General features: G+C 34.5%; 2 protein-coding genes and 1 pseudogene across 2 annotated transcripts; 1 reads left to right on the forward strand and 2 right to left on the reverse strand.

Annotated features, from left to right (window-relative positions):
• Positions 1-30,182: 30,182 nt before the first annotated feature.
• On the forward strand, positions 30,183-33,917 carry LOC116121803 (ABSCISIC ACID-INSENSITIVE 5-like protein 2). The gene is made up of 3 exons (XM_031407738.1): positions 30,183-31,106; positions 31,203-31,274; positions 33,693-33,917. Exons 1-3 carry the CDS (start codon positions 30,255-30,257, stop codon positions 33,768-33,770), a joined length of 1,002 nt encoding a protein of 333 aa, XP_031263598.1. The 5' UTR covers positions 30,183-30,254; the 3' UTR covers positions 33,771-33,917.
• Positions 33,918-47,271: 13,354 nt separating this feature from the next.
• On the reverse strand, positions 47,272-47,817 carry LOC116121796. Its single transcript, XM_031407734.1, has one exon. The coding sequence runs from the start codon at positions 47,815-47,817 to the stop codon at positions 47,272-47,274; it is 546 nt and encodes a 181-aa protein (XP_031263594.1).
• Positions 47,818-62,788: 14,971 nt separating this feature from the next.
• LOC116121798 lies at positions 62,789-70,249 on the reverse strand (annotated as a pseudogene).
• Between the last annotated feature and the right edge of the window lie 1,840 nt (positions 70,250-72,089).

Below are 72,089 nucleotides of genomic sequence, written 5' to 3' on the forward strand. Positions count from 1 at the left end.
TGTTATAACATAATTAGAAGACTTAAAATTAAAAATAAATAAAATAGTAGTTAGGTAAGATTCTTACATCAACTTAAATAAGTAGTACTTTCTATGACTGCTCAAATGATTGAATTGCTAGGATTATGAAGATAAGTAACTAAAGTTAATTAAGGGTCTTGATGAATTTTAAATAATAAAGTATGTTAAGGGATTGTAATAAAGAAAATATGGGATGGGTATTGATTAAATTTTATTATGAAATCATCCTGAAAGTGATTTACTCTAATTTACCCTCAATCAGTAACTCAATTAATCATCCTGAAAGGTAAATGTGAGCACAAGTAATGGATAGAACTGGAACCTATAGGTAGAATCAGAACCAGAACCTACGGATAGAATTGATACTGTGGGTAGATTTTGGTTCCATTTTTCTAGAATCGATATTGTGCGGTTCTGGTTGTGGTTTCTACATGTGGAGGAATCAAAATCGAAACCTGGAAAAAAAAACCTGTAGCGGGTACTTGGCTTGGAACTTGTACTGGGTACACTATTTTGGATCTTGGGTTGAAATGAAATATTTGTGAAGAATGGGGAGCCTCTTGTAATTTTACATATAAAAAAATTAAAATGGAAAAAGTTAAATTTCTACAATAACCTAATTAAATAAATATACAATTATACTTATTTCATATAAATTACACCATATAAAAAACTTTAATTTATTATAATTTATTAATATTAAAGTTTTGATTAATTAAATGTATAATTAGAATTAGGACCAATTAAACGTATTTTAATGTTATTAAAAGAATTATTTTTAAATAAAATAGTATATTTGATTGAATAATAATATAATATTTAGTTATTTACTGTCATTATTAAGTTCTAAGTATATTTGTAGTAAATTAGTAATTAATTAATTATATAAAATAAATTGATAAACATTAATATATTATTAGTTAAATGAGTACTTAATCAATTATAACATTATATAATAGTTAAATAATTACTTAATTAATTATAAATTTATAATATTACATTAATAATTTAGTACATTATTTAATTAAATAATTAGAAATTTATTTAATTATAAGGTAGAATCAACAGGTGTTATAAGGAAAAAATGAGGAAACAAAGAAAAGGGGAAGAAACTGGAGGATTGAAAATTACTCCACCACCTAAAAAGGCAGAGCTGGATGAGCTAATCTCTAGACTCAAGGAATCTGAGTTTAAAGATGACCCGTTTGAAGGAATTCGTAACCTTTTAAATTATTTCTTTCGAATGATTCTTTAAGGAAATCTCCAAACTCGAATATAAACAAACTTATCCCACAAGGATAAGGTCAGAGTTTATATCTAGGGGAGTACTTAGAATGGTGGAGATACCGTCTAATGGAAGTTTCCTAAATATTGATTGTGTCATAAATGTTACAGATGCAATTGAGGCATGAGAAACTGTTAACTAGGGTCATGTGCAAAATAAAAATTTTAGACTCAATGATACTTATAGATTTCTCAAATCCACACTGCAGGGAGTTGTAGGAAGCTTCTGGCGAAGTTTAAAAGTTGGTACGGGTCTGTTAGATACTGTAAGGGACTTAAAGAATGTAGATTCTATGTTTGCATTTTTTAAGGATATGCTCTGTTGAGAATTTACTAGGATAACTATAACCAGTAGGAATCTTGTAAAGGTAGTTGCCTTAAAAGCTTTGACAAAACTTAGGCTTTGTGACATGTGCTGTTTGAAAATTTCGTCTATAAATATAGATGATATTTTTATCAGTTGCTTGGCGGCACACAAGAAGTCATGAAGAACACTTTCTTTGCTAAGCTTCCCCAAGGATGGGATAAGGCAGCAAACGAGTGTTTAAGTTTCTAGTCGAAAAGAATCAAGTTGTTGATTCTTTGGAAGGAAGAATAGAAGCTGTTAGACAACTTGTGAGAACAAGATGTTTGAACGCCAAATTGGATAAAGAGGCCAAAAGGCTTGAGTTCAATGAATCTTATTGTCAAAACTTTGATGGAGTACCAAGACAATATGGTTGTGAGTCGAGAAAATCGACTAAACATCAAAGTTGGAAAAACCATATCAATTGGAAAGGATTGTTTGGTAAAAAGAATTTTAGGCTGAAACGTTTCCGTAATATGGTAAAAAAACCTGTTACTAATAAACAGAATCTTCCAGGTCATAGAAGGTTTATTAGATGAACAGAGAAAGGTAGACTCAATGCTAAGGAACGCAGAGCGCGTAAGTTTTGTGCTACCTGCCCATCTGGCAAAAACGCAAAAGATTGTAATTGTTGTTGGATTTGTGGTGATAAAAATCATTTTGCGGATAAATGCCCTCAAAAGGGAAAGAAGAAGGCAACGATAAGATTTTTGGAAGTCAACATTAAAAGCCAAACTTTTGAATTTGAGCTAGTTTGGGGATACGAAATTGATTCAGATGATGAGGTTTATGAATTAATTTCGAATTACTCTGAAGATTCAAATTCTTCGGAGGATGACTCAAAATGTATGACTTTTGAGGAACAATCTTCAACGCATAGGTATATTCATACAAAGGACTAACAGTCTTAATGAATATTCTAGGAATAGCGGAATTGATGATGATGATGATCTTATTCCAATTAGAAATGAAGATGAAAATCCTAACTCGGTAATTAGTTCATCATCTAATTACGAGGATCACTCGGGTAGCCCAAAAAAATGGATAATTTCGAGGTTAACATCTAGAGAAGTTTTCGAAAAACGTTCTAAGTGGCTATTTAAAGCCGAAGGCTTGGAAGATATACATGAAAAACCTGTTCATGTAGCTTTATCTCAGTTTCGAGAAGGTGAATTGGTACTCTTGAACGACGAGTGGCTACGGAAGGTTAGAAATCTTGCCAAAAAGGCAAATGGCAAGTATAATTATGTACAACTTGGTGCTGTACAGATACGTGTACAAGGATTATTTCGTGGAGGAATGAATGTACCTGTTCAAGTTACTTTATTAGACAGGAGATGACTTGCGTTTGGAAAACCTTTAGTTGGCGGTTTTCACGCTAACCTGGCTTTCAGAGATGTCTAGGGGACTATTAAACCAGGATATATGGTTAGTCTCAAGGATCCAAATCTTAAATGGATTACGATTCTTCGAATTCATACTTTAGGACTAGAAGACTTAATGGCTTCTAGTGATAGATTAACAATCTAGTATAGGTTGATTTATCGATTGATAAATTCTATTAATCCTATACGAATGAACTCTAGTGCAGATATTGAGGTTCATGGCCCGGGACAGAATTATGTAATTCCAATTCGACCTACGGTAGTCAATGCTAAAGCTCTTATGTGGCCGAAACGATGAGTTTTGGAATATTCGATGCAGCCCAGCGTGGTGAAATTAAACTCAAATCAGGGAATTCAAATCTAGGAACTTGATAATGAGATTGAGGTTACTATTTCTACGCCTAGAAACTCGGTGTCTCTAGAGCAGAATAAAGAGGTTTAACCTATCATATAAAGGAAAAATATACTGGAAGAAGATGACACGCTAGTGATGCTGGAAGCAACAATAGCAGGAAAATAGTCGGATATAAATCTGTACAAATTCCAGTATATGAAGACGAAACTCTAAGCATGAAAATGATGATGAGTTATGAGATGCATTGTCATGCAATAGTTCAGGGAACTATTGACACTTGCATTCGTGCTAAATTGTGTTTTCCAGAATATGAGGAATATACTCTGGATATTCTTGTAGACACTAGAGCAACCAAATGTATTGCAAGGAAGCAGTGTTTTCCGAAAGAACTTTGGAAATCATTGGAAAAACTAATCTTAAATACGGTTGCAGATGGAGGTCAAAGTATGATCACAGATGTGGTTGAAAACGTGGTTGTACTATTAAACAAGAAAAAATTTACTCTAAGGGAAGTCTTAATAGTGGATTACTTAGAAGTAGATTTTATTTTTGGGAATTGCTTTCTATGAAGCAGAAGTTAGACAATATACTCAGGATAACGACCAGATTATCCTTGGAGGTCATAAAATCCATATGCTTGGTAAGCCTGAAGTTTCAAAGGTTAGGAACGGTTTTAGACCGGTGAAACTAAAGCAAGAAGTTGATCACATTGTTTTCCAAATTTTGGAAAAGGAAAAATGGTGGTTGAAAACTTCTGAAGTAGAAGAAGTGGATGAGGCTTGTAATATTTTCTTTCAGAGATTGTATCCTAGTCATCGTATAAACCGGATCGCACGGAATATATCGTAGGAGGTTGGTCCCTCTGGTGCATGTCCTGAGAGCACGGATAAATTAGCACATAAGGAGATGATCTTGAAAGTAGAAAATAGAAGCCAAAAGAACTCTTTAAGGATTGAGGAACTTGTAAAATCCTTTAAAGAAGTAACTTTCACCATGCTTTGATGATCAACCATTAAAGTTATGGGAAAGAAATGGTATATATGCTTCGCTTAAATTAAGGAAGGATGATGACACGATAACTATCAAATCCTATCCTTATACTTTTGATGCAGAGGAGGAATTTAGCAAGCAAATACCGGAATTGCTAGAAAAGCAATTAATACGCGCTAGTAAAAGCTCACACTCTTCGCTAGCATTCATGGTTATGAATATAGCTGAGCGTGAAAGAAGAAAAGTGCGAATGGTTATCGATTATAGACAGTTAAATGATAAAACTATTGATGATGCCTATAAGATACCAAACAAATCAACTTGTTTGAATAAAGCTAGATTTGGAAAAATCTTCTCAAAGTTTGATCTAAAGTCGGGTTTCTGGCAGATCGGAATGAAAGAGTCAAGCATTCCTTTGACGACTTTCACCTGTCCGAAAGGATTGTTTAAATGGATGGTTTTGCCTTTTGGGCTTAAGCAGGCACCATCAATATTGCAGAGGAAAATGGATAAGGTTTTTGGAGACATATCTAACTTTTGTATAGTCTATATTGATGATGTTCTGGTTTTTAGTAAAACAAAAGAAGAACATGTAAATCATCTTAAACTGGTGATCAAAAGGTTCCTTGATAATATAATAATTTTATCTAAAAGAAAGGTAGAATGGTTTAAGAACAATGTGAGGTTCTTAGGCATTGAGATAGGTGAAGGAGGTATTCAACTCCAAGAACATATCTCGAAGAAGTTGCTTGATTTTCTAGATGTGATGGAAGATAAGCATATGTTACAACAATTTCTTAGATTAGCCAATTACATGCGCGAGTATGTTCCTAATCTCGCTAATGTAATTAATGGTTTGACGCTTACGCTTAGTGATAAAGTGCCCTGGGTTTGGACACTTGATGACACTAATTGTGTTAAGTGGACTAAAACCTTGACAAAGTAATTAAAACCTTTAAAACTCCCGGAAGATGAGGATGCGCTTATTATAGAAAGCAATGCGTCTCACTTGTATTGGGAAGGTGTGCTTAAGGCTAAGGGTACTGATAAAATTGGACGGATTGTTCGATATGCATCAGGAAAGTTCTCTCTTGCTAAGATAAATTATCCTGTTCATGAAAAGGAAGTTTTAGCAGCGAAAGAATGTATTGACCGATTTCGATATTTCGTAATCAGTTAGGAATTTACTTTAAGGACAGACTCTAAATATTTAAAAACTTTTATGAAACTGTCTTTAAAGGATGACAAAGCTAGACTAATCAAATGACAAATTTGGTTTGCAAATTATAGAATCAAATTTGAATATATCTCTGATAAATCTAACTTTGTTGCTGACTTTTTGTTCAGACATTTCTCTGAAGAATTACAAGATAATGGCAAACAAAAAGGAAACTGGAAATTACTTCTTATGCTCCAAATTTAAACAGCGGGGACATTTGAGGAGGAATTGTCATTTAAAGATAACTTCGGCTCTAAAGGTTACTGCAAAAAAGGAGAAGACTGTGAATAAGTAGGTGATCTCTACTTGTAAGCAAGTTACTGCAGAAAAGCGGGTTAAAGAAGGAAATAGTCGAGATTATGACTCTGATACTTTGGAAAGAAGAAACCCGAAATTTCAACATTTAAAGGGTAGTTCTACGAAGGAAATTACTTCTGAAAATGCGGTTACTCCAAAGAAGGAAAACAAAAGACTCAGAAGAAAGCAATAGTTTGCTGGTCTTGCAAGCAAGAAGGACACGAACAGGCTAATTGTCCATTGCCAAAGATAAAAATTTCTGAGGAATCATCGTCAGGCACTGCAAGCATGGTGACTCCACACATTCCACAAAAATAACGGTTAATTGACGTGGATATTTGTGAGAGGTTTAGCCTTCTAGAAGGCTTAAGATTAACTTCAGTTAGTCAAACACTCTGGAAGGATCTGGAAACCCAAATTAGGATCACAATGGCGACAAGTCAAGGGGAAGTATAGCTGCAGAGGTGTTTAGAGAAGCTAGCAAGAAGGTTAGCATGGCTGGAAGCTGATAAGCTGTTTTATGAGGATGAGGAGTTTAGAGGAACTGCCTTGCTTTATGAAGCAGGAATTCTAAACCTTGAGATAATGAGAAAATGTCATTTGTTTAACATGGTAAATCTCAAACTCGAAAATTTGAATGATCTAATAGTGAAATTGGAAAAAACCGACTTGGCGGATTTGGTCCAAGGACTAACAGTTTATCCTAATGGCGCTATGGAATTGTATGTTCCATGGAAAATCATTAGAAAAGGTTATAAGATTAACTTCAGCTAGTCAAACACTCTGGAAGGATCTGGAAACTCAAATTAGGATCACAATGGCGACAGGTCAAGGGGAAGTATAACTGCAGAGGTGTTTAGAGAAGCTAGCAAGAAGGTTAGTATAGTTGGAAGCTGATAAACTGTTTTATGGGGACGAGGAGCTTAGAGGAACTGCCTTGCTTTATGAAGCAGGAATTCTAAACCTTGAGATAATGAGAAAATGTCATTTGTTTGACATGGTAAATCTCAAACTCAAAAATTTGAATGATCTAATAGTGAAATTGGGAAAAACTGACTTGGCGGATTTGGTCCAAGGACTAGCAGTTTATCCTAATAGCGCTATGGAATTGTATGTTCCATGGAAAATCATTAGAAAATGTTATTGCAAAAACCTTTTGGATTAAGGATGGATCGATACAATAGAAATTGAAGTACAAGAAGCGATGGTGGACCCAAATATGCCAGGCGCGGTTAAGCAACCACTCTGTGTATTGAATCGAAAAGTCGACACTTTTACTTGCATGATTACTTCCTCATTACAAGAGAACTATAATGTTTAACTTGTACAGATATGAGAATTTCTTGTAGGAGAACCACGGTACCGAATTATGCTTGATAACGAGGTAAAAATGAGTTTTTATGGATTAGAAGAAATTCAAAAGAAAGAAGAGGAAGATTGGACCAGGCTGCATATTGTAAAATTGCTACTGGTTAAATCCAAACTGGTGGAGCTTGTTAAAGCAAATGCTACTGTCAGGGTGGAGGCAGGGATTTAGGATTGCTAAAATTTTGTTTATTAATTATTTTGAGTACCAAGTCATTTTGGGTTGTGAAGGGCTGTAGGACTTTGCCGTTGTAAGCCCCTTTGATCAACCACTGTAGGGAAAGAAATAGGTGATAAACAAAATGGAAAACTTTTCTAGATCAATGTCTACTTCCAGTTCAAATGCTAGAGATGAACAGATTGTTAATCAAGAAGAGATTTGTATAAATCAAAATGACAACATAATTGAAACAAGTCATGCTTGTACACAAAAAGATAAACATGTCATAAGACCTCAAGATTTATAAAAACATTTTGATAAATGGAACATTCCCAAAATTTCTGTAATAGATGTTTACAAAGAAGGAAAATTATCAAGTCTCAATAGAGTTAATCCTTTAAACAAATCAAAATACATAATTAAAACAGAAGAAAAAACTCTTAAGATAAACAATTCTTCTCAAATCACTCAATTATTATCTAAGGAAATGGTTAAAAAATACAAAAAGAGTTATAATTATCTTCATATAGGACTTGTCCAAATAAGAATCAAACCTCTAAGCATTGAAGGCTTAGACACTGCCATCTTTGCCTGTTTAAGAGATTGTAGATGGCTAAGATTTAGAGATTCTCTATTAGGAACGATAGAATCTAGCCTGTCCAATGGACCAATTTATTTCAATTGTTATCTTGATTTCACAATCTACTTAGATGACTAAAATATACTAGACGTTTTAACTTTAAATATTATGGGATAGTGGTAGTGTTACCAGACAGATATGCGATAATCCAAGATTCACTTTTCAAGCATAACCAAGTCTAGTTAAGAACGCTATTAGAAGGGTTTGATTTAGCCCATCTACCAAAGCAGGCTTTAATGGAAGGTACTATTGATCTTCTGAGGATGGTCTTAGCCCACGACTAAGAAGCGCAACAAGAAGATGAAACTCTGAAAGATTTTATCGATTTTATAAAAGCGGATAACTTCAAAGGTTGATAAAAATCTAGAGGATAGAGATTTGGACAATCGAAAATGTCCAACATGTAATACGCTGACGTGTATCAAACAAACAGAAGATAATACGTGGACATCTAGGATCTTGTCGACAGAATTCAACGATCCAGATTTAAAGAAGGCATTTGATGTTGACTTTTATAATAATTATAGCTTGTCTTTTATAATAATTGTATTTTGTCTTCTTGTTGTAATAATTTTGTTCTATCTTTTTGTAATAATTTTTCTTTGTATGACATGTGAGTGACATGTGGACCTCAATGTCATTATCATTGTTTTGATTTGTTTTGTCTTGTTTTACAGATTCAATTTAATTGAAATCCGGACTTTTCTATATAAGGAGAAGCTTATGTACATTTGGAATGAGAGAAAAATTAATAATATTTTTAGTTTGTGAAAATTTATTCTCTCAATCTCTTGCTTTACTTTTAAATTGCAATCTCGAAGCAAGGATAAGGTTAATTCAAGAAGATTGATACCCAAGTATGAATTAATCTTTAAAACTGAATCTATGTGTTTTTCTCTCCAATTAATTAAGTTTGATTAGTTATTAGTTGTAATAGGGGTATAACAAATATTATGTGGGTGTAAATGGTATCAGAGCTTTGGAAGACAGGGGGTATCTACACCTGTTAACCTGTTGAAAGCTTTATAGCAAGAATAATGATTCTAATGATGAAGTCTGTATGAATAAGACTTTTTTTCATTTGGATCATGGACTCTAGGGAAAATCAGAGAGCGGTTTGTTAAACACTGTCATAGATAAGTTAGAGCTTTTGACCTAGAAGCTTGATAACTTAGACAGGAGAGTGAATTATATAGTGTATCGTATATTTGCTCTAAACGAAGATTGACCCAGATCGAAAATCAGATTGAAAAGGTTAATTCTGCACTTCAAAAGGCCAAGACACTGGAACGCATCCTAACTATTTTACTAAGCCAGTAAAATAAGAGATGTCCTTGGTTCTAAGTGACATCGAGCAAGTATGACATATTGAAGGATATACGGAACAAGAGGTTAACCGGGTTGTGTTAGACCTCTATAACGGCAACCCAGATATTCGAGAAGAGTATCTGACTTGGCTAGGAGTAAAGCGACTTTTGGATGTTATCCAAAAGGCCTTTAGTCAAGGATGCACAAAGATTTTGTGCTTTATTTGCCGGATTTCAACCATTGAAGTTGACAAGCTGGAACTTCAGAATAAGTGGTTGGAAAAGGCGGAGGCGGTAATTCCTTATTGGTACGGCGAATCCCAGTCGAATCCAGATTTTGAGCCATATAAAGAGTTGGACTTTGCAGCTAGTTTAAGGATTGATTCAGATTGACCATGGGTGGTCAAGATGTTCTGGATCAATTTGCAGCAATTCTGCAGGAAAAATATCCTGGATTACCTCCAGGGTATGCACAGTTCGTAGCCAAAGAAACCCAAGGTGATTGAGAAAAGGCGGAAAAGCTCTTTATGAAAAGAGTAAAGGAAGAAGAAAACTTTGTTTCTAAAATGGATAGCAAATAGAAGGTTGATATTCTAGAAATTTCTACCTCTGATGCTAAAAGAATCAGCAGGTATTATAAGGAAACAAAGGAAAGGGGAAGAAACTAGAGGATTGAAAATTACTCCAGGACCTAAAATGGCGAAGCTGGATGAGCTAATCTCTAGATTCATGCAATATGAGTTTAAAGATGACCTGCTTGAAGGAATTCGTAACCCTTTAAATTCTTTCGAAGGATTCCTTAAGGAAATCTCCAAACCGGAATATAAATAAACTTATCCCACAAGGATAAGGTCAAAGTTTATACCTAATGGAGTACTTAGAATGGTGGAGATACCGTATAGTGGAAGTTTCTTAAATATCGATTGTGTCACGAATGTTACAGATGCAATTGAGGCATGAGAAACTGTTAACTAGGTTCATGTGCAAAATAAAAATTTTGGACTCAGTGATACTTATAGATTTCTCAGATCCACACTGTAGGGAGCTGCAGGGAGCTTCTGGTGAAGTTTAGAAGCTGGTACAAGTCTGTTAGATACTATAAAGGACTTAAAGAATGCAGAGGCTATTTTTGCACTCTTCAAGGATATGCTCTGTCGAGAATTTACTGGGATAACCATAACCAGTAGGAATCTCGCAGAGGTAGTTGCCTTAGAAGCTTTGACAAAGCTTAGGCTTTGTGACATGTGTCTGTTTGAAATATCACTATAGAGCTTTCAACAAGTTAACAGGTGTAGATAGCCCCCATCTTCCAAAGCTCTGATACAATTTACACCCACATAATATTTGTTATACTCAGTCTAACAAATATTATTACAATTAATAACTAACCAACCTAGTTAATTAATTGGAGAGAAAAACACATAGATTCAGTTTTAAAGATTAATTCATACCTGGGTATCAATCTTCTTGAATGAATATTTTCCTTACTTCGAGTTTGCAATTTAAAAGTAAAGCAAGAGATTGTGAGAATGAATTTTCACAAACTGAAAATATTATTAATTTTTCTCTCATTCAAAATATACAGAAACTTATCTTTATGTAAAGAAGTCCGAATTTCAATTGAATTGAATCCGTTAAATAAGACAAAACAAATCAAAACAAAGATAATGACATTGGGGTCCACATGTCTTCCACATGTCATACAAAGACAAATTATTACATCTTTAATTATTACAAAAAGACAAAATAAAATTATTACAAGAACAAGACAAAATACAATTATTATAAAAGACAAAATATAATTATTATAAAAGTCAACATCCAATGCCTTCTTTAAATCTGGATCGTTGAATTTTGTCGGCAAGATCCTGGATGTCCACGTATTATCTTTCGCTTGTTTAATACATGTTAGCATATTATGTGTTGGACATTTTCGGTTGTCCAAATCTCCTTCCTCTAGATTTTTATTAACCTTTGAAGTTATCAACTTCTATAAGATCGATAAAATCTTTTAGAGTTTCATCTTCTTGTTTTGCTTCTTGGTCGTGGGCTTAAACCATCCTCAAAAGATCAATAGTACCTTCCATTAAAGTCTGCTTTGGTAGATGGGTTAAATGAAACCCTTCTAATAGCATTCTTAACTAGGTTTTTTTTTTTTTTTTTTTTTTTTTTTTTTTTTTTTTTTTTGGAAAAGGTAAGTATTTTAAAAAAGAGACAAAAAATGTACAAAAGCGAGAGGCATACCCCAAGAGGATGACTGATAATTCTCAGTCAAAAAAACACATGGGAAAACCCACAAAGCCACAAACGGCGTAAAAAGAGCACATAGGCTCCCCACAAAACAAAAGAAGAAGATGTCATATATCACAAAGCCACAAACCAGCATAAAAGAGCACGCATGCTCCTTACAAAGCTAAACAAGAAGATGCCATATCGCACGGAACTGGGTCGAGATCTCATATTTAGGTGCTAAACCCAAAATCTTGGCTTGGACTAGATCACAAATAGCTAAGACAATGTCTCTACGAGAGCTACAATGCTGACGAAACACGCTATTATTCCGTTCAAACCATAGTAAATAAACAGTAGCTGAGAGGACCAACCGGGAAAGAAGGTGTCTGAAGTCACCTTTGTGTCTAAGATGCAAGCTAGCCCATTGGAGCAGAAGGAGCCAAGAGAGAGTAGGACATGTAGAGAGCGTCCTAGTAGTGACCTCCTGCCAAACATAACTTGAGAAGTCACAGTTGAAAAACAAATGGTCATGGGTCTCTGTAGTTGAACTGCACAAAACACACAGGGAGCACGTAATGACACCATGAAAGCTAAGCCAATCCATGGTGTGAAGCCGACCAAGAGAAGTGAGCCAGAGAATGAAAGAGTGGCGTGGAATATGCCCTAGAAACCACAAGATATGATGAACCGAGTTCACATCCTGTTTGTCTCGCAAGACATTCCAGGCTGAATCAATAGAGAAACGTCCACACGAATGGCCCTTCCACACAAGATGGTCAAGAAGACTCACTGAAGGTTGCACTGTAATGGAGTCCCAGATATGCTGAAGGTCTGCACTGCCCTAAGGAAAATCCCACAAACCATCTCGAATAATGTCTGAAACCCGAGCATCCCATGGCAAACCAGTGGAAGTCAAAGTTCTGAAAGGGAGCAAGTCACACAAAGGTCCTTGCGGTAGCCAGTGATCTCGCCATAACATGGTGTCCCTACCATCACTGATACAATTCACAATAAGACCCCGGCACCAAACCCTGCTAAGTAAGATCTTCCTCCATGCCCGTGAAGCCCAAGACGTAACTCGAATATGCTAAAAGGACTGACCATAGAGGAGAACCAAACGGGCCCAAGAGGACCACACAGAAGATCTATCATTAAGTAGTCTCCACACATGTTTAAGAATAACCGCTCTATTCCAATCTTGGATCCTCTTAATCCCCAGCCCACCCTCTCTCAATGGATAGCAAACAGAAGGCCATGCAACCTTGGCACCAGAGGGGGACAAAGAAGTACCCCTCCAAAGAAACAATGCCAAAATACTCTCAATCCGTCTAACTGTGGCTGTCGGCAAAAGAAACATGGATGACCAATATACTTGTATGGAGAAAAGCACCGACTTGATCAGCTGTAGTCGGCCTGCATAGGTCAAAGATGTCCACGTCCATAGCATAATTCAAGACAGAATTCACTCTAACAAAGCCTATAATCAGAATGTCGAAGCCGGGTAGAGATCAGAGGAACCCCTAGATATCTGACTAGTAACTGGCCCAACTGGAAACCCATGATAGCTTATAACCCAATCTGCTCCTCATCTGTAACTCCGGAAAGAAACAACTGGCTCTTCTCTGCATTAGTCACCAACCCAAAAACATTGGCAAAATAATTCAAGGCCGATTTGATCAAGCTAACAGAGGAAGCATCTGCTCGACAAAACACCATCAAATCATCCGCAAAACACAAATGAGTAATAGTTGCCTACCTACACCTCCAATGATAATGAAAACCAAGGCTTTGAGAGGTTTCCCAAAAGATACCAGCTAACCCCTCAATAGCCAACACAAATAGGTAAGGAGAAAGAGGGTCCCCCTGCCGAACACCCTGGGAGGAACTAAAAAAACCGTGAATCTCTCCGTTCAGGGCAACAGAGAAATATGGTGTAGAGATACATGTCATGATCCACCTCACCATACGCTCAGGAAACCCCACAGTACGTAGTCCCAAAAGAATGAAATCCCAACTCACATTATCAAAAGCTTTCCGAATATCAACTTTAAGGGCACATCGAGGTGAAGTACCCCCAAGATGATAATTCTGCAAAAGCTCTTGAGTCAGTAGAATATTATCAGAAATCTTTCGACCCAGGACAAAAGCCGACTGGGAACTCCCAATAACATCCGAAAGCATTACTTTAAACCGATTCACTATCACCTTAGAAATGCAGTTGTATAGTACATTACAACAAGATATTGGTCTAAAGTCCGTCATACGACTCGGGCTTTCCACCTTAGGAACCAAAGCAATCCTGGTGGCATTAACACATCTTGGCATTTCATTAGTAGCAAAAAAATGTCTCGTTGCGTCTCTGAAATCTATACTAATAATATCCTATGCCCGCTTAAAAAACAAATAAGTGTATCCATCCGGACCAGGGGCTTTATCATCCGGGATAGAGAATAAAGCAATCCTAATCTCATCATCAGTGATAGGAGCAGTCAAGTGAGAAATCATATCAGGAGAAATACGCTCAGAAAAATACCTGGAAGCCTCTGCGATCTGAGATTGAGTAGGGGCAGCCAGAAGATCCTGAAAAAAAATCCACCGCCAAACACCCTAAACCCTGACTGTCGGTAATATGGGTACCATTCCTATCAGTCAAACCGTGGATGAGGTTCTAAACCTGCCTATGGATCAACAACTTATGAAAGAACTTAGTATTCTAATCCCTTAAGTTCAGCCACTGAACACGAGACCGCTGCTTAAAAAAAGCCTCCTAATCTCGACAAAGACTGAAATACTGGTTGGTAAGGTTCCTCTCCTGAGAGATACACTCAGTAGAAAAGGGGTCCCGGTCCAAATTTCTTGGGCTGTTGCCCACTAAGCACGGGCCTCAATCACCCTAATAGAGATATGGCTGGAGACCCTAATATGTAAAGATTTGAGCTTCTGTTTCAATAACCCCAATTTCTACTTAAGACGGAACATAGGATTGCCTGCAATAGGCTCGTCCCAAAATGTCTGAACAATATCCATAAAATTTGCATGATCAGCCCAAAAATTTAGAAATTTAAAAGGGGATGGTACCTTGCCATGGCGGGGACCAAACCGGACAACCATAGAGCTATGATCTGAGACATCCTGAGGTCAAAACTCTGAAACTATGGTTGGTCGATCAAGGAACCAAGAAAGCGATGCAAAGACCTAATCGAGCTTCCGTAAAATAATCCCATCGCCCTACTGACTGTTATGCCAAGTATACCGAAGCCCAGTAAAAGGAACCCCAATCAACTCAGCATCATGGATACATTGGCCAAAATCATCCATATAACCATACCATGCAGGATCACCACCCACTCTATTAGAGGCTCCCAAGATGGCATTAAAATCATCCAACATAAGCCACGGTAGCCCCTCTGAATCAAACTCTACTGACTGATCCCTAAGGAAATCCCATAGGTTGTGGCGATTCCCAAGGTCATTACAACCATACACAAAAGTAATCCAAAAGGAGAACCCCTCGGAAACATGAGTAACCCTGCAAGTAATCTCCTGAAGAGAGCAATGAAGGCTATTTACAGAGTAAAGAGAAGGATCCCAACAAACCAGAACTCGACAGGCAATAGAATCCGTCGCATTTGACAAAAACTACCACGAAGGACAAACTGCCGAGACCACAAACTGTAGATGAGACTGCTCAACCTTAGTCTCCAACAAACCAATCAAACCCAAAGAAGAGTAAAAAATCCAACTCCTTACTGCGCGTTGTTTCGAGAAGCTGTTTAGGCCTCTAATATTCCAACTCCCTATCATTGGAATTGGGATAGAAACAAGCTAAAAATCACTTAAGCCTAAGCCCCCGCTTTCCCCGACCTTTCCCCTTTGCTAGGGGTGGCAAGGAAACTGATCTAGATAAGGTGGCATCTGGTGTCTGGAGATCGTCACTATGCAGAACAAGCGAGACAAACCTGTTGGAGGAAGTAGATTGCCTACTCCCAGAACTCATAAAGGAAACTTGAGTGTTTTCCGTGCAATTTGTGAAGCCCATAATTCGGTCTTGCTCATCCTCAATAGGAAAAGGTGTATCAAGTTCCGACCCTGATTCAGAGCCAGAAAATTCACCTCTGCTAGCACGAACAGTCTGCTGATACGGGACTAAAGCCAAAGAAACATCCCCAACTTTAACTGTACTCGGAACTGAAACTCTAGCTGGTGCTGAAACATCCCTCTCCCGCTCCCTCTCCCTAATGGGATTAGTAGTGGCTAACTGCCTCAAAGGCTCGCAATCCTCAGATCGCACTGCAATAGCTTTCCTTGATGCCTTCTGGAAGCTAGTAACTATCGTACTCTTACCCTGAGCCATAGTTGCAGTAGGTACCTCTGGTTGGTGACAAACATGGCCAAAACCACAGCACTTGAGGCACCTCTTGGGGGTCCACTCATATTCCATTGTAATCTGAATGGGTTCAACAGATAACCGGCATTGAAATTCAAAATGGCACTTTAGAGGCTTTGCTGCATCTATCTCAACACATACCCGAGCATAATCTAAACGGGACCGTTCAAAAGTTGTCTTATCACTCGACAACGGTCGACCCAACATATAAGAAACCATGCAGAGTCCTTTGTGAGACCATAAAAGGATAAGGGAGCCCAGGCAAACGAGCCCATACCGAAACCTTAGAGATGCAGCTTTTATCAAAAGAAAACTGAGATGCCATTGTTACAGAACAATAGACTTGCCCCTAAACAGCCATGACCCTCTCTCTAGGATTGAATGCACCGCATCCTCATCCCTAAATCTGAAGATGAAGAAAGCAGTACCAGTGGACATAACATCTTCCAACCCCGCAGCATGAAATAGCATAGAATACCCCGGGAAATAACCCACAATACAGCGAAGCCATTCGGGATATGTAAGATGTCATCCTTAATATCAAGGTCCACAGCTTCAAGGGTGAAGTGGGACCCGACCTCTGTCACTCTAACCTTATCTGCCCAGAAGGAGGACACTTCTGATGTGCTCTTACCCATACTTTTCTTTTCTAAAATTGGCTTAGAGATTGGCTTTTTTTCACGGGGCTTAGAAGATGCCCAATTGAGCTTGAAAAGCTTCTTAGACTTCGGCATTTTTAAGCCATTAAAAGATTGCAATGACGAACCTGCAATATCATTAGATTCAAACTCAAAAAAACCAAAGGAAGAGTTTTTGTGATGAAAAACCTTGGCTCCATGAATCGCCACATTTGAGAAAGCGGATAACAAATACTTGTCATCCATCCATGACTCCAAATCTCCTATCCATAAGGATTTCCCCAAATTTTCTGAAGTTTGTGGCTGCTGGGAGTTGATGGAGGCAGTGTTTAAAGTTTTGGCTTGGGTTGGGTGCGGCATGGTGTTATTTGGGAGTGAGGGATTTGGTTTGGACATTTTGTCGAACACTAGGTGGCAGGAAAAAAATGTGTGATTTAGGTGAGTTTAAAAGTTCAAAACACCGGGGATTTGTGAAAAAATGCCAGGGGTGAAGAGGTTTTGGTATTGGAAATGGGAAAGTGGTCAGGAGGGCCAAAGAGTGAGAAGGCAGCAGTAGGCGCGGGTGCTGGGGCACTGGGCGCGCGCGCACGCAAGGGCTTATGCACAAGGCCTACAGAAAGGGTTGACTTTTATCGAGCAGTTGGAGTGCACAATAAAAGCATCCTTAAGAGTCGTCCAAAATCAAACTGCGCTTTCCAGGAATCTGCAACAAACAAAAACCAGCAAGAAACCACAAAAAACTGCTGAAAATCACACCAAAAACAAGTCCACGAAATGGGCCAAGAAACCCAACCAAAACAACACGTTCTCGGGAAAAAACAGAGGGTTTTGTCGGGAACCAGAGGTCAACAAGGTGCAAAGAGCTGTGGGGATTGAAGAGCCTGCCCAGAAGAGTTAGTCGTGGCACTCTATTGCAATTCCCGATCGAGAAACCCATCGCAAAAGAAACTCCAAATCTGTAGTTTTCGTGAATTTTCACGGCCAAATCCCGGCGACCAGAGCTGCGAACACAAGCAGTGACGAAACGACAAGAAAGATCGTTTCACGATCTTTCCAACAGTGGGTGGATTTTCGGATTCTGACGCCGAACGCGCCAGGAGGAAGTCGACGAAAATCCTACAATGAGAACGAGTTGAGAGCAAAACACTTAAGAAAAATTCCGTTCTTAACTAGGCTTGGTTATGCTTGAAGAGTGAATCCTGGATTGTCGTATATCTGTCTGGTAACACTACCACTATCCTATTATGGATATGGACAATAGCATTTGCTTTAACAAGCTCCTCCAGTTTGAATTTAACCAGTAGCAATTTTGCAATATGTAGCATGGTCCAATCTTCCTCTTCTTTCTTTTGAATTTCTTCTAGTGCATAAGAACCCATTTTTACCTCATTATCAAGCATAATTTGGTACCATGGTTCTCCTACAAGAAATTCTCATATCTGTACAGGTTGAACATTATAGTTCTCTTGCAATGAGGAAGTAATCATGCAAGTGAAAGTGTCGACCTTTTGATTCAATACACAGAGCGTTTGCTTAACCATGTCTGGCATATTTGGGTCCACCATCGCTTCCTGTACTTCAATTTCCATTGTATCGATCCATCCTTTATCCAAAAGGTTTTTGCAATAACCTTTTCTAAAGATTTTTCATGGAACGTACAATTCCATAGCGCCATTAGGATAAACTGCTAGTCCTTGAACCAAATCCGTCAAGTCAGTTTTTCCCAATTTCACTATTAGATCATTCAAAGTTTCAAGTTTGAGATTTACCATGTCAAACAATTGATATTTTCTCATTACCTCAAGGTTTAGAATTCCTGCTTCATAAAGCAAGGCAATTCCTCTAAACTCCTCGTCCTCATAAAACAGTTTATCAGCTTCCAGCCATGTTAACCTTCTTCCTAGCTTCTTTAAACACCTCTGCAGCTGTACTTCCACTTGAATTGTCGCCATTGCGATCCTAATTTGGGTTTCCAGATCCTTCCAGAGTGTTTGACTAGCTCAAGTTAATCTTAAGCTTTCTGGAAGGCTAAACCTCTCACAAATATCCGCGTCAATTAACTGCTGTCTTTATGGAGTGTGTGGAGTCACCACGCTTGCAACGCCTGACGATGATTCCTCAGAAATTTTTGTCTTTGGCAATGGACAATTAGCCCGCTCATGTCCTTCTTGCCTGCAAGACCAGCAAACTACTGCTTTCTTTTGAGTCTTTTGTTTTTCCTTCTTTGGAGTAACCTCATTTTCAAAAGTAATTTCCTTCGTAGAAGTACCCTTTAAACATTGAAATTTCGGGTTTCTTCTTTCTGAAGTATCAGAGTCATAATCTCGACTCTTTCCTTCTTTAACCTGCTTTACCGTAGTAACCTGCTTACGAGTAGAGATCACCTACTTATCAATAGTCTTTTCATTTTTTGCAGTAACCTTTGGAGCCGAAGTTATCTTCAATGGACAACTCCTCCTCAAATGTCCCCGCTGTTTACATTTGTTGCATGAGAAGTGATTTCCAGTTTCCTTCTTGTCCGCCATTATCCTATAATTCTTCAGAGAAATGTCTAGACAAAAAGTCAACAACAAAGTTAGATTTACTAGAGATATATTCAAATTTGATTCTATAATTTGCAAACCAAATTTTTTATTTGATTAGTCTAGCTTTGTCATCCTTTAATGACATTTTCATAAAAGTTTTTAAATATTTAGAGTCTGTTCTTAAAGTATATTCCTGACTGATTACGAAAAATCGAAATCGGTCAATGCATTCTTTCGCTGTTAAAACTTCCTTTTCATGAACAGGATAGTTTATCTCAGCAAGAGAGAACTTTCCTGACGCATATCGAACAATCCGTTCAATTTTATCAGTACCCTTAGCCTTAAACACACCTCCCCAATACAAGTGAGACGCATCGCTTTCTATATTAAGTGCATCCTCATCTTCTGGAAGTTTTAAAGGTTTTAATTACTTTGTCAAGGCTTTGGTCCGCTTAACACAATTAGTGTCTTCAAGTGTCCAAACCCATGGCACTTTATCACTAAGCGTAAGCGTCAAGCCATTAATTACATTAGCGAGATTAGGAACATACTCGCGCATGTAATTGGCTAATCTAAGAAATTGCTGTAACACATGCTTATCTTCCATCACATCTGGAAAATCAAGCAACTTCTTCGAGATATGTTCCTGGAGTTGAATACCTCTTTCACCTATTTCAACGCCTAAGAACCTCACATTGTTCTTAAATCATTCTACATTTCTTTCAAATAGAATCATTCTATTATCAAGGAACCTTTTGATCACCAGTCTAAGATGATTTACATATTCTTCTTTAGTTTTACTAAAAACCAAAACATCATCAATATAGACTACACAAAAGTTAGATAAGTCTCCAAAAACCTTATCCATTTTCCTCTGGATTATTGATGGTGTCTGCTTAAGCCCAAAAGGCAAAACCATCCATTCAAACAATCCTTTCAGACAGGTGAAAACCGTCAAAGGAATGCTTGACTCCTCCATTCCGATCTGCCAAAAACCCGACTTTAGATCGAACTTTGAGAAGATTTTTCCAAATCTAGCTTTATTCAAACAAGCTGATTTGTTTGGTATCTTATTGGTATCTTATAGGCATCATCAATAGTTTTATCATTTAATTGCCTATAATCGATAACCATCCGCGCTTTTCCTCTTTCATGCTCAGCTCTATTCATAACCATGAATGTTGGTGAAGAGTGTGGGATTGGTACCCATAGTTCCTCTTTCACGCTCAGCTCTATATCAATAGTTCCTCTTTAAAGGATTTTACAAGTTCCTCAATCCTTAAAGAGTTCTTTAGGCTTTTGTTTTCTACTTTCAAGATCATCTCCTTATGTGCTAATTTATTCGTGCTCTCAGGACATGCACTAGAGGGACCAACCTCCTGCGATATATCCTGTGCGATCCGGTTTATACGATGACTATGATACAATCTCTGAAAGAAAATATTACAAGGTTCATCCACTTCTTCTACTTCAGAAGTTTTCAACCACCATTTTTCCTTTTCCAAAATTTGGAAAACAATGTGATCAACTTCTTGCCTTAGTTTCACTGGTCTAAAACCGTTCCTAACCCTTGAAACTTCAGGCTTAGCAAGAATAGAGATTTTATGATCTTCAAGGATAATGTGGTCATTATCTTGAGTAAATGGTCTAACTTCTGCTTCGCAGAAAGCTATTCCCGAGAATAAAATCTACTTCTAAGTAATCCACTACTAAGACTTCCCCTAGAGTAGATTTTTTCTCGTTTAACAGTACAACCACGTTTTCAACCACATCTGTGATCATACTTTGACCTCCATCTGCAACCGTATTTAAGATTGGTTTTTCTAATGACTTCCAAAGTTCTTCTGGAAAACATTGCTTCCTTATAATACATTTGGTTGCTCCTGTGTCTACAAGAATGTCCAGAGTATATTCCTCATATTTTGGAAAACACAGTTTAGCACGAATACAAGTGTCAATAGTTCCTTGAACTATTGCATGACAATGCATCTCATAACTCATCATCATTTTCGTGCTTGGAGTTTCGTCTTCATATACTGGAATTTGTACAGATTTATATTCGACTATTTTCCTGCTATTGGTGCTTCCAGTATCACTAGCAGTGTCATCTGCTTCCAGTATATTTTTCCTTAATATGATAGGTTGAACCTCTTTATTCCGCTCTAGAGACACCGAGTTTCTAGGCGTAGGAAGAGTAACCTCAACCTCATTATCAAGTTCCTGGATTTGAATTTCCCGATTTTGGTTTAATTCCACCATGTTGGGCTGCGTCAAATATTCCAAAACCCATCGTTTCGGCCATGTAAGAGCCTTAGTATTGACTACCGTACGTCGAATTGGAACTACAGAATCCTGTCCCGGGCCATGAACCTCAGTACCTACACTGGAGTTCATTCGTATAGGATTAACAGAATTTATCAATCGATAAATCAACCTATACTGGATTGCTATTCCGTCACTAGAAGCCATTAAGTCTTCTAGTCTTGAAGTATGAATTCAAAGAACTATAATCCGTTTAAGATTTGGATCCTTGAGATTAACCATATATCCTGGTTTAACAGTCCCGTAGGCATCTCCCAAAGCTAGGTTAGCGTGAAAACCGCCAACTAAAGCTTTTTCAAATGTAAGCCATCGCCTGTCCAATAAAGTAACCTGAACAGGTACATTCATTCCTCCACGAAATAATCCTTGTACACGTATCTGTACAGCACCAAGTTGTACATTATTATACTTGCCATTTGCCTGTTTGGCAAGATTTCTAACCTTCCGTAGCCACTCATCGTTCGAGAGTACCAATTCACCTTCTTGAGACTAAGATAAAGCTACACGAACAGGTTTTTCGTGTACATCTTCCAAGCCTTCGGCTTTAAATAACCACTTAGAGCGTTTTTTTGAAAACTTCTCTAGGTGTTAACCTCGGAATTACCCAATTTTCTGGGCTACCCGAGTGATCCTCGTAATTAGATGATGAACTAATTACTGAGTTAGGATTTTCATCTTCATTTCTAATTGGGATAAGATCATCATCATCATCAATTTAGCTATTCCTAGGATATTCATTAAGACTGCTAGTCCTTTACATGAATATACCTATGCGTTGAAGATTTGAAGATTGTTCCTCAAAAGTCATACCTTTTGAGTCATCCTCCGAAGAATCCAAATCTTTAGAGTAATCCGAAATTAATTCATAAACCTCATCATCTGAATCAATTTCATATCCCTAAACTGGCTCAAATTTAGAAGTTTGGCTTTCAGCGTTGACTTCCAAAAATCTTATCGTTGCCTTCTTCTTCCCCTTATAAGGGCATTTATCCGCAAAATGATTTTTATCACCACAAATCCAGCAACAATTACAATCTTTTGCGTTTTTGCCAGATAGGCAGGTAGCACAAAACTTACGCGCTCCGCGTTCCTTAACATTGAGTCTACCTTTCCCCGTTCGCCTAATAAACCTTCCATGATCCGAAAGATTCCGTTTGTTAGTAATGGGTTTTTTTACCATATTACGGAAACGTTTCGGCCTAAAATTCTTTGTACCAAACGATCCTTTCTGATTGATATGATTTTTCCAACCTTGATGTTTAGTCGATTTTCTCGACTCATAACCATATTGTCCTGGTACTCCATCAAAGTTTTGACAACAAGATTCATTGAACTCAAGCCTTTTAGCCTCTTTATCCAATTTGGCGTTCAAACATCTTGTTCTCACGAGTTGTCTAACAGCTTCTATTCTTCCTCCCAGAGAATCAACAACTTGATTCTTTTCGATTAGAAGCTTAAACGCCTCGTTTGCTGCCTTATCCCATCCTTGGGGAAGCTTAGCAAAGAAAGTGTTCTTCATGACTTCCTATGTGCCGCCGGACAACTGATAAAAATATCGTCTATATTCACAGACGAAATTTTCAAACAGAAACATGTCACAAAGCCAACGCTTTGTCAAAGCTTCTAAGGCAACTACCTTTGCGAGATTCCTAGTGGTTATGGTTATCCTAGTAAATTCTCGACAAAGCATATCCTTGAAGAGTGCAAAAATAGCCTCTGCATTCTTTAAGTCCCTTACAGTATCTAACAGACTCGTACCAGCTTCTAAACTTCGCCAAAAGCTTCCTATAGCTCCCTGCAGTGTGGATTTGAGAAATCTATAAGTATCACTGGGTCCAAAATTTTTATTTTGCACATGAACCCAGTTAACAGTTTCCCATGTCTCAATTGCATCCGTAACATTCGTGACACAATCGATATTTAGGAAACTTCCACTAGACGGTATCTCCACCATTCTAGGTACTCCCCTAAGTATAAACTCTGACCTTATCCTTGTGGGATAAATTTATTTATATTCGGGTTTGGAGATTTCCTTAAGGAATCCTTCGAAAGAATTTAAAGGGTACTTATGAATTCCTTCAAGCGGGTCATCTTTAAACTCAGATTCCCTAAGTCTAGAGATTATCTCATCTAGCTTTGCCTTTTTAGGTCCTGGAGTAATTTTCAATCCTCAAGTTTCTTCCCATTTCCTTTGTTTCTGGACACCAATGTCATTATCTTTGGTTTGGTTTGATTTGTTTTGTCTTGTTTTACGAATTCAATTCAATTGAAATTTGGACTTCTCTATATAAGGAGAAGCTTATGTACATTTTGAATGAGAGAAAAATTAACAATATTTTCAGTTTGTGAAAATTCATTCTCTCAATCTCTTGCTTTACTTGTAAATTACAAAATTGAAGCAAGGAAAATGTTCATTCAAGAAGATTGATACCCAGGTATGAATTAATCTTTAAAAACAAATGATTATTTAATTAATTATAACATTTCATTATAAACATTAATGCCATACTTAATTAAATGATTAAAAATTTAATTAATTATAATATTACATTAAAGATTTATAGTATGATTACTTAATTCATTGTAACATTACATTATAGTATGATCACGTAATTAATTATAACATTACATAATTAAATTATTATTTAATTAATTATGACATTATATTATAAACATTAGTAATTTACTACATTATCACAATATTTAATTAAATGATTAGAAATTTAATTAATTATAATATTACATTATAAATTTATAATATGATTACTTAATTAATTATAATATTCCATTATAAACATTAGTACAATACTTAATCAAATTATTAGATATTTAATTAATTATAATATTATATTACATATTTATAGTATGATTATTTAATTTATTATAACATTACATTATAGGATTATCACATAATTAATTATAATATTACATAATGAAATGATTATTTAATTAATTATGACATTATATTATAAACATACTACATTAGCATAATACTTAATTAAATGATTATAAATTTAATTAATTATAGCATTACATTATAAATTTATAGTATGATTGCTTAATTAAATAATTACTTAATTAATTATAACATTCTATTATAAACATTAGTATAATACTTAATTAAATGATTAGAAATTTAATTAATTAAAACATTATATTATAAATTTTTAGTACAATTATATAATTAAATAAAACATTATATTATAGTTAAATAATTACTTAATTAAATTATAACATTATTATATTACATTATAGTATTATCACATAATTAATTATAATATTACATAATGAAATGATTATTTAATTAATTATAAATTTATAACATTACATTATAAACATTAGTAATTTACTACATTAGTACACTACTTAATTAAATGATTAAAAATTTAATTAATTATAATATTAAATTATAAATTTATAGTATGATTGTTTAATTAATTTAATTAATTGTTTGTATTTTGGTTTTGATTGAAGAATTTTGTGTGAATTGTGATGAATTGATTGAATTCAAGTGTTTCCTAGAGATTAGAGGATTTATGAGTCACATCGGACATAAATGAATGAGTAATCAAAATTTGTTAGGGGTGTATTTGTAAACTTTTAAGGTATTTTTATCATTTTTTAAACTAATAGGGGGGTAATTGATTTTTTATAGGGTACCCAGGAAAGGAACCAGAACCTGCATTTTAGGTTCTGGTTCCTTGAATTTAAGAACCTACATTGTGCGGTTCTGGTTCCTTTTTAGAAACCTGTCCTGTGTGGTTTCGGTTTTGGTTCTCCAAAAAAATACAGGGTACCCAGAACCGCTCACCCCTACCAAAAGGGTTCATAAAGTTTCATTCTAAAAATTAACCACATTAACAGAAAAAAAAAAAAAAAAATTATGACAATGAACAGAATTATGATATTCGGAGAGATTATTTTTCTTTATTTTTTAATCTTACAAAAACTTATTGGTTGTGGTTAGATAGAGGTTTTATTTTCCTTCTAAAATGTTTTAATTAAATATTCAAATAATTAAATATAATTTTAGTTTTTTTTTTTTTTATAAGTTTGATGTAAGATTTTATGAATTTAATCTTAATTAATTATTCATTCAAATAGTATTGTAGGAGGAATACTCAATCAAATAGTAGTAAAATTATTAATTAATTAGCAAATCATTGATTAAAGGTAAATATAGGATAAAGAGTAAAAAACGTGTTTGATTCACTATTCTATTTAATTTTTTTAGTCAGATTTTTAAAATGAGCATTTGGCACATTATTTAGGGAATCAAGTTTTGACAATTTGATTCCTCACTAATCTGATTTAGGTGGCGTTACAGTATATTTATTTATTTATTTTTCCTTCTTTCTTCTTTTTTCTCCTTCTTCAGTGTATCTACGGCTTCTACCTTCGTATACCACAGTTTTCACCTTCTTCTTCAAAGATTAGAACGAGCGATTGTCACCCTCTTCCAAATTTCTTCAAATATTACAACAGAAACCGCCACCCTCTTCCAAGTTACAACCACCCCATAACACCCTCTTCCACATGCATTCAAAAACACCTTCTTCCGCTTTTTAAGACTCAAGAAACACCACTATCTTTCGGTTTTCTCCGACAAACTGGGACTAGTAGGTACAACCACGATCACTGACCACCATTTTCGAGTTCTTCGGACCACCTTGGGCCACCCTCCTCCAACCCCAGGCCACCAATTTCGAGCGCCATCATTGGCCCCTAGAACTCGAGATCTGCCACCAGTTTCTACAATTTATTCAACTCTAATATACTATCCTAAATATTTTACCAAATATCAAATCATATTCTCGTAATAATAACCCAATTAAATACTCTACCAAATACATTTTTTTCAAATCTTATTTTCAAAATAATAACCTAACTCAACTTTAAAATAATATTTCAAAAATAATACTCAAAATAACTAAATAAACGCACCCAAAGTTATTTGTACAAACTCTCTTTAGGATAAATCCCTCATTAATGAAAGGGCAATATGGTCATTTTGAAATAATGACTTAACAATTAATTAACTTGGTATAAAATAAATTAAAGGATTCAAGTAAAAGGGAATACTATCTTTTTTATCTTTTTTTTTTTTATTATCCCTCCCTCGTTTACTCTACTTGATACGTGCATAAAAGACGAAAAAAATGAGAGATAACAAGATTATTTTACTTTCTATTTTCTTTGTTTTTGGTATACATGTCAAATGAAAATTGAATAACATTTCTGTAATATAGATATCTCTCAATAGAAATAGAACAAAAAATTTGGCTGATAAATTAGAAGAGTTCAAATATATATATTTCTATTCTTATTTAAACTATGGTTAATGAAGCACTCCCTCGAGACCCAGAAAACAGATAATTAGCTACCGTTAAGACTGAAGCTACTAGGTTGATGGAGAAAAGGATAAAATAGACATTTCAAAAATGAAATAGAAGAAAAAAAAAAAAAAAAAAAAAATTTCCAAAATCATGATGCATCATTTATAATTATATGACAAATACTAATGAATTCATGTTATGGTTATTATTTGTAATATGAATGATGGAAAAATTTCAATTTTGATCATTAAGATAAAAATACTCTTACCCCATTTTATAGAAGGTAATTGAGACTACAATTTACTGAAAAAAAAAATCTATTAAACTTGACCAAATCCTAGGGGTGAAATTGTAATTACCTCATGATATAACTTTGTAATTAATTAATAGTTAGGGTGGTGTAGGGAATTGGGGGAGTGATAAAGCTGGAGATCACAGCAACCAAGGGCTCTTAAGTTAAATTAATTAAAGGTAAATAAATACTAAGCAAATGCACGTGCACCACACCTCGGTGCAACGCCCACGCGGATCCTCATGCTCATGCATGCATAACATATCATGTGCTTTTGAATGAGTTTGTCCATTTCCCTTCAATATTTGTTTGGGAGGGAGGACTACTATATCCCACTAATTTTTTTTCTTACATTATCATCCCCATAAGTTTATGTATAATCATTTCACTATTAAATCTTATAATATTTGAAATTAATCATTTTAAAATAGGGCTTAGAGCATAGATCCCACACAAGAAACATGTTATTAAATAGAATAAATATGAGATTGTTGGGATATTGAGATGAGGTGTTAAGATCCTTTTAACTTGTTTTTTTACTAGTAATTAGAATGAATAAAAATGTGTTAAATTTTGTAGTGTTCGAAATTAATGATAACTAAAATAAAAGGATAATGTTATTAAATATTATAAATATAAGATGATGTGTTGAGATATTTTAACTCAAGTTTAACAAATTGTTTAAAAGAGGTATATAAGGAATATGAAGAGATAAAATGTTTTATATGTATCTATAAATATAAAAGTGATTAGAAGAAATTCTAGGTTATGTAAAAAGAGTGTATTATACAAGGCATGTGATATGAAAAGAGTGGTTTAAAACATTAAAGGTTAAATGTGTTAGGATCAAGTGTTTACTACTAAGCCGAAAGCTTAGGCTATTCGTCATGGTGCAACTTTATTTTCATATTCCATTAATGATAGCACGAAGTCCCACAGTTAACGCCGGCGGGCATGAGAGGTTTTGCAATGAACATGTAAGCACATAAACGAGTTGGTGCGATTAAACACCGATACCATAGAAACGGGTCTTCCCATAGTGTTCACGTGTCAGCGAGTCCATAGGGAAATTGCTAGTCCCAACAAAGCCAACAAAATGGTCAAAGTTTCAGTTGATCGTCGCTGTACATCATCACCGGCCACCATCGTCGAAGCCAGTATGACGATACCATCATATCGAAATGATTAAAACATGATTTTCTATCTAACCATAATATTGAAAAGCAATCAAACAATCCTTTAAAGCTTTCACTGACAAATTTCATATTCTAACACAAACCCTTACTACACATTAACTTTATTTATTATAGATTGGTTTGTATTGAGCAAAAAAAAAAAACAAAAATGTGTATCTACTATGTGAAAGAGTTATTTTACTGTTATATTAATCAAAATTAGAGTTATAAAAGAGTGAGATTCACTCTTGAGTTTCTAGGCATATCTAGTGTGAGAAAGTGATTCATACAGATGTAAAGGTTCAATAGAACCTTGAAAGCCATTTGTAAATTAGAAAACTATTTGGTTGGGGTTTGACAACCATGAGAAGAGATTGGAGGAGTGGCCGTATGCAGTTTTGGGCCAAATCACTATACATGGCGCGTTTGCTTTTCTCATCCCTTAACTCTTTACTTTTATGCAAGTTTTACTTGTATTTGTGCTTAATTGGTTGTCTTAATACTTGTCATATTCATTAATTGCATTAGAAAAGCCATAAGTGACAAAAGTTTTTTAATTTGAGCTTATAGCAAATATTGACCTTAGGATGTTTAAAAAGGCTAAATGACCCCCTCTTAGATCATTCAATCTTTCATATGTTAGGTAAAACAAAAGTATGTTATATAAGCATGTCGAGCAAATAAAAGCATGAATATGTTTAAGTGATGAGAACATGAACATAATTGACTCCAAGGAATATAGCTTTTACAAAATTAGTTATTTTTTAATTAATAACCCAACTTTTATTTTATATTAACATGTATAAATATGAAAAGACAAAATGGCCATATATTTTTTTAGCGGGAGGTAAAATCTTTCAACTAATAAGGACAATATTATAAATATCACTTTGTCAAACAACATGAATTGCTCCTTATCTAAAATTTTTTTGACATATCAATCAACTTTCATCCTCTTTAGTTACCGTTAAAAATCTTAACTGGAGATATTAAAACAATAAACTTAATGTGTAATTTAAAAGTGAAAAAAGAGTATAATTTGGTCTAAAAACTCACCAAAAAGAGTGGGAAGTGGACACTTTTTAATGAAATTTGTACTACAATTCTTTTGTTTTCTATGCACGAGGGCGAAGAAGAAGAAGAGAAAAAGGCAGTCACTTTCACTTACACTTCCACTTGACTATTTTATGAAACTGAAACTTGCCAAAAAAATAATATATAGAAGCACTAGTGCCAGAAAGAAACCTAGGCAGTAGTGTAGTGTGAAGTTTCAAAAAATAGTTAAAAAATAAAGAGAAAGTTGGTAATGGGATTATGGGAATGTAGGCTGTTTTCTTTTTCTTTTAAGCTTCGAAGTGTGTGTCCCCACTGCCAAAACAACAAATGTCACTTTCATAGATTCAGATCGGATCCTGCGGCCAGTAAGTTAATGCCCACCTACTTATTAGATTTTGTTTTAATTGCTTCAGTCAGACTCAGCTTAAGCTTCTTGCCTCTCTAATACATATTCTTTCTTTTTGGGACATTTTCTTGTTTTTACTATTTATTTATTCTTAGTTCTTGCGGAGAATGTAGGCTTATCTATGTTTTAGTATTTGTTCTTTTGTGGAGAATGTTTGTTTTGGTTCCATGCAAAATGGCTTGAAGGGATTGTGTTCCTCTTTGGTTCTTGTTTTATTTTAGTTGATTCTTAAATAGTCTTTTTCTTAAATATTTGGTGGTTTTGTTCTGATTGTTTTATTGGTTTTGAATATTATTACTGTTTCTTGCTGAGATTGTTTTGTTTGATATAGACTTTTGGTTTTTGGGCATATGGGGTTTTGACATTTTTATTATTTGATGGATAGTTTGTTTTTAGTCTTGAGTTTCTATTTTGCATAAATTTTTAGTCCTACCTTCTGCAAGTAGAATATGTTAGTTCTTCATGTTACTGTTGTGTTGGCTTCAGAATGATAGATATATAGATATTTGGTGGTGAATGGGGACACATACAATGGGATCTGAAGGTGGTGCAGCTCAAGAAGCGAAGTTGCAGTCATTGACCAGACAAGGCTCATTGTATAGCCTTACACTCGATGAGATTCAAACCCAGTTGGGGGATGTGGGGAAACCACTGGGAAGTATGAATCTTGATGAGCTTCTCAAGAGTGTGTGTACCGCTGAAGCTAATCTGGTTACAGAAACCACCATTGACAATGTATGTGGCGCTGCCTCAGGCTCCTCTCTGCATAGGCAAGGGAGCCTGACATTGTCCAGGGATCTTAGCAAGAAGACTGTTGAGGAGGTGTGGAGAGATATTAATCAGAAGAAGAGTGACAATAATCAAGAGAGAAAAGCTCAGGAAAGACAGGCTACTTTTGGTGAGATGACACTTGAGGACTTCTTGGTAAAAGCTGGGGTGGCTACTGAATCTACTAATCCAGTTGAAAAGAATGGTAATTATGTTTTGGAGATTGATCATATTGCGGCGAACCAGCAAAATATTGCGCAGCATGCTCAATGGATGCAGTACCAGCTCCCTTCAGTGCGACCACAGCCACAGCCACAGCCACAGCCACAGCCACAGCAGAATCTGATGGCTGTTCTAGTGCCGAACCACCCTATGCAGCAATCTCTTCCTGTCATCGCTAATCCGAATTTGGATGCAGCATATCCTGAAAACCAGTTGACCATGTCGCCATCCTCTTTGATGGGTACACTATCTGATACACAAACACCAGGGAGAAAAAGGGTTGCCTCTGGAGATGTTGCTGAAAAGACTGTGGAAAGGAGGCAAAAAAGAATGATTAAAAATAGGGAGTCTGCAGCCCGATCACGAGCAAGGAAGCAGGTAGAACTTGAATGTTGCTTTCTTTTGTTTGCTGAATCCTGTTTAGTTATTGTTGTTCTTTTCTTGGCGTCGGTTAAAAGATCTATTGATTGTCAGGCTTATACTCATGAATTAGAGAACAAAGTCTCACAACTAGAGGAGGAGAATGAAAGACTCAGGAAACAAAGGGTATGCTTTGCCTTCTTTTCCCTGGCTACTCTGTTATTATTCATTCTTGCTAGTGATTTCTTGTTGGTATCATCTTTGATGCTATCTACCAGTTTAATAATTATTTGAATGTAATAAATGCAATTCTTTTTCAGGATTAATTCCAATTAAAAATAGTTGAAATATCTAACTTGTACAGTTATCAGATTAGTTCATCAATAGCAGCTCCATTGTTCATTATGAGGATTGGAGTATATATCTGTTGTCTGACATGTTGGATTGGTAGTGTCTCCAAATACTTGCAAATATGACCTAGATGACTCTCATACAGCAAGCTTGGTTGATTTGATGGATGAAATTAAATCAGTTAATAGGAGCAATCTCACTCTGACCAGACTCTAGTTTGTCATGAATGATACAGTTTGACCAAAGATGAAGCCTAATCTAAGGGAAATAATGTCTTGCGATATTGTCCTTCATCATCTTCTGTATGATGATATTGTCTTCAGATGATATGGGATCTATTTGGTGAGTGCTAAGAGACTGAGAAACTTATTTCTAGTCTAAGGACTGGGATTTTCCTGTAATTCAGCTATGATATATATTGGTCCCAAACTAGAGTCAAGTTGGTCTCAAACTTGTAGGTATTCGTCTTGAGATGTCTTCTAGAGTGTGATGTTGTAGAATTAGTATAACTTAGAACAATAATGATAATAAAAAATACAGAATTTTGGGAAAGCAATTTTCATGTAGTTTTCTTTTAACTTCAATAATTTTTTCCTTTTTTGAAAATTTCTCCCTTCTTGACTCTCAGCTAGTGCATGCTGATTCAGTAAATTTACAATTATACATGGAAAACTGTATCTTTGAGGTCTGTGTTTTAAAAATTTGCTGGTGATGTCTGTTAAAACTTCTCCTGTTTTTTAAGGTTCGCTTAGTTTTCATTTCTTTAAATCCTTTTTTGATACAACTCACAGATTAGGGCATTCAATTTAAGTTTTTGTGATGATTGATTGATTCAGTCCACAAAACAATGTGTGCTTGACCATGTTACTTAGATGGAAGTATGCGTGCTATGAATAATGAAACTACTCAGGTCAGCTAACTCTAAAGGGTGCGCATATGTCTTTGTTTTACTTGGACATTCTACTGTTAATCTCCTTTAAGTTATTTAAGAGTTGGAAGTATGAACTTTTCTATAGAACTCGTTAATTTTCTTTCAGGGTAGTCATACCATAAGTATAGTGTTTTATGAGCATAGTTCGTGTAGAAAAAAGTTATGTTCAGGTTCATCCTGTTGTTGATGCGTGTGGGAGATTGAAATGACAATTGTTGCGAATTGGCAAGGCATAGATAAGATTGTTAAAACAATGATGAAGAAGGCTTTGTGAATCTTGTAAAATTGTAGACAATTTCTAATTGTTTAAACACTTTCTGCAGATTTTTGGGCACGAGGAGTGTTTAGATAGTTATCTCCCTCAAAGTATTCCAACTTTGAGAAATTGAACTAGATAACTCTTCCAATATAGTGATGATTAAAGCCTTTGTTATATCCTAATGGTTCTCTTTCGAGGGAGATAGCTCCATAAATTGAGATCTAAAGCTTTACTTCAGCGTGATTCTAATAGGTTTGACAAAGGACATTACATGCTCAGGATACATAACATATCAATACTATTTCTTTTGGTACTTCATTGCAGAATGTGATCTACATTATAGAGTTATTCTTCCACATTGATAAGGATTTGTCTTTGTAGTCAAAGTGCCATTTACGTCTCAACTTTTGATGTTGGTAGTGGCATTGAAGTACTAAAAGAGGCCTGAAGACATTTACCCCAGTTAATAAGTTTTGAAAAATTGCTCTGCTGCTGTCTACCTTTATATTTTCCCCAATGCTATTTGATTTCTGGAAATTTAGTATCATAAAAGTATAAATTAATGCTTCACCTATAACTAAAATTAAACAATTGTTCTTTTGTTATTTCATCGAAAATAATGAGACATTGAAGTTATCTTATACTTGAAAACTTAATCTTTTAGGCTTAGTGATTTATTAACATGGTACCAATGTGCAGGTCTTGAGTTTGAATTCTTAACATGTCACGTATCAGTATTTGTTATTTCTGGGTTTGAATTCTCAACTTTGTCCCATATCTGTATTTTTATTTTTGGTTTTGCCTGTGAGAATGGTTTTGTCCACATCATATGAGAAGTGGTTGTTATTTAAATAGATGGTCTTGTACATATTTCAGTTGACCATTTTGTTGATTGAATCCATAACACCCAATCTTGATTCATAGTCTTTACTATTATTAGGAATATGAACACAAAAATGGATCAAACTTGTCTCTGTTGAAAATGAACTTCAGTCGCTTCATTTCACACTCAAAATTGTAAGTGGAAAGGACTTTTTCTCATTGCATTAATTTTCTTGTGCAGGCAGTGGAGTTCTTGCAATGTGCACCGCCTCCAGAGCCCAAGTATCATCTCCGGCGAACAAGCTCAGCCCTTTTCTGACATAAAAATTTAGAGTGATGTATGTTGCATTGGTGTTACTCTTATTTGCTTACACCCTAACCAAACTTGTTTTCCAACAACTAGTTAAACACTCGTTGCTCAGGCCAACTTATCCCACCAGAGCTGTCTTGTTACTAATGCAGCTGATCTCCCTGTATCTACATTTTCTTTTGACTTACACTTCAAACTTTTGAAGTGCAAAAGATATTATTATTTTCTTTTAAAACTGTTTGCCATAATCTTTTCTAAAGATGTTCATCCTATCATTACAACTAAAAGCTTCGCGTACCCCAGAGGACGTGCATGCCGTTTTGCCCAAGCAGTAACTAAAGTTGGATCATAAATCAGCCGAGCTTTACTGGAAATAGGTTAGTAGAAGTCTTTCTACCTATAATTAAAAACCAAGATGATTGTATTCAACATCTACCAAACATATACTTAAGTCTCTATTGTCAGCATAAGCATAATAATGCCATATACAAAATACCGCGACCCTTAACTTGGTAATACTAGGCTAACTAAGATGTTAGTCTCATTAGGAGTTTCACCGTATTCAGAAGAAAAACATGGACCTGCGTACGTTATCATGCAATACTGTTAGCTCAGATAACAGGGAATCTCCAGAAGCTATCAAACCTCCTTGACTCGACGATTTACCCGACATCTCATCAAACTTCATGAATTGCGAAACCTGAGAAGCTGCCAACTGGGCTTAGTGAATGGGAGCAACTGCAAGAACAACAATGCAAGCTTCAACATATGATAAGTGAAGTCTACAAGTTATATGATGGGATAATCTATTCTATATGAGGGAGTAGTACCTCCAAAGCAATTGAGAGAGAGATAGAGAACAGCGAGAGAGAAGAGTTGCGGTAATTCTTGCATGCCTCTCTTATTATCATCAAGCAATATAAATAACCATAAAATAATAAAGTCTTAATAATCCAACTAATGCCCAAAATAAAGAATAATAACGTCTATTAACCAAAACTAATGACAATAACATAAAATAACTCTGCTGCTCAACGCCCCATGCGATAATCCTTTGCCCATGCAGGAGCTTGCCGAGCCCTTGTAGGATATCTTCCTGCTTCTTCATCCTCCCCAGCCTCTCCTCCATCTGGGTTCCTATCATTATAAGTTCTAATCAATATTGCTAAGTAGTCTACCAACTTATTGTTTTCTACCAGTTTTCATCCATATTCCAACATTCAAAATGTAAAGGACAAGAGGCATTACCAGTAGATATTGCAGTTGTGCTTCTCTGGAAACTACAAAATTCACATAAATTAGAACATTGATTGCAGTTAAACACCTATAGACGCTGAAGCATGGCCAAGATTAACTTACATACAGCAAAGAGAATGAACCAATTCCTGTAGTTCGTCAGCTGAAAAACCATTCTCATCTAAAAGATCGCGGTAGTGAGTTGGCCTTGTCCTGCCTTGGCAGATAACACAAAAGGCAAGTCATGTATAATATAGCGTAAATTTCCTAGTTACTGAGCTGAAGGTAATCGAATACAAAGAAAATTCATGATAGTAACTGAATCGACTTTTTCGCAAGCAATCCTACATATCTGACCACAGTAACCAATGATATGAAAGGAATTAAAGCATCAATGGAAATGTACACAGAAATATGATTGAGATAAAACACCAGCATTTATCCATAGATTAACAAGAAATATGTAAACTAAAATTATTAAACCATCTTTCCTAAAGTGTTTAAGCTGTTAATATGTCATTGTTCTATTCATCTAATTTTGTTGGGATTATGCCTTGAATTTTATATTGATTGGGAATGGGAGTTGCAAGAGGACTCTCCCTTTTAAATAGACTAATAGATTGAACTTTTAAAGTATCACAAAAAGTGTAAAATCGACACTAAAAGAATAGTCATTATGAGCTATTATTAAATGTGTAATTGAACTTTTTTGGATAGTGTAAGGAGTTTGTAATTTTTCTCTTCTAAAAATTGCATAGTTGTAAGCTTTTGTTTAGTGGATTGTTTGAGTGACTAGTGGACATAGGCTAAATTGATTGGGCTGAACCACTTTAAAATTCTTATGTTTGGTTTGTTTTATTTTTAGTTGTTTGCTTTAATTTTACGTTTGAGTTGTGGGAATCTTTTTCAACAAGTGGTATCAGAGTCAAGTTCATGATATGGGAGAAGGCAAGCTCGAGAGGAGGTTGGATTTAAGAGTAGATCAGTGATTATCAAGCATCTCAAATTTTCTGGAGGTATGTCTAGGTTTGAGGTTCCTTTATTTGATGGTAAAATTAATTTTATGTTATGGCAAAGTACGATACAAGACCTTTTGGTACAACAACGTCATGATCAAGCATTAGAAGAGAGTAAGCCAAAGAAGATGTCTGATAGAGAATGAAATAGAATTCAGAGGAGAGATGTCAGTACAATCAGATTGGCTTTAGCTCCAAAGATAAAGTACAGCGTGCTGACTGAGTCTACACCAAAGGGTTTGTGGGAAAAATTAGAGGGTATTTATGCTTCGAAGTCGTTGACTAACAAATTGTGTTTGAAGATGGATCTGTATTCTTTGAAGATGGATGAAGGTACGAGTCTCCATGCTCATTTAAATGAATTTAATAGGCTAATATCTCAATTGTTGGCTATTTCTGATGAGTTAAAGGATGAAGAAAAGGCATTGATATTGTTGTCATCTTTGCCTAAATATTATAGACCATTTGTTCAAACTTTGTTGGTAGGTAGATCTACTTTAAAATTAGATGATGTGACTGCCTTGTTGCGTGAGAATGAAAGGTTTATGGGATCAGAAAACTCATCAATTAGAGGAGATCTACTAGTTGCAGAAGGTTCTAATCGAGGGAGGACTCAAGAGAGAGGTGATAAATCAAAAGTCTAAGATTACAGTAATAAAGAGTGTTGTTATTGTGGAGAGAATGGACATATCCAACCACGCTGCAAGAAATTAAGGGAGGATATGCTTGCTTTCAGGAAGGCTCAATAGATGAAGGATTCGAAGGATGATGCTTGGGTTGCTTATAATGAAGATGAAATTTTAGTAACATGTCAAGATGAAACTCAAACTTCAAAGGGTGACAAAGGTTGAGTTTTAGATTCTATTGCATCTATGAATGTTTGTAATGATAAAGATTGTTTTGTTGAATTGAAAGAAGATGGAAATTATGGAAATATTGTTGTCAGTAATAACGAGAAAGTGAAGATTGAAGGCGTTGGTAGCGTTCGTCTCAAGCTTCACAATGGTATTGTCAAGAAGCTTCGTCATGTGAGGTATGTACTGAGTTGTAGTTACAATTTGATTTCTTTGGGTGAGTTGGCTTCTCGTGGATATATCTACATTGGTTAAAGAGATGGATGTGAAGTGTATAAAGATGATGTTCTTATTTTTGCAGGGCAAAAGGAATGAAAAACAACTATATTTGTTTGATGAAGGTCTGTGTCTTAAGAAATCAAGAGATAAAGTTGTTCCAATTCTTGTTGTGAAAGAAAAGAAGATTGTTAATCAAGTAAGATTTTCATATGCTACCATGATGTTTGGGGATTCAAGTCAATGGAGGAATTGTTGAGATTGTGCCTTGAATCCCATATTGCTTGGGAATGAGATTTGTAAGGGGACTCTCCCATTTAAATAGACTAATAGATTGAGCTTTTAAAGTATCTGAAAGGGTATAAAATAGACACCAAAAGAATAGTCATTATGGGCTATTATTAAGGGTGTAATTCGACTTTTTGGGATAGTGTAAGGAGTTTACAATTTTTCTCTTCTTAAAATTGCATAGTTGTAAGCTTTTGTTTAGTGGATAGTAGACGTCTGCTAAATTGATTAGGCTGAACTACTTTAAAATTCTAGTGTTTTGTTTGTTTTATTTTTAGTTGCTTGCTTTAATTTTACGTTTGAGTTGTGGAAATTTTTTTCAACAAATTTTACTACAGCATAAATTGTATTAACCCAAAAAAGATTCTTTAATAATTTTAGTTGTGTAGTTACAAAAACACTGGGAGGGCCCATATCACAGCCCTTGTATATAGTTACAAGTATCTAAAAGAATACCTAAAAACAGATGGTAAATGATATTTAGTCCCTACCTTTTGATTCAAAAGCTCCCATTTTCCATTTAGCTAAGGGTAAAATAGTAGTTAAAAAAATTAATAACACTGGCTTCTATACATATTCAAAATTTCTTTTGGAATAATTTAAGTAAATGTTCATCATTTGCTCAAGATATAAAACCTTTTGTCGTCTTCTATTTTCATAATACAACGTGTAGACATAAAGTTGTCGACTTTAGAAACACTTCAAAAATTACTCACATAAAGGTTTTGTTTGATTCGAGTTTTTCAAGCAATATTTAGGTTATAATGTTTAGTTAATTCATTTCGTTTCATGATTAATAGTTTGTGCTTTGTCGTAGTTTTACTTCAAAATATAAAACCTAGAAAAGAAGAAAAGGACTTAAGAGCTCATATAAGAACCAAATGCTTCCATGTTAAAAAATAAAAACATTATGACTGATTTACATTTGTTTACTTTAGGTCTAGAAAGATATGAGAGCCAGAAGTTAATTCTTGTAGGAGAGGAGAAACATGAACTAAATTTGGTAATCACTTAAGAGTTTTAATTTAATCATGAAATTGTGAATTCTAACTTACCTAAATTTATTTTGATTATTTGATGGCTACGAATATAAAGCTTTGGATGAACAATGGAAGAAGAAGAATATATATTTCATTACAAATATATTCTCACTTAAATTAGGAGATGGGAGCTGAAGAGATAAAAGATGAGGACTGTAAAAACTTTTCCCCAAAACTATATAGAAGAACGCCTTCAGAAACAGAAAAGCAAGGCCCAAAAGCAGAAAAGTACATCATAATTGTGTGACTGCCATTTAGTGGAAAAACTATTGGAATACTAGAGTAAACCACTTTTTCCCACCAAATAATAGTTTAATGATATTTTCCACCCATAGACTTTTAAAATGTCACTTTCTCATCCCAAAAAAGTACTTTTAATGACACTTTCCCACCGACCCCAACAATTGTCAATCGATTCCAACATCGTTACAACCTCACACCAACATCAATCTCTTTAACGATCATCACTCACCAAAACCCCTCAAATCTTACTCCCACTACCCCTGCTAATTGCTGGCAATCGAGCGATTAGGGTTTGTACGATCGCCCTTCCCAAGTCAAATTCCAACCAATCACGACCACCAAAATCCAACATTTCACTACCAAAAGACTCACCGACCTTTCCTTTTCAAAAGCCCCAATAGCATGGACCAATTTTGCCCTTGGTTCACCACCAAATTAGGAAGTGTATTTTTTATTTTATTTTATTTTTTTTGGGTGGGAAAAAGTCTTTAACTCTTGAATATTATGAGGTTTCGAATGAAAAACAGAGAATAATGAAGAAAAGAGGCAAAGAGATTTCTGGAAAATTTCGTGTATTATTTCTTATGAGAGAGTACAAGGTACAATGACACTTTGTAAGCTAGTGTGTTGAGCTGAAACAGTAACTAACTCTATCAATTGTTAACGGCAGTAACAACTTATTAACAAAAGTTAACAGAGACTTAACAGCTTCCTTTACTAACATCTTCCCTCAAACTAAATTGGAAAAGATTGTTACACTTTTACTAACATTGTACACTTTCACTTACTAACATCTTCCCTCAAACTGAGCAGTAGTACTTGTTACTAACATCTTTCCTCAAACAGAGTAGGAGTATTTGTACAGTTCACTTAATTTTTCTTCATTAACCTTGCAGGCCTTTAATTAGAAACTACTGCCTTTCAACAAACAAACATGAGCTACAAGTAAACTAAGTACTCGGCAAACTGATCACTTCTTTCAATATGCAAACTGATCACAAAACATGAGCTACAAGCAAAGTAATTACACCACAGGCAACTGATCACAAGCGAATTGATCACACTTTCAACAAGCAAAATGATCACATTTTCAGTAAGCAAGCTTATCACAAAACATGAGCTAATTATGTTGCAGACAACTAATCACTTTCAAGTAAACTGGTTGCATATGAAAAGCAACTTGATCCACTAGTACCCTTAGAAAACTGTAACTACAAATTGACCATTGTAGTACTCACCCCATTACTAAACAGATTAACACAAACAACTACCTTCAATTTGTAGACATGAGTAGCAAATATCAACTATCATAATTCTTGATAGGAAAAACCCAATAGAAGTAGCTAAAAGCATTGACACACTCTAAGGAGTAAGTCACAACTTTGAGTATTACCAATACCAATGAAAGCAATTGACACAGCAGAGTAAACTAGGAAAATTTGGAACAAAATTTTCAATATTAGGACATCAAGTCTCCTTACCTTCAGTAGACTTAGGGTGAGATTCAGTTGTACCAACAGTAGCTGTAACTTTTAGCTTGTTTCTAAGAAGTTCAAACCTTGAAGTAGACAGGGATTTAGTGGATATATCAGTTGTTTGATGTTCACTAGGTACATATTGGACTTTCACGTAATTGGAAGCAACTTGTTCCCTTATATAGTGTGCTTCGAGTTCAATATGCTTAGTCCTAGCATAAAAAACTGGATTTGATGCAAGAAAGCCAACACTTTGATTATCACACCATATAATTGGGATTTCATGAAGATTTACACCAATTTCAAAGAATAGACTTCTAAACCAAGCTATTTCTATAGCTCCTTGTGCAAGGGCTCTGTATTTCGCCTTTGTAATGGACAGAGCCACCACCTTTTGCTTACGAGAGCTCCATTGCAATAAATTTGAGCCAAGAAATAAGCAGCAACCACTAGCGAACCTCCTGTCCTGAATACTTCCTGCTCAGTCAGCATTAGTGTAGCACTCTAGGTGAAATCTATGGACTTTACTGAACTGAATCCCAAAGTTTGTTGTCCCTTTGAGGTATCTAAGAAGCCTTTTACATGCTTGTCAATGTAGTTGAGTAGGAGCTTTAAGAAATTGACTCAATTGAGAAGGCTATATCGGTGTTAGTCGTTGATGGGGTTTGCATAGTGGAAATTAAAAATAAAATCCTTAACAACAACATTGAACCCAAGAACCTTATACCCGATTTACGTTATTTACATATGAAATGATATTGAATATAAAATTTCCAGATTTCATACCAGCGTTTGGAGGCTCCTTCAATCGATACGAATCGCTCACACTCTAAGATAGGAGTGAATTCTCGGTATCCACACAAAGACAGGATGGCGATCGACTTGCAGTCTCAAGTACTAGCAAGATACACAAGCAAAAAAGATGCAGAATTTTTCTTCAAGAAAAATTCTCTTCTCCACCAAGTGAAAAAACGTGAGAAAGAGTGAGTTGAGTGGCTTGGATTTAATTAATGTGTTCTCCCATTTTATTTTTATTTTAAGTTGCCTTTTATATGCAACAAAAATTAAAACCCTAATCTAGTTAGGAATAAATTTATTCCATGACTAGCATAATAAATCCTCATTACCAAACAAGGTAATAATCCACATGGCATCTTATTCAAATTCAAATATGAATTTTATATTCATATATTATCTTTATTAATATCATCAAATATTAACATTAAATAATATATATAATATTTAAATATATGAATATATTTAAATACATAATCTCACTAATTTTAATTTCAATATGAAATTAAATATAGGCAACGACCTCATCAAATTTAATTGCACTGTGAGATTACCAAAATGCCCTTTCATCTCAAAAGACGAAAATATCTTTTCCATCATAAATGACGAAAATATCCTTTCATCACAAATGACGAAAATACTCTCTTCTCACTAACTCATCCTTAATCTATCTTCTATGTGTGTGACCCGAAGGCTCCTCATCATATCGTTAGTGAGTAGTCTCGCGATTAACACTAATCAATCGTCTCACTAAAAACAGACCAAAATTGGCCTCTAGCAAGGCATCATGGCCACTCGATAGATTCGGATTTAGCGAAATAACTTGTCTATCAAAGACATGGTTACTATACAAACCAATCCTTTCATCATCTGTTATCTCATCGAGGCTGAGATATAGAAATAGTGTCAACCTCAGTTATCTTCGATATCTTTGTATTCAGTTACTGGACCAATGACCGGAATAATAAATTAGATTGAGCAACAACTTAATTCCACTGTGGCCACAGCTTTAGTGCCATTGTCATTCACTGAATTGCGTCATGAGATAACTTCTCTCATACCCGGGAGTGATGAATCTTTTGTTGATTCATCATAGTCTTGATACACTTCTCAATGCAGTCAATCACTACCGTATTGATAGCTTTGAATAGAACTACGTTAGGTTAGTGCCAAACTACACCAATCGGTGCATAAGGCGCTCCGGTGATCTCAAGTCTAAGGATCACATGCACCACCATTCATTAGAGGATTTATTCCATAGACACTAGGGTTACCATCTATATAGAATCCTCTGGTGGGTTTGTCCAATGAACTTGCCTATAGCAAGCACCCATGTATCACACTAGGTTGTAGGCAAACAACTTTGACAAGTGAGATCAGTCACTGTTTTTCGATAGGGTCGTTCAACACTATGATAGTCTTATCGTATTATTTGTGTCCTTAGTCAGAATAATACTGGGACGACAAACACTTCTAGAATGGCTACCATATATGATTATATGGTTTTCACTATCAAGATTTGAAACACTTGATACCCTCATCACGATTCTACCATCCTAAGGACATATATCAATACACACAATTATGATTTATATGATATAGAAGAAAATTGTCTTTTATTGATTAATAAATATTATTTTACAGAGTCAATTCTACAATAATGGATTGGCTCTAGAGCACCTACTCTAACAATCGGGTCTTGACAATGTTAGATATTGTAAGGCTCCAATAATGCTTCTATAAAGTGCTAGATTATCAAACAAATCACTGTTCTCAAAGGTCAATTTGTTGCCTATAGCCATCGGTGTAGAACATGGCTTGGAATCCATCATTCTAGTCTTTACTAGAAAGTCTTTGGCATATTTTTCTTGACTCATATGAATGCCTAAGTCATTTCTAAGAACCTCAAAACCTAAAAATTATTTTAGTGACCCTAATGTCTTCAAGGAAAATTCAATGTTCAGCTTGTGCATAACCTCACTCGCAAATGTAGCATCACTACCAGTCAAGAGAATGTCATCTACATAGACAACAACATAGGCTACCTAATCATTTTGTTTGTAAATAAATAGGCTGGAGTCTGCCACAGAAGTTACAAAACCCCACTTAGGAAAGGCAATTTTGAGCTTGTCAAACTAGGCTCTCGGGGCCTGTTTTAGGCCATATAGTGCCTTAACTAGTTTACAAACATGAAGAGGATTTTTGGAGTCCACAAAACCTTGAGGTTGAGACATGTAAATTGTTTCACTAAGCTCACATTTAAGAAAGCATTATTTACATCCACTTTTTGAATATCAAATCCATGGGTGACAACTAAGACCATCTCCAATCTATTGCACCAAATTGGTGCAAGTTTCACACTAAATTGGTGTGATTTTTAGTGTAAAACACTATTGCATCTCTAACCCATTACACCAAATATTACACCAAAAGAAATATTCTTTAGAATATTCTCTTTCTTTTTCTTTTATTATAATAACCAACAATTAATCTATTTCACTTATTATATATATATATTAAATATTAGGAATGATATTTTTATTAAATAATAATTACTTTGAAAATTATACTAATTTAATAAAATTAAGCATTTATTTAATCAAATAAACATTACAATTAATATAGAAAAATATTATATCTAATATAAAATGATACCAAAAAAAAAAAAAAAAGCAACAACAACACAAAAGTAAAATTCCATATTGATAGTAATTTAATTTTCTGAATTAGTATATTCTTCCCACAAATGATCAATTAATGCATTTCGAAGAGCATGATGAGCCTCTGTATCCTTGATTTGTCTATGTCGAGCAAGAAAATTTTGAAATCAGACATTTTCATCTATGACAATTTCAACTTCGGGAGTTGGCGCTTCCATCTGTTCTTTTAATTTTAGTGTTTTTAAATTAGTGTTAATTTTTATTTTGAGTTGTTGTAGTTTAATATTTGCATTGAATCAAATTTTTTTTTTTAATTTTTCATCATTTTTTGAATTATATCATTATTATGAATTTATTATTATAAATATTAATATAAATAATAATCAAATTAAATTAAATACAAATAATCAAATTTGATGTGATTTTTGGTGTAAAATTTAATAATCAAATTAACTTAACAAAATTTTTAAAAAAAAAAAATTAATGGTGCTACAGTGCCACACCAATTTGGTGTGGAGCTACAGTGTTGTGCCAAATTTGGCATGGCACTGTAGCTCCACACCAATTTGGCGCAGCAATTAGCATTGGGTTGGAGCAAAAACCACGCCATTTTGGTGCTTTTTACACCAAAATGGCGTGGGTTGGAGATGCCCTAAGCTTAACACAACTATAATTGTAGATGACTTAATAACTGGACTAAAGGTCTCAATGTAATCCATTCCAAGAGTTTGTTGGAACCCTTTGGCCACTAACCTGGCTTTGAACCTTTGAATTGAACCATCTGCATTATGCTTAATCTTGAATACCCATTTACACCCAACTATATTCATGCGAGGCTTAGCTGGAACAAATTCCCAAGTATTGTTAAAGAGCAATGCAGTAAACTCACTGTGCATGGTAGCTTTCCAGGTTGGATAGGAGAGAGCTTTAGAAACACTTACTAGTTCAGTTGTGTCAAGGTGAGAAGTGACTAGCATTGTGTTATGAAGTGTGGTTTTGGATCTAGTAAGCATGGGGTGAGTATTAAGGGGTTGAGGAGCAGTAGGTAAGTCAACTGTAGGCTAAATATTTTCAAGAGAGGTACTGGAAGGGATATGAGTTGAAACATGGTTGTCAAAGGGTAATTCAATAGCTAATTGAATGCTGTCAGGAGAGGGATTTGAAGAAGTATGAATGCAAGGTTGTTTTTCAAAGGGTAGTTCGATAACAAGTTGAATAGGTTAGGAGAGTGATGTGTGGAGTCAAGAGATGTAGGAATAGGTGACATGTGGTGTGGACTAGGTGTTGAGTGTTCTAGGGAGTGATTTATGACTCTAGGCAGTGTTCTGGAACTTGAAGGAATGTGAGGTGACATGGCCATAGTTGTATCCTAATGATCATGTGATGTGATAAGAAAAGATAAAAAAGCAAATGTTCTTCTGACTCAACAAGTGTAGCAAATGAATGTTTATTTGACTTAACATGTGTAGCTAAGACAGAAGAAACAATAGGTAATTTAAAGTAAGAAACAGGGGACAAATTAGCAAACAAATCAGAACTACAAGATGATGATGCAGAAACAGATGTGTTATTTTGAGGAGATGATGAACATGTATCAAAAGGAAACTAGATTCATCAAATTTGATACTTGGACAAATATAGACTTTGCCATTAGAATCCAAAAATTTGTATCCTTTGTGATTTAAGTTGTAGCCAACAAATATGCACTTAGTTGTGTGAAAATCAAATTTGTGAGCACTATAGGTTCTAGTAAAGGGATAGGTTGCACATCCAAACACTCCAATAATGGAATAGTTAGGTTTTTGTTTGAACAAAACTTCAAATTGAGAGTAGTTTGATAGGACAAGAGTGGGCAATCTATTGGTGAGAAAAGTGGTAGTTTAAAAGGCAAACCACCAGTATTTCAAGGGCATACAGGCTTGGGCTAATAATGTTAGGCCTTGTTCCACTATTCGTCGGTGTTTTCTCTCAACTCTTCCATTTTGTTGGTAAGTGTAGGGACATGGATGTCTAAAGTGAATCCCATGATCAAGAAAATATGAAGCTAAACTTCTATACTCACCACCCTAATCAATTTGAATAGATTTCAGGGTTGTATTAAACTGTCTCTTGCTAACTTATGAAACTGTTTGAAGATAACTTGGGTTTCAAATTTAACTTTTAAGGGAAAGATACAAGTAAACTTACTATAGTCATCTAAAAATTGAAGGTAGTACTTAAAGCCTTCAGGAGATGGGATAGGTGATGGTCCCCATAGGTCAGAATAGACCAATTCCAAGGGTTTAACAGCTCTAGAATCAAACCTACGAAAGTTAGACTAACTTAGTTTTCCAAATTGACAAGTTATGCAAAAATCAAAAGTACTTTTGACAGAGCAATTTATCTTTAAAGAATGTAAAATTTTGGCAAGAATATGTGCATTAAGGGTGCCCTAACCATTTGTGCCACAACATGCCACTAGTTTTTTCAATAGGAAAGGATTGAAATGTATGCATTTTGTTATTGGCAACAACATCATTACACATGGATACAAATGTAGTAGAATTGAAAGTAACATTATTTTCATCAAGATTCTGGAGATTACAATCTCTACTAGTATTATTATGCTCACAACATTGTGAAACAAAGGATGACATAAACTGTTTAGATGTAACAGAATCCTGAGCAGAGGAATTAAAAGCTGAGACTGTAGAGGTGAGAGGATCAACAAGAAGGTTTGAGGATAGTGAAGTATCTAGAATTTGAAGCTGATATAGTCCAACCTTAAGCTTTCCTTGAAGAAGGACAGTTTTGGACTGCTTGTCCTTTACAACACAATGATCAACAAAGAATTCAACTATAACACTGTTATCTCTAGTGAATTTAGATATGCTTAACAAGTTTTTTGTAATATGAGGCACACACAACATATTTTTAAGGTAAAGAGATCTAGAATTGCAGGGTAATGAAGTAAAACCAGTATGTGAAATAGGAAGTAACTCACCATTGCCAACCTGGAGCTTGCTCATTGCCAGTGCAGTGAGACTATAATGTTAGCTGAGATAGGTTTGATGTTGCATGGTTTGTAGCTCTAGAGTCCATGTACCATGATGCATCTTGGATGGTGGAAGATATAGCAATGTAGTTGGCAACAAGAGAGGAATAGTTTTGTGACTGTGTTTGGGATAGAAACACTTGATTATTGGCATTAGTCCTACCAGCTTGAGCTCCAGTGTGCACTTGAGACTATCTTGAGTGTAAGGGAGTTGTTGTGGAGAATTCAGTCTAATGAGGATGTTGAAGACCAGTATTAGGATAGAGAGGAGAGGAAAATCCAACTTGTGTAGGCATTGGGGAGCCCATATTATGGGCAGGATGGAACTGGTGAAAGTTTTGAGGAGAAGGTTGCGATCCTTGAAACAGTCTTGGAGATTTGGAATAACTCTAACAAAAATTGGTTCTACCAAATGAATTATGTCTTCCTATAAAGTTGGCATCAAACCTATGATAGCAGTTTAAGGCAAGATGTCCAATCTTGCTGCACACTTGGCATATGAATTTTCCTCGACCTACCCCTCTACCTCTCCCTCTGCCACCAGTAAATGGAGAAGTATAGATCTGATTCTGTGGTATGAATTAATTAGTTCCAGTGACAGATTGTTGGGGAGTATAACTGTGAGGGGTAAAGTCAGAAGGTTGTCCAATAAACTAAGATTGTCCAGCTTTGAACTGAAGCTGATCACTCTGCTTATTCTGATACTTCTTATTGGTCATATCAGTTGAGATATTAGCTAAATGTACTAAGCTTCCATGAAATTCGTTGTTAATCATAGAGTTCATAGCTAAATTTTCCTTCTCTAACCTAGGCTCATATTTTTGTAGAATAATTTGAGCTTCTTGTACAGTAAGAGGATCTAGCCTAGACTCCAAACATGTGGTGATGTTAACAACTACAACATCATACTTCGAGCTAAGACCATCCATAATGTAGTTCATGAGCTCTTCATCCATAACAATTATCCCACTTGCTAATGGATTTTCAATGAATCCTTTCATTTTAACAAAGTAGTCATGGATACTGAGATTATCCTTTTTAGTGTTTTGTAACAAATATTTGACATGCAATGTTTTTGTTCGAGACTCAATAAGGAATTCTTTTTCAAGAGTAATCCACATATCAACGAAATACAGGCATTTAGAAATCACTATGAACATTGACTCAGAGATTGAGCTTAAAAGCCAGTTTACCAGCATTTTATTAGTCTTCTTCCACTGATTATACTCTGGATTATTTTTTTTCTCTGTTGCAGTGTCTGATCCTTTAGCTTGAATTTTAACAAACGATGTCGGACAAGAAATCAATCCAATTAGGTGTTCCTCCAAATCATGAGAACCAATAGCAAAAAGGACTTAGGACTTCCAAAATCTGTAGTTATCCCTAGTCAATTTGGGGGAAATTGTAGGAAGAACTGAAGAAGGCATCTGTTGAGAATTCGCAAAATTGGATGTTTCAGTGTTTAATTTGTAGCTCAAATTGTTTTGTTGAGATGAGAAATTAGGGAGATCAACCATCTTTGACGCTTGTCGATGGCTCTGATACCTTGTGAGGTTTCGAATGAAAAACAGAGAAAAATGAAGAAAAGAAGCAAAGAGATTTCTGGGAAATTTCATGTATTATTTCTTACAAGAGAGTACAAGGTACAATGACACTTTGCAAGCTAGTGTGTTGAGATGAAACAGTAACTAACTCTATTAGTTGTTAACGACAGTAACAACTTATTAACAAAACTTAACAGCTTCCTTTACTAATCTCTTCCCTCAAACTAAATTGGGAAAGATTGTTACACTTTTACTAACATTGTACACTTTCACATACTAACATCTTCCCTCAAACTGAGCAGGAGTACTTGTTACTAACAAATACTACAGCTTTGACAATATTAGATGACTGTCATTCTTATTTTCTTGCAACTAGCAGATATTTTGGAGAATAATAAAGTCTTTATGAATGAACTTCAAAATATTTGTTGATCAATGGAATCTATCTCCTTACAAAGGGAAGTAACATTTTTTGTATCTTACATTTTGTTAGTTATATAAGTTATATATTTTGATGACTACAATTAGGTACTATTCATTATTGTATTTGGTGTTTTTGTTTTTAAATATAGATTCAAAAATGATATTGAACGCACCCTTACATACCAAACATTTTACAAATTTACAACTAAAAAATAAATAAATAAAATAAAAGAGAAACTATTATGAAACCAAAAATATGTCAATAATATATTCAACTACAGTAGACATAACTAAAATATAAAAATATATATGCATAAGGATAGAAGCTAACATCCAACTTCGGATTAAAACTTACCATCATCCTTGTTAGAGTTGGTGCCCTAGAGCCAATCAATTATTATAAAATTGACTCTTTGTAATAATGTTTACTAATCAATAAAAGGAAATTTTCTTCTATATCATGTAAATTATAATTGCGTGTATTGATATATGTCCTTAGGATGATAGAATCGTGACGAAGGTATCAAGTGTTTCAAATCTTGATAGTGAGAACCCTATGATCACATATGATGGCCATTCTAGAAATGTCTATAGCCCTAGTATTATTCTGACCAAGGACACAGATAATATGGTAAGACTATCATAGTGTTGAACGACTCTGTCGAAAGACAGTGACTGATCTCACTTGTCAAAGTTGTTTGTTGACAACCTGGTGCGACACATAGGTGCTTGCTGTAGGCAAGTTCATTTGACAGACCCACCAGAGAATTCCATATAGATGGTAACCCCAGTGTCTATGGAATAAAAACTCTAACGAATGGTGGTGCGTGTGATCCTTAGACTTAAGATCACCGGAACGCCTTGTGCACCGATTGGTGTTGTTTGACACTAACCTAACGTAGTTCTATTCAGAGTTATCAATACGGTAGTGATTGGCTGCATTGAGAAATGTATCAAAACTATGGTGGATCAACAAAGGATTCATCACTCCTAGGTACGGGAGAAGTGATCTCACGACGCAATTCAGTGAATGGCAATGACACTAAAGTTGTGGCCACAGTGGGATTGAGTTGTTGCTCAATCCAATTTATTATTCCAGTCATTGGTCCAGTAACTGAATACAAAGATATCGAAGATAACTAAAGTTGACACTATTTATGTACCTCAACCTCAATGAGATAATAGATGATGAAAGGATTAGTTTGCACGGTAACCATGTCGTTGATAGGCAAGCTATTTCGTTGAATCCGAATCTATCGAGTGGCCATGATGCCTTGCTAGAGGTCAATTTTGGTCTGTGTTTAGTGAGACGATTGATTGGTGTCAATCGCGAGACTATTCACTACCGTTATGATGAGGAGCCTTCGGGTCACACACATAGAAGACAGATTAAGGATGAATTGCTGAGAAATGGTGTTTTCGTCATTTATGATGGAAATGATATCTTTGTCTTTTGAGATGAAATGACATTTTGGTAATCTCACAGTGTAATTAAATTTGCTGAGGTCGTTGCTTATATTTAATTTCATATTGAAATTAAAATTAGTGAGATTATGTATTTAAATATATTCATATATATATATATAATTTAATATTAATATTTGATGATATTAATATTAGTGAAGATAATATATATAAAATATGAAATTCATATTTGAATTTAAATATATATTCAATATTAATATTTGATGATATTAATAAAGATAATATATAAATATGAAAATCATATTTGAATTTGAATAAGATGACATGTGGATTATTACTTTGTTTAGTAATGAGGATTGACTATTCTAGTCATGGAATAAATTTATTCATAACTAGATTAGGGTTTTAATTTTGTTGCATATAAAAGGCAAATTAGAATTAAAATAAAATTGGAGAACACATTAATAAAATCCAAGCCACTCACCTCACTCTCTCTCACATTTTTCACTTGGTGGAGAAGAGAATTTTTCTTGAAGAAAAATTTTGCATCCTTTTTGCTTGTGTGTCTTGCTAGCACTTGAGACCGCAAGTCGATCGTCATCTTGTTTTCGTGTGGATACCAAGAGTTCACTCTTATCTTAGAGTGTGAGTGATTCGTATCGATTGAAGAAGTCTCCAAACGCTGGTATAAAATTTGGAAATTTTATATTCAATATCATTTCATATGTAAATAACGTAAATCGGGTATAAGGTTATTGGGTTTAATGTTGTTGTTAGAGATTTTATTTTTATTTTCCATTGCGTAAACCCTATCAGCGACTGACAATCCCAGCATTTGTGTTAAGAGTTAAAAGCAGTAAAAATCAATCGTTCAGGCTTCTAAGTTCTAACTCTTTCAGAGAAAGATGTTTTAGGAAATATGTGGAGGAAGACACCTTTTATTCATATATTATCATTAATGTATACATCCCTTTTATAAGTTTATAAGGAGAAAATTAACGTTACAAAACCCCTTAATCTTCTTAACACAAAACTGATTAAAAAATCCTTTGATCTTCATTTTCCCAACACACAAAAAACTGAAAAAAAAAAAAAAAAATTAATCTTCATCTTCCTAACAAAAAGAGGTTCAATCTTCAACACTTCTCCTTGAACCTTTCGGTAGCAATTCGTAGAACATTCTTTAACATCTAAAATATAGACTTAGGTAGCATCTTAGTGAAAATATCAGCTGCTTGAGAATTGGAATTGCAATGAACCATCTTGATTTCCTTTATTTTTTCTGCTTCTCGGACAACCTGAAACTTAATGTTTATATGCTTTGTCCTTCCATGTTGGACTGGGTCTTCTGCAATAGAAATTACAGACTTGTTATCACATTTAATCAAAATAGGTTCCATCTGTTCTTCACCCAAATCCTTCATTAATTTTCTGATCCAAATAGCTTGGTTTGTGGCAATAGCTGCAGCCACATACTCAGCTTCGGCTGTACTTTGAGCCACTACCTCCTGCTTCCTTGAACATCGGTAAAAAATTCTTCATCCAAGAGTGAAACAGAAACCAGTAGTGCTCTCCATATCATCTGCACTCCCAGCCCAATCACTATCCACATATCCTATTAGCTTGTCCTTCTCAATTTTCTGGAACCAAATTCCTTGATCCTATGTCCCTTTCAAGTATCTCATGATTCTTTTGCCTCCTGAGAAATGTTCATCACTAGGTTCCTACATGAATCTTGACAGAAGACTAATGGAGAACATCAAATCAAGCCTTGTTGCCGTCAAATATATGAGACTTCCCACTAGGCTTCTATATCTTGTTGCATTAGCTTTTATGTTTTCATCATTTTTCCTCAACTTCAGATTCAATGCCAGGGGAGTTGCTGCAGGCTTGCAATCTTGCATCATGAATCTTTTTAGAATTCCCTGAGCATACTTACTTTGGCTTATAAAAATGTCATCTTCTTCTTTATGCACCTCAAGACCTAGGAAATATTGCATATTTCCCAAGTCAGCCATCTCAAATTCTTTCAGATTACTTTTAAACACTCCAATCTCATTTTTGTTACTACCCGTTAACAGGCCATCCATATAGAGAGAAACTATCATAGTTCCACCTTCTTCAGATTCTTTCACATATAAAGTAGCATCATTTAGGCTCCTTTTAAATCGTTGAGCCTCAAAATATGAATCAATTCTACGGTACCAAACTCTTGGAGCTTGTTTCAAGTCGTAGAGAACTTTAGCTCTATGCAACTTGTATACTTTCTTTGCACTTCCTTGGAACTTCAAAACCTTCAGGTTGGGTAATATAGATTTCTTCTCCAAGCTAGCCATTCAAAAAAGCAGACTTGAGAATAAAAAATCAAACAAACCCTAATTATTTTTCTTTTTTTTTTGGAAATCTTTATCAAATATTAGATAGATCCCACCATTATATAAGATTTTGAAGGTAATCTTACATCTCATGTTGATGTACCCATACTTTAACTTTGTTTATATATCAAATAATTGGTGGTGGGTGTTAGAATGTTTTAAATCAAATGTTAGTTTTAAGAAATATAAGAATATCCTAATAAGATTTTTTTTTTTTTTTTAACATTTTGAAAATTTTTGGTCCCGTGAATGATTTTATGTTATTTTTACGCGAGGAGAGGGGAATTTGTATAACTTTCAAATTCATGGTCACGTGCAATTTGAATTTCCAGAGAATTAGGATAATTACAATGTCATCCTTAAGGTTTTAGTTAAGTAAACTTTAGTAGGACACTTTGGTGGCAAAAATGTGACTAGTAAGAACCAAAACATTATTAAAAATAAAAAATTTACAAATCTAGGGGAGAAATTGTCATTTTCCCAATTAAGAATAAAAGTTTTATAAAAGAAGAAAGTAAAAGCTTGGAAGTAACACTACATATATAGGGATGTAAAAGAACATGGGATGGCTCGGCCCGTGTTTGGCCCAACTCGGGTATATATAAACCTCGGCCCGGGTTCTACCATTAAAGCCCAGGTCAGGTACATTTTATGCCATCTATAAAATTATTATAACCCCTATGTATAATACATAAAAACCCTAAAAAGTTATTAAAACACTTAAAATTACATGAAGCTATCTTCTTCAATGTAAAAGTTCCAATAACCCCTTATAAAAGTACATCCCAACCCCACTTATAAAGTGAAGTAACCTTATGTTCATATTAACCAAACTTGCGCCTAAAGCTCGGGTGTGTCTAGCCTAGGGTTGTATAAGAATCGAGCCGAACACCACTGTGTTTGAGCTCAAGCTCGGGAAAGAATACGAAGCTCGAGCTCAGCTCATTTTTGGGTCGAGCTCAAGCCAGGCTCGAGTTTGAGCTCAAGCCAGGCTCGAGTTTGAGCTCGCATATTGCATTAGCAGCAGATTGCTAACGCAAACTGCAGACACACAACCTAAATCTCTTGATATCAACAGCAATAAAACACATATCCAAACAAATTTACAGAATGCATCATAAAATTTAAAATCAAATTGTAGTGCCTGAAATATGAAGGCATCATCAAGTTGCATTATACAAACACAAGTTACACAACTACAATTTCATAATCAAATTAAACTTTTACATCTTGAGGACTTATTAGAGATGATGCATTGATGAGGTTTCCTTCAACATTTCCATTTTCATCATGAACGACAATCACAAACTACAAAATTGACTACCATAAACAAAGTAACCTCAAAGATATCTCCTACTCTCCGCATGGATATTTTCAACCACATCCTATCAATCACCATTACACAATTGACTGTCATGGCCCTAAGTTCCATCATTAACTTGTTGTCCATAGAGACAAGAACAACAAATTCACATCCAGTTTTATTTAGTCAATTCTTGTGATCATTCAAAACCGATTATGAAAATGATAATTTATAAATAAATATTGTTAAGTAACCCTATACCCAAAAACATAAAAGCTTGGAGGTAAGGCTCCATGGTTAATATATACCTATGGCAAGCTGGCAGTAACAGAAACCGAAACTCAACCAAGACTTTAATGAATGGGAAGTTGAATCTCCTCTTGTTTCTACTCTTTCTAAAATAGAGGAAGGGAAAAAACAATAGTTTATGTTATAAATTATAAGTAACTAGTAAAGTAAAATTGCAAAATACTTTGATAAGTTTAATAAGTGAAACTTACTTTGTTCATTCTCTTAACTTCATTGAGATTGCGACACCAATCCCCTTCACAAAGTAGCACCTGTATTGTTTCCAGAGATAACGAGGCCTGATACGTTTCAATAACTTTGCTACCAGCACTAAATGAGGCCTCCGAAGCCATTGTGGTGATGGGAATGACTAGCATATCACGAGCCATCTTGGATAAGATACGATACTTCAATGTATTAGCTTTCCACCACTCAAGTGCATCAAATTTCGTAGAATCCCCTTCCTTACAAATGTAACATCCCTCTTCCAGATAACTATCTAACTCAGATTTTCCGATGGAGCAGTTTGAACCACTTTCAGATGTTATTTGTTCATTGACTCGAGGAACCATTGGAAGTGGTTGTTCATTGTTCGAGGATTGAGGATTGAGATTCATAATCATCAACATACTCCTAGTTAAGTGCATACAACATATCATTAACTTTAGTCTTATTTGCTTGTGCTTCAGCCTCCTCATACATCTTAGGGAAACAAAAGTCCAACACCGCCATTTTACGCCTAAGATCAAGGACAGTTTCTACAAACATCAACAAGTTGCATTCCCCCTAGCACTTGTCAAACTTCTGTTTCATTTTCTTCACCATTTCTCAAATAAAATCATTTTCATGCATTGAGTTTTCATCTAGCATAACTTTGACCCGGAAAATCTCACTCAGAAATAGATTTGTAGTCGGGTAACCACTCCTGGATATGATATTAGTAATGATACTGAACACTTGCAACATTTGACAAACTTGTTCCACCTTTACCCAATCCTCTACGGTCGGACAACAATCATAATGTGGGTCTTTCTCTTAATACCTTATGATGACATTAATTTATTGACTTAACTACAATTAACAACATCTCAAAAGTGGAATTCCACCTTGTTTCTACAGTCGAGAATCAACTTTCGATTAGGCTAACGTAACAATTGCAATATCTCCAAAAAAATAATTAGTCTGCTCTCTATCTGTTTCACATATGCCACACTATCATGGACCTTATCAATAATGGACTTCATGTGGGACAAGCCATCTTGAACCATAAGATTCAAGATGTGTGCTCAACACCAAACGTGGAACAATTTACCCCCACAAAGTAGCCTATTGTTTATTGACGAATTCTCCTTTAAAATCCTCATTGTTGCATCATTACTTGTGGCATTATCCACTAAGATCGTGTACATCTTGTTCTCTATACCTCATTCCTTCAAACACTTATAAATCAAATCTACAATATAAGAACCAGTGCGAGGAGGAGCTATGTGCACGAAGTTGAGAATTTGTTTCTGCAGCCTTCAATTACCATCTATAAAGTGCCTCGTCAGAACCATGTCCCCAATCCTTTGATTACTTGACTTCCATAAATCTACCGTCAAGCTTATTCTCTCAACATCCTTTAACAAACTCTTCAACCTTTTTTTCTTCCTTTCAAACAAACTAACATAATCTTTTTTACACATGGCATAGCTAATCTTTTTCCACTAAACAATCTCATATATTAGCATGTTGTTATATCCTTCATCCTCCACAATAGTTAAGGGATAGTCATGTATAATCACCCAATTGGCAACTAGTTCGGTAGTTCCCGCATCTTACCATTTCAAATCTCCCCCTAGTAAGAATAGGGACCAAACTGTCCATAGCACATGGATCTGCTACCTGGAAAAACCTTTGTTGTTTCCTTTGGGAAAGTACTCTCCTTACACAACTCTTCAAATGCCTTGAAAGGTGATTAGTGCTCCCGATACCCGTTATGGCAAGCCTTGCTTTGCAACGCCTTGTTGGTTCTGTCAGGTAGATTAACTTCTATAAACTCATTCCACACCATAGATGTGTTAGCTCTCTTTTTTTCCTTGCAAAAGGGTTAGCATCACCCTTTTCATTACTAGTAGTTGCAGTTGTTTCATCAGTGTCAGTGGGGGTGGACCGTGTGCCTAAGTCCTCACTCTGAGTGTCGCTTGCAATTGACTCTTTTATACGTTGCACATCTGAAGGAGAGAGCTCTTGTGGAGTAGCATGGTGGGTAGCAGTAGAACTCGATGTCATATCTGTTGGAAAATAATAAAAACATGTGATTAATTATTATTTTCTTTTGTCAAGGAATATGATGTTCAAAATGAGGAAGGAGAGATGAATGTAATTTAAATTCTGCAATCATGTGATACCACACACAAAGATTAATCTATATGAATCCAAAAAATTGATTTTTTGTAACAATGGAATTTTCATTGCTTTAGCTTGATTTAGTAACACAAAGTTGCATAGGAATTTTAAAAAGATGAATCAGCCACTAATTACAGTTCTGAATTTATTCAAAAACTTCAATTCAACAAAATCCCAACAATTCTGGAAATGCATTTATTATATAAATCAGGCAATGAAACAAAACAAGACAACTGTTTAAGATAGATCTGAATTATTAGTACAAGAAGCATCCAAGAATTGCCAAATAACGAACAAAACCAGAAACTAAACCAAGGCTACTGAGTTCTTCGATATATAGATCATTGTTTGTTGAGTTCGTTAATTTAGGGTTGGGACTTCGGAGCAACTGAAACTGTTAGGGAAATATTTGGGCATTTTTACTAATTACACGAGCCTACTTAAGCTCACAAGCCTAATGAGTTGAGTACCAGCATGTTTGGAACTCGGCTCGTCAACCTATCTAACTGTTCGAACTCGAGCTCGGCTACAACCCTAGTCTAGCTCGGGTTTATAAAACCCTAGCTTTTTCTCGAGCCTGGATTTATTAAACTCGAGCAGAGCCCGGGTGAGCCCAACCCAAGCCCAAGGTTGTTCTTACATCCTTATACATATACAAACTATTTCTTGCAAACTGATGTAGCAATCTTGTTCATTTGACATGTAATCTCTTTTAATAATTTAACTTTTTTTAAATTTAAAATTATCTAATTATCTTAAAACAAATTAATTTGTATAAGTGAGTTTGTATAAAAAGTGTACATGAAGTATTATCTTTAATTAAATTAATACAGTATTATCCTTAATTAAATTAATTAACAGTGTTTGTGAAACCTTCCATCACTCCGTGCTCTTTGAAGGACAGGTATACACTATTTAATTTGTCTTGATAACAATGATCGTCATCCGTTCAAAATTCGGAAGAGTTTTGAATGAAAATTTGTGTTTGATACAAGAAAAAGTGAGAGAAAATATATTTTTATTCCTTTCTATTTTGTGAAAAATAATGACTTTCAATCTACATGTGTCGATATTTATTTGGGCTTACATCTAATTTGGAGAATTTTTTTTCTTTTTATTAAGTAATATTATATACATAAATTAATTATACAAATTATTTTTTATAAATTAATAAGATATCCTTATATGTTTTAATATGATGACCTTATATATGAATAATTGTCTACAAACTTAGATACGGGTTATCCGTTTTTAAAATGATTTATAACTTTAAATTAAAGATAAATTAAATAAACTTAAGAATATTACATATCAAAAGTATAAGATTATCATATCAATTTGTATTACATTATAACTTTTTTATAATCATAATGTTAGGACCAACTAAATTTATTATTATAAAGAGATTATAACTTAATAGAGGTGTAGTTACAAAAATTATTGTTCTTATTCAAAAATTATTGTTTCGATTTCTTATTTTACAATTCATGTTTTAGTAGTATTAGAATAGTACGGAAATTGATATCAAATAGTCATTGCAGAATTGAGTTACTAAATTCGACAACCTCACTATACTTATTAAATGGATATTAATGTATTCCCCAATCATTCAAATGAGCAACAGTCATGTATGTTTTAACTAAAGAAGAAATCATTACTAGAATTAGACAAAAAAAAAATCCTGAGGATGATAGTGTGGAATACCAAAAATTTCATGTCAAAAACCTCTAAACATGCTTGAGAAGCTAGAAATATATTGGCTTTAACAAGAAGATGTGATACCCGCAACTTATTACCTACCCACAAGATAAAAGACGTAGTAATAACTCTAAAGCATAAATCATTATCTCAAACAACTTTAGATAAATATTTTATTTCATCTTAAACCTTTAATGTAACCTAATATATATTTTTTGCAATATACATATAATTATAACTATGTAGAGGCAAGTTTCTTAAGACGGGACCTAAAAAAATTATAATATATTACAATGTAAAATTTATTCTTATTTATAACTTACTCAAATTGGGATTAGGATTATATATATATATATATTGGATGTGTTTAAAATATTGTTAAAATTTGATACAAAAGATATTATATTTAATTTTTTAAATGACATGATATTATGTTATTTTGATGCAATTATATATTCTTATTTTAATTAGAATCTAATTGTCATTAATAGCCATACTTGAAAATTTTAATCAAGTTTAATGTTTAATCCTATACTAATTTGAATAGTTGAAAATCAATCAAAGAAGTGGCAAATTAATTACTAAAATCGACATTTAAAATCATTATAAATTAAATTTACCAATTAATTAGAAGAAGGAATATGAACTTTATGTGATATTTAAAGAATTCATACATTATATTATAAAGATAAAGAGACACAATAAATTGTATCATATAACAAGACAGATTTAGTAATTAACTAATGTAAAAGAAAAACACATTTGTCAAGAAATTATCACTTTAATAATTAATGGTTTCACATTATTAATTGATTAAATTTAAATATGATTATAATAATATAATTGTGGGAACATTGAGTGAAACCATATACAAATGATAAAGAAATTGTCTATATTAAATATAATAAGCTAAATTTGCATATGTAAATTACTTGATATATATGTAAATGACTAAATGTTAATATGTATGTTATATTATTGATAGATAATAACATATTTTTTATTCAAATAACTTGTAAATGTTAATAACATAAATACATAATATATATGTATTAAGTCATTTAAATTAATTAATTATAAATTATGGTAATGACATTACGAATAGAATTGTGGTTATTTGATTAGAATTTATCTTAAATTCTATTTAATAATTTGATAAGAGATTTAAAAAAAATTATATCTTAAATAAACATAATTTATCATTTATCAAATAGATATAATATATCATTTCATAAGAGATATATTTTTTTTATAATTTGATAAGAAACTTAAAAAAAAAAAAAAAAATTGGATATAAAGTCTTTTAACAATATTAATATAGTACAAGTATAATACTATAATATTATTAGTATATACAGTAAAACCCCTCTATAATCATAATGGTGGGACTAACTAATTTTATTACTATAAGGAGGTTATAACTTAATGGAGGTGTAATTACAAAAATTATAGTTTTGATTTCTTATTTTTTAATTCATGTTTTAATAGTACAGTATTAAGATTTCAATTCATATTTTAGTAGTATTAGGATTTCAATTCAGTGCTTCAATTGTCTACTTTTGAAATGGATAAAAGACCGTGTCTTAGAACCAGCAAAGATAAATGTCATTAATGGAACTATAAATGCAATTGATGCATGATCAATTAATGTGAAGCCACAGATAATTGCCAATGGTTTTAAGCATTGCAAAATTAGGATCCTCAATTTTGATGAATTGTAAGTTACAAATGAAGTGAATGAGGAAAATAAAAGAGTCATTGCAAAATTGAGTGATTAGATTCGACAAGAAAATAGAAAAGTCATTGCAAAATTGAGTGATCAGATTCGACAATTTCACTACACTAATCGAATAGATATTAATGTCTTCCTCAATCATCCAAATGAGCAATAAATCGTATATGTTTTAACTGAAGAAGAAATCATTGCTACAATTAGACAAGAAGATAAAGGAAATAATCCTAAAGATGAAGGATGATAGTACGAAAATACAAAAAGTTTTGTGCCATGAAACTCTAAACATGCTTAAGAAGCTAAAAATATTTTGACTTCAACAAGAAGGTGTCTATGCTAACAAGTTATTATATACTAGCAAGGCAAAAGATGTGATAACAACTCTAAAATATAAACCATTATCCCAAACAACTTTAGAAAAATATTTTATTTCATCATAAACCTTTAATATAACAAAACATATATTTTTTGGTAATATACAGATAATTATTACTATGTAGAGGCAACTTTCCTTAAGACGGGAGTTTATTCTTATTTATAACTATCCCAAATTGGGACTATAATTTTTTATGACTTTATAAAATTTATTCTTATATAAAGCATCACTATAGAAAGGTTTTATTGTATAACATTTGATTCATTATAAATATTTTTTTTTGGGGGGGGGGAATCCTCAAAATCCCTATGGGTTTGGGGATTCCCCGAAATCTCCAATTCGAGGACGGGCCGGATTCGGGAAATCACCTTAGGCTTGCAGACCAAGCCCGAAGACAGGGGTCCCCATCCCCGACCTAACCGTGCCCATCCTTAGGTTCTACTATAATAGTTTTTAACCATAACATTTCTTGCTTCTTATCTTCTTCTCTTTAGTTCTCTAACCTCTTTTTTTTCTTTTTTCTTTTTTTTTTTTTCCTTTTCTTGAATCCTATTTAAAATTGTACCTAAAATATTGTTAATAATAACACGGACTAATTTCTGAAATATATATGTTAAATTCCTTAATCCAAATTCCGATCCTAGCCATCCATTAGATTTTCTGAATTTTAATGACTAGGAGTGAAAACAAATCTCCATGTGGAATTTAGATTTCCGTGCTGTGTTGCCCTCAACTGAATACTAAAACCAGAATATACTAATTTCGTATGCAATATATGTAATATTACTACATGCTTATAAACACCATTGTTTTAAAAACCAGACCATTCGTTAACCCGATTAAAGGGCCGGTTCGCGGGTTGACCGGTCCAACCGATATGTAACAGTCTCATCTTTAATCAATTCTGTTAATTGTTATAAGTTTAAAAACCAGCAAATACATCCCTAAAAGTTACCTATAAACCCTTGTGAGTTTAAAATAAAGTAAATACACCCTCAAGTTTTATTATTAATTATTTTTTCTCTCCCCACACGCCATCACTCTCTATCAATTTCTTTCTTTTTCCTTTTTTCTCTCTGTCTCCCCATCACTACCAGTCACTTTCTTCTTCTTTCTTCTTCCTCTTTCTTCTTTCTCTCTTTCTTTTTCCTCGTTCTTCTTCCTCTTCACTTTCTTCTCTTTCTCTCTTTCTTCTTCCTCTTTCTTCTTCGTCACTTTCTTCTTCCTCTTTCTTCTTCGTCTCTTTCTTCTTCCTCTACTGTAATTTTTCTTCACTTTCTTCTTCCTTCTCTTTCTCTTCATCTCCTCTTTTCTTCTAATCTGCTTCCTCACTCTTTCTCGTGTCTCCTCTTCTCTTTCTTCTTCCTTCCCTTCCCTTCCCCTCCCCTTACTTCTTCTTCTTTACAGTTGAAGATGAAAATGGAAGATAATGAAACGATGCTGAAATTAGTTTAGGAATATGAATTTTTTTGAATTAGACGAACCGTTTTAAGCCTCGGGCCAGTCGGTTCGACGGTTTTATATTGTTTCGTCGATCCATTACCGGTCTAAAACGGGTTTATTGATATTCCCGGTTTTATATAAACCCGGACCGAAGTAAAAGATGGCTCCCGGTTGAACCGGTCAGACCGACCGGTCCAGTCCGGGTTTTAAAACAGAAATAAACACTTCTCACAAGCTTCTCTCACAAATACTGACGTAACAACTCACAATTAGTCAACACGTATTTGGATAGAGAGACTTATTATTAAACAAACAAAACCCATTACAATCTGACACATCACATTTGTAAAAGAAAATTGGTAAAAAGAGCCTATAAATGTAATATTACCAGTAATATTACTCCTCATTATGTATCGTTCATCCGAAATTAAACACAGGATGAGCATGCTGTTTTGCCTAATCAATTACGAAGTTACATCATAAATAAACCAAGTTTTACAGGAAATACATTAGCACGTCTTTTTACTTGTACATATAATTAAACACCTGGATAATTACACATTCAACATCTACCAAACATATATTTATGTTTAAGTCTATTGTCAGAATGAGCATAATAATGCCATAGATAAATATACCACTGCCTAGAATTTCAAAATACATTCAGTTGTTCCAAAATTAACATGGTAAGAGCCTAACTATGATGTTAGAAGGTGTTTGTCTAAGCTTATAAGCTGATCAAACTTGCTTATAAGCTCTAAAATTAAGCTGACCTGTTTGTTTATAATTTTTTTGAGTTTATAAGTTGAGCTTATAAGCTAAAAAAAATAAGTTGGGAGGGAGGTACTTTTTTTTTTTGGGGCTTATAAGCACTTTGCTTATAAGCTAGTTTGACCAAATATATTACTACATTATCCTTATTTAATTTTAAAATTCCATATATGCCCTTATTTAATGTAATACCTTTTTTAGTAATTTTATAATAAAATGTACTTATAAGCCATATTTTACCAAACACGTCAATTATTTATCAATCACTTATAAGTACTTTAACCAAACACGTAATTGCTTAAAATTTCAAATGCTTATAAGTTAATTTTAGCTTATAAGCAATTGTTGCTTATAAGCTAATTTTCATAAGCTCAGACAAACACCCCCTTAGTCCCGTTTGCTTTTCACCATATTCCGCAAAAAAACATGGACCTGCATACATTGTCGTGCAACAGTGGCAGCTCAGGTACTGAGGAAGATCCAGGAGCAGTCAGACCTCCGTGACTCAAAGATGTATCCGAAGTCCCATCAAACTTCATGAATTGCAAAACCTGAGAAGCTGCCAAGTGGGCGTAGTGGATGGGAGCAACAGCAAGAATAACAATACAAGCTTCAACATATGCTAGGTGAAGTCTAAAACTGTTACACAAAGTTTTGACCAATATTGCTAAGCAGTCTATGAACTTATAGTTTTCTATCAGTTTTTACTTTAAATCCAACTTCCAACATTTAAAATGCCAAGGACAAGAGGCTGTACCAATAGATATTGCAGTTGTGCTTCTCTGGTAACTGCAAAATTCGGATAAATTAAAACATTGATTGCAGCAAAAACACCTTCAGAAATTGGAGCATGGCCGAAATTAACTCACACATAGCAAAGAGAATGAACTAATTCCTGTAATTCATCAACTGAAAAACCGTTCTCATCTAAAAGAACATGGTAGTGTGTTGGCCTTTTTGTGCCCTGACAGATAAAACAAAAAGCAAGTCGTGTGTATGATATGGCAGCAATGTCCAAGATGCTCAGCTTAAGGTAATAGAATCCAAAGAAAATGACATAACAGTAACAGGATCCACTTTCCCAAATAATCTGACACATCTGATGATGGTAAAGGATTGAAATATCAGCATTGATAGAAATGTTCACAGAATTACGTTTGACATAAAACATAACATTCTTCACAAACCAATAATGGAAAGTTTTCAATTGTTTCTTCAGAGCCTTTGATCCATGCATTTATCTATAGATTAACTATAAAATATGTAAACTAAAATAATTGAAGCATCTTTCCTTAAAGTGTTTTAGCTGTTAACATTTTTTGACCACTGGAATCCAGTTACTTGCAGAGGAAAGTGACATTTTCCGTCTCTTACATTAAAGTTACAAATAATTATGAGAGCCATTAGGGGCACCGTTCATTATTGTATTTGGTGTTTTTGCTTTTAAAAATGGATTCAAAATTGATATTGAACACACCATTACTTACCAAATATTTTACAAATTTACAAGAGAATTATTTTAAAAAAAAAAAAAAAAAACACTGTGAAAACCAGCAATATATCAATAATACACTCATATACTGTAGACATAATTACAATAAAAATAAAAATTTGCATGTGGAATTGAAGCTAACATTTAGCTTAGGATTAAAACTTACCATCATCCCAGCATGAGCACAGATGTAGAAATCATTCCTTGTCGGGTGACAAACGCTGTTATTAACAACCGTTCCTGCAGGGAAGAAGAACAAGAAATTTCACCAAAATATACGGTTCAACTTCCTTTTTCTCTATCAAAACTATAAATATGCCAACCGGAGGAACATTGTCTATGATCTAGCTTGGAAAAGTTTCGTGTTATTGATTTTTAGTGCACAATTACAGTAAACTTGGGAGACCAACTTCATCAAGGAACTTGCAGGCCTGTTGAACATAGGGAAATAAACTTTAATTATTTAACTTAATATAAACTTCTATTCTTTAACTCAATAATACTAGAACCCCTCTGATTACCAAAATAATAGAGAGACAGAAGATGTGTGTTTGAGAATTCCATACATAGTCATAAATTAGTTAGTTGCAATTTTTTGGAAAATGTATCCTACTACCAGAGTTTCAAAAAAAAAAACCGAGAAAAACCCTCAATAAAAAAATTATTGAAGCTTTTGAAAGTATTTTCGATCAAAATCAACTTTGCTAATTATTCCAATATTTTATTATTCCTAGGATTAGCAAGTATGGTAAATCTCACTGATCTAGTTCTTCATTAGTAACAACCCTGGCAGAGGAAAAGACCCTGACAAACTTATTGAAACTTGAGAGGAACTCCAAGACATTTTCCAGAATTTCAATAGAGTTTTCTAATGAGTTTTGGACCAGCAGGATCTACCAGTATTTAGCTAAACTTCAGGCGGATGTCAACAAACTATCATTATAGAAGGAACAAAAGAAAGCAACCTTGATGATTTGCTCTAGCTCAATGTTAAGTACTTGATTAAACTGACTCGCTTACTCCATCCCTTGTTTCACACAAACAAGACTTATTTAAACGATGATAAAACAATGCAATATTAACGTATAAAACACAGCCAAAGAAAGTAAAAGAAGAGAGACACACTTTGAAAGATGAAAAACAACGTAGTGAACAAGCTCTTAGTCAAGTCAAATCATCAGGTATCATATGAAAGATTTAAGTGGCTGAAACTGAAACTGCACCCAAGTTCTGATAACTGAACATTAGGTGCAAATAATGTTTAAAAGAGAAGTGGTGCAATCAAATCCAGGTATTTTAATGTGGTCAGCAAAATGCACTTCTTGTCTAACTTAACTGTTCAAGTCTGACTTTAGGATGTTCACTGGTAGTGAGATTATTGATTTTGTCTTTGACATAAAAAGACACAAATCTATGTTTTACAATGGAGAGTGCAAATGAGACATGGTCAGTTAAATATTCAGGATTACGGCCAGCTAATTTTCCTTAACTACTAACAGCAGACTCACTCGAATGCTATATACAAGAATATGGAGAGGTTTCAACTCTTACGTAACCCTATGAAAGATTCAGTTATGATGAGATACTACAAACCACACTATTTTTACCCAAATATATGCTATTGCTTGTACTTACACGAGAAACCACAAAAAAAAAAAAAAAAGGTTTTTGCCATATCAGCTGACACTAGACCTAAATTCTTGCTTCCAAAGTTGACATCTTACCAGTCCAAGAAATTGCGGTGCAGGTGCTTTTAATGACTACTAGAAAAAACCAGAAAAGCAAATGGAAATGAAAAAATAAATAAAAAATTTAATCTCCAAGACCTGAATATGATTATCGTGGGAGTTTTCACTTGTACTGAACCTGATAGAAGTCAACAACAGCTCCCTGAAATTGAATGGAATACCACGCCTTAAATATATAGGGCTTTAAATATACAATAGAAACTCAGCAGACACAATTTAGCTGATGCAATTAAATGAACTAAGTAACAATATCAATTTTAAGCACAAATGAAGATAGAAATATTGCACCTGACTACCCCAGCATCACCCAACCAATCATCTCAAGCTTCGCGACTGGCTTCGAACAGAAGCTCTATATCGGAAGTAACGCCAATCCTAGAGCTGACTACCTAAGAAATTCAAAGAAAAATAGCAGCAAGCTATGAATCTTTTAGTAAGAGTTATGATAACTGCACTAACATGGAAGGCAACATAAAATTCCACAAGCTAAACAACTCAACATCTATTGATAAACACAAAAGTTGAAACAAATTCATCTTACGCGCAGCTATAGATGGCCGCACATCAGAGTGCCTAGGGAACCATGTGAGACATCCATCCCAAAATAATTTGGGGAACCTTAGAAACCAAAGGGAGACTTCTCTGACTGCTCATAGCTCCATTGAATTCAATCCCACAAGCTGTACATCAGCATTGAAAGGAGAAAGACGTAAATGGACAGCTGACTAAACCGTTGCAAAATTAATTAAATAACTAACTACAGGTGCAATAATCATATAATAACAGAATAATTCAAAAAGTATTATCTGTCAGAAACAGCTTACCTTGGCATTATCTTCAAGAGCAAATTGTAAGATACTGCTCATTAACTCTGTTTGGTGATAGCATTGATTGAAAATTCCGAATTCCGCAAGATTCTTTTTTTCCGGACCTTAGAGATTAATTTACCAATTTATCAGCCACTTAACTCACAGAAATAACTCCATGGATTACATTTGTATTAGTTAATATCAAAAGGCCTAACCATAATTTCAGAATCTTCCGATCGAGAGAAGGCATAAGAAGTAGTGAGGAGGACACCGGCAAACTTTGGCTTTATCTGTTCAACACTTTTCTATCCAAACAAGAGTGGTGCACATCGAAGCTGAGGGTTCTCCTCAAAAAATCCACCGGAAGACTTAAGGATTACAGATTGCAAAAATTGATTAATCACTATAATAATCTTCCACAATGCGTGCATATGATACTAATGGAACTCACAATACCTTTCATTCTCTCAAATTTGGCCAATCTCTGCAAAGGCTGCGTATATCAAACAAGCAGAAAAGTTTACCACCGCCCAGCGATCAATTTTAGCAGCAGGTTACAATTTCTAAAAGAAAAAAAAAGTATTAATAATTATAATCGCTCTTAATGATTTATCTTTTTAAGCATGACAGAAACAGAAGCCCCACCGCCCATTTCTAGGAATGTATCCTCCCTATTTCCTGCCTCAACTGTCATAAAGATATAAAAGTTCAGAAATACGAGCTCAATAAGGCTAAAGAAAATATTCAGATGCTGGGAATATCAAGGCCTGCCAAAGCAGTAAAATAATAAAATGAGTTGATATGCTCTACCCTTGGGGCAGATAAAATGCAGCCTTCAACTTAAGTAAAATGCGAGTTGATTGAAATGCCACAAGAACGCAGCATTGGTTCAGAATCATATTTGTTGCCTTCCAGCACCTGGCCAAGCGACACATTGAATACCACTAAAAATAAATAAAAAGAAAAGAAAAGAAACAGCATTTTGACAAAACTATGGGCGGGAACCTACTTCAGTTAAGATCTTCATCTTTTCTTGGGGCTTCTGTCGTGATTTTTCCACTAGGGAGATCTTTGGGAAACAGTTAATGCCTTTGTATAGCATTGTAAGGGAACAATGCAGAGCTAGAGTTAGAAAAAAAAAAAAAGGATGAAGCAGCAACAAGCTTATCACTATATTACCAGCAAGAAAGGGCAGAAAAAGATGGACAGCCATCTTCAAAGAAAAAATAATCACCTCAACGGGAATGTAAGTAGGCCACTTTGGTCTGCCAACATTGATACAGGGCAGTCTCCAGAATACGTAAATTTATATGCCATGATGATTAACAAAAATCAAAAAAACCGTTATATCAACACCTTCATTATCACCATTTACTTTTGATTTCAGTGAGAACCTACAAAAAGAAAAGGCTGTCTTAATCAATCTATACGAAAACAATTGAGAACTTGAAGGAAAAGCAATATTATCAGCATTGAAGCACAACTCATAAAAGAGTGTTATGATTTACATCTGGTCTTTGCAATTATTTCACTCAGTCCCAGTGATTCTATATTCTTAATTGTTGGGCCCAACTGTTTCCTCAAATTTCTGATCAAAAGTTTAACCTGTCAATGAAATATGCACCAAGCTTTATGATAGTTAAAATGACTTACCATCACAACGTGAAAGGTTGAGCACAAAATTATGTACCTTGGCCCAGTCCATACTGATATGATCTTTCACATTGGGTTGGCAATGAGAAAATCCATTAGAGGCCCGGGCTGACTACTGTTGTAGTTGTTCCTCTGTCATTCATCATAAGATAACAACAGAGAAGGATGGAGTAACCCTCAGTTTGGTTCTTGGAAAAGAAAGGACATATTCTAAGAAAAACTATTTTCATTATCACATTTATTCCTCTAGTACTTTCTCATAGGCAAAGAAACTCAAAAATTTTGAAATGTACACTTAAAGAAGAAAAATATACTTACCAACATTTAGCGATAATCCCCTTGCGTGGTTTGGAAACTTGTATGAAAGCCCCTGCACCAAGAATACCACCACCCAGCCTTGAAATTGTTAGTCATTAGAAAGAACTGGCGTACGAGAAGGCAGCCTCGTAAGAAGAGATGAAAGCGTAGTGAAGCAATGCGATAATAAATCAAGCTTAAAACAATTAATAGATAAACTTAAGCTAAGAGAGATTAATTGATAAACTAACACTCACTGTTTCTGCATGCTGTCTTAAGACGATGTCTAAGACCCTTAGCACCTCTTGGAATTTTCTGACTCTTGCCCACGTAAAGCAGCTGCATTGCTGTCAGGGATTTGGCAGCAAAGCTGATCTCTACTTAAATGTTTTGGACTGTGATACTCACCTTCTCTTTCCTATCACTATCATTAGGACTCCCATTGCAACCAGGACATATCATTTCTAGTAGTTCTGGAAAAAATATCTCACCCAGTTATTATCCAACGCCATCTTATGGGCAGCTCATGAAAAGTAAATTCTTGCTTATAAAGCAAAACAGAGAATTTTGCTGTATGATTAGTAAATTCACACAACTTACCTATTCAATGAGAGATTGTCAAGTAAAACAGAGAATGCCATTTTGTTGTTTGGGAGGGAACCAAATGTAAATAAACTCTTTTCTCCATCATAAGCAAAGTATTTCCCAGCAAGATCTTTGTTATAAGTCTCCTGAACTTTATCAATTACCCTTCTTCCAATTCCCTTTGTTTCAAAAGGATGACCATCCCCATAAAATAAGGCAACGTATATCAATGAAGAAAAAAAAAATTCAGCATCCCAAAATCTCAAAAGGGCATTCGAAACACAGATTAGCTTACACTGTACTCATAAAAGTGGCCACTAGCACCAGCAATATTGGCTTTGAAATGATTACAAAGAAGAGGTAATCTTTGTCCTTTAGTACCAGCACCACGCCTAGTCATAGGGACACGTTTAGGCTTCAAAATCTTTTTATTCTCCTCAGGACCAGGTTCTGGTTTAAGTTCCTCACGTTCTATATTTAGAGGGATCTCAGGTGGAGGTGCAGGCGGAGGTGCAGGTGGAGGTGCAGGCAGAGCCTTTGGATCTATAGGAGAATCCATTATAATCTGAACAGCAGAAAAGAAGAAAATAAATTAGAACAGAAAGATACATTAGTCTGTTTGATGTAAGATATTACTACTAATATACTGATGGACATCAAAAAGCCACTAGCCATAAAATCAATGATTAAAGAAATGAATTCACACTTGAAATCAGTAAAAAGATCACTAAGATTGTTACACAACAAAAAGGTCAAGAAAAAAGAAATCAAAGCTTCATAATGCCAATAAGAAAAACAAGTGCAAGGTAAGAGCACTCTGCAAGGTGAGCATATGAAGTAGTAATGGGAGCTGCAATAGTCCTGCAGTAAACTAGTGACACAGGTACAAGCACTAATAACAGGTACAATTTGGAGCATGATTTCTTCTGGAATATTAATGCATGGGTGGATTAACACAGGCATATATATTGTATTTATAAATACAAACACCCAAAAAATTGAAACAATGATGTAACAAAGGTTATTCCCAAGATGTTCCATGTATAGAACCAGATGATCCACAGAAAGCTTCAGCATTTTAACGTTAATGACAGCAAGTAATACAAACAATGGAGTAGCACCTTTTAAGTAAAACATACAACACAAGAGAACCAAGCACCAGTAAAATAGATGAACATGAACAGGTACATCTAGGCCAGAATATACATTGATATTTCTATAAACAGTGCAGTTCCATTCAAAATCTTTTCTATAACACTTATAACTGAGCAATGGACCCATGATACAGACAGAGATAACTTCCTGGAATAATTAGTAAAGCATTGTCTGCATTATAATTGGTAGTTCATAGACAATGGATGTATGTTTTACTGTTATTCCTTAATTTTCTAGCGGAGAAATTATAGTTGTTCTCAAAATTCCCAAAATTTAGGGTGTTTCTAAAATTTAAAAGTGTGTCACACAAACCATTTGTGTATCTAAAACTTAGAAGAGTGTCACCTCAGGTTATCAAAATTACTTCAGGTTGTGAAGAATACTTGAAAATGAATTCAATATAAACACAGCAATTAAACAGAAACTGACCTAGCATGTTTATAGATTAGGATTTGTAAAAAGAACATTCCAAAATTTTGGCCAACTCCATCAATTATCATGGGACCACCATCACAGATAAAAAATAATAAATCTATCATCACCAAAAACAACAATACAAATCTGGCCGAAGACATTTTGTCTTTATTGCAAGTAATTCAGAAAACAGACAAAGAACAAAAAGAAAGAGCAACAGAAAATGACAAAAGACGCTGATTTTCTGATTTCTAGAGAAGAGGTTTTGACAAGACCATGATTAGGCCAAGAGGAAAGGCCAAAAAAGTAATAGAGCACCTGGGTTTGTTTTAAGTGACAAATAAGAAATAGAGTAATGCGAGGAAGAAATCTTAAAAAGATCTTCGTGACAAATAAGAAATAGAGTAATGCTAGAAAAGAAAATCTTAAAAATATCTGCATACAAAGCCAGTGATGTAGCAAAAAATGAAATAAACTCTTTCATTCATTTGTTACCACTTCACCTTGTAAGAGTTCTTGTAAGATTATAGTATTACTGTAAGAAATAACACACCCACGGTGATGCCTTTTTCTATTTTTGGTAGGTTTTGAGCAGAGATTTTTTAAAAAGAAACAAAATTTCTTAAAACGGTTGTAACTTGTAATATGAACATAGAGAAAGTAAAAAAGGAAAGCCGCCATTTCAGAAAAATGTAAAAGCATATTAGTAATCTAATGTACAGTCTATACAGAATGCAAAAGACTCAGCCTTTCAGAACTGCGATGACCTCATGAAACCCAAAAAAAAAAAAAAAAAAAAACCTTTGAAAAATGCCAAAAAGAGCTTCTTCTAGTGCGGCAAAATTTGAACAACTAGAACAAAGAAGAACATATAAAAAGGCTAAAAAGCTTAAAACGCAAGTAAACGCAAAAGAAACAAAACCAGCTTTACCGAGAGAAATTTCAGAACTTTGTTCAACAAAATGAAACCTTTACAGAAGAAAAAAACAGTGAAGAGAAGAGAACAAAATGCAGGTTAAAAATTTTGCATATTACAAGCAAAAAAAGCATTCTTTTTTCTCAAGAAAGAGAGGTTTTACCAGCAGAGAGCTCAAGGGAGAGGAAACGAAGTGACTGAACAGTCTGAACTGAAGAGGCTGAAAAATGAAGGGGAGAGTTATAAACTTATAATGCCAGAGAGGAAAGGATAGGAGGGCGGATATAATTATAAAGTGACGCCGGTGGTGAGTCACAGCCGAGCTAGGTGTCTTTATGTTCATGCATTCTAACATCAAACGTTTATATGCCCGCCTTGTGCTCCCTACCAAATCCCATAGCCAAGGACATGCTTTGTGCAGAAAACTCCGTTCTGCCACGTTGCGACGTGAAATTAATCATCGGATGAAAATTGTTTGAGTGATGTTGCGAGTTGCGACGACAAAATCGAACAATGTTCTCTCACCGTCTTTTATTGGCAGTTTATAAATACAACAATGCTACATATTTTTACACTGAAATTTTGTATCAGTCTGCGTGTCTCCTAACTCAGACTATACAAAATATTTAACGTTAT

The sequence above is a fragment of the Pistacia vera genome, unplaced genomic scaffold (genome assembly GCF_008641045.1).
Source record: "Pistacia vera cultivar Batoury unplaced genomic scaffold, PisVer_v2 Contig1288, whole genome shotgun sequence".
NCBI classification, from domain to species: Eukaryota; Viridiplantae; Streptophyta; class Magnoliopsida; order Sapindales; family Anacardiaceae; genus Pistacia; species Pistacia vera.

Coding starts and splice junctions, on each gene's coding strand:
- LOC116121796 (XM_031407734.1), bottom strand. CDS start 47,817: ATGCTGGTAAACTGGCTTTTAAGCTCAATCTCTGAGTCAATGTTCATA.
- LOC116121803 (XM_031407738.1), top strand. CDS start 30,255: ATGGGGACACATACAATGGGATCTGAAGGTGGTGCAGCTCAAGAAGCG. Junction 31,107..31,202: donor GATCACGAGCAAGGAAGCAG/GTAGAACTTGAA, acceptor ATTGATTGTCAG/GCTTATACTCATGAATTAGA. Junction 31,275..33,692: donor AAAGACTCAGGAAACAAAGG/GTATGCTTTGCC, acceptor TTTCTTGTGCAG/GCAGTGGAGTTCTTGCAATG.